This window comes from Syngnathoides biaculeatus, chromosome 16 (assembly GCF_019802595.1).
Source record: "Syngnathoides biaculeatus isolate LvHL_M chromosome 16, ASM1980259v1, whole genome shotgun sequence".
Lineage (NCBI taxonomy): Eukaryota > Metazoa > Chordata > Actinopteri > Syngnathiformes > Syngnathidae > Syngnathoides > Syngnathoides biaculeatus.
The window spans coordinates 22,383,768-22,449,617 of NC_084655.1; the positions used below are offsets into that span (position 1 = coordinate 22,383,768).

Sequence of the window (65,850 nt, forward strand, 5' to 3'; positions counted from 1 at the left end):
ATGTGATTATATCAATGTATTTATCTGTCTGTATGCGAATTATGCATTTATTTCAGTTGTATGTTTGACAGTTGTTCAAGGGCCCTAAAAAAAAGTGTTTTGATGCCATCTGCACTCCACCAACACTGTTGCATGTGGAGTCCCTCTGACTATAGACTGCTTTCGATCACGTGACCGGGGGCACGCGGCCATGTTGGATGGGTTCACTCTACTGACGTGACATTCACTCTATCGCTTTTGCATACAGACCGGAGTTACACAAATGTTCGTGCGACCGTTTAAAGTGACGCATGATGGCTAAAAAGACTTTGGAACGTTATCGGGGCTCATTAGATGTTGTTTCAAGAAACAAACTGATGATAATAAAACGGAAATGACAGATTTTGGAGACATGCATTCCATTCACACACACGAGTATTTTGTAGGTCCATGGCCCTAAAGAATACTTCTCCTTCACGGAACTTAGTCGGTGTGAAATTCTAAAAGGTATCCAATACTTACCAAGAAGAAAATGCTCAGAGCAAATTCTGACATCAGGGAATGACGACTCGGCCGCTAGAGCGGCTCTGCTGAGACGAGACAGCCACAGTTGACGCCGTTTGGTTGCTAACGGCTCCGTTTCCTCACACTGGTGCTTGATCACAGCTGGAAATCCAAAGAAAGACGGTTTACAATGCCCACTTTCGTTTGAGAAACCGATAACATAGCGGTGCGCCCCCACTCATACGCCTTTCTGAAATGATTCCTGCTTAGGTACGGTTTGTTTACTCGAATTCGCCAAACCAAAATGGCGACCGCGGTCTAAATCGAAAGGTGTGTCTATTGCTATCCACTCACGAGCTGAAAAACAAAAAGTCTGACGCAACCTTCTCTCGTATGAAAACAAAAGATATTCTAGGGGACATGGACAAATTTTACCAATAGAACCAACAATGTGTGACGTAACATCTGAGCCTCAAACACTCCCGCATGTGCAGAAACAAATTCACCACTGTGAAACGTCGTCACCAGTGACACGTATTGCAGTAAGAAAAGCTGGAGCACGCTTGGTTACAATGCAAACGCAAACCCTAAAACTGTACTGTAATGTACTTTATTGGAAAATCATAGAAGAATATTATTGCACAAGTGTAAAACTACATTCAACACTTGGTCTTCGTGTGACATGAGAGCTATTTTTCGTACATCCGTTGGACAAACGTGACCAGTTTTGTCCTATTCTGCCTTTCCAGCCGGACTGGGACGCGACTGCTCGGTTGTAGGTGATTTTGTGCGAATTTTCTCAGCCGTTGGGAGGCTTTGAGCGCCACGCAATAAAAAAAAAAAAAACCAAACTGTTGACGCACTATGAAAAGGGCTGAAACTGATTTATCATTCAGATTTGATGTTTCTACCACAAGCGTAAATCTCTCAATTAATCGTCCGCACGAACAAATAAACGCTTTGTCATTAATACATGGATGAGCGCTAACGTCTTTAACACTGATTATCCTTGCATTAGTTGCGCAACAACGTTGTGTGCAAACAAGTCCTTGGTCGCCCGCAGATCACACCCTGATTCTCCCTCCCGTGCGTCGCCAACTGCCAAGAAACAAGTGCTTGTGGACCGACTTTCTGGCATGGACCCCGCCCAACGGCTATCGGGCCTAAAAATTTGCTTGCGTCAGGATGAGACGTAGAAGCGTTTGTGTCTGGAAAAGGTACTAGATCATATTCCGATTGTTTACGGTGTGATCAAAATCGCCCCGATCATGGGGATTTTTTTGCTGATTGTCCGATCGGTTTGGTCACTACCAAGAGGGGCGGGGCCAGGCCGGTGCTCATTGGGCATTTAAGTTGGACTTTGTCACTGGCATCGGCCAGTTCGTTCTGTCACATTGCAGCGGTGTGGAGGTGGACCCTAATGCAGGACTCCCAGGCAAAGGCATAATGTTCAGTGGGTTTTATTCTTAACTAAAGAGATGCACAATGTACAATCCAAGAAAGCAGGATCCAAAAAAAGAGAAACAGGGTTCGATGACTATGAAGCTAAGTAGCGGAGTAACCCGGGATGCGGTGAAGGATACTGACTAACACAAATAAAACGAGCTGGCCAATGCCAGTGACAAAAACTCCAATTTATTTGCCTGTCTAATTACAGTCTGAATCTGAAAGAGCTGTCACCGGTCAGAGCAGTGGCCTCGCCACGCCCCTCTTGGCAGTGGCCAAGCCTTGCTCATGACAGTTTACTTTAATATCGTACTATTTATACATATTTTTTAGTTTTTAGTCTTTTGACTAGGCACTGCTAGTCTGCGTAAATTCCGATACCACCACATTCTGTTTTTTCTGATCATTGGGCTTGAACTTGTCAACTCAAATGCGACCGGGAACACTCGTTACCGTGGGGATGACAACGAGAGCTGATCGCGCCGACTGTATTTTAAGACGAAAATGGGGAACAAAAACTTGTGTTTGTGGCCACTGGAGCTCAGGAGAGGAGAGGACTTTCGTGTAAGGCTTGCTTTGAGGTATATTCACTTACTTTAAATACGGTACTGCTCGCAAGCAAGGAACAAAACCTTACATAGCCTAGCAAGCTAGTGCTACGCCAGTGGTTGTGTGTTTTATTTGTGTTGACAATTCAGCCCATTCTGACTTCCAAAAAACTTCTGTTTGCTTATGCGGCAACTTTCAGGGGTTGTACTCCGATGTCTTGAGACAGTCCCCCCCCCCAAATGTGGGAATAAAATGATGTTCAAATGTACAAAACTGAACATCATCCTTGCCTGGCTGGTGAAATTGGAGAGCTTAAACCTGTGCTCCTGAAATGAACTCTGCTCCAAAACAATCTCCAAACACAATAAGCTCAATTAAACACTTGACAAACACCAGTTGCGAAACTATCAAAGCTATGGAAAAATGAGCTGGATGGAATTCTATTGAACAAGGAAATGTACCATTTCTGAGGAGTCATGTTGGTCAAAGAAGGGATCCGATGTCATCATTTTGGCCCCTCCTCTAATTGAAGCGAGCCTAATATACAGGCTTTGCGGAAACAGACCCCACAGCGCTTCCAAGCCTTGGAACAAATCACAAAAGTCAACTTTTTTTTAATTTTGCTTGACTTTGCAGGCCTGAACTTACGACCAATGAAGGGCTTCGCGCCGCTGCCGCTGCTGCTGCTGCTGCTGTGCTTTTGGCAGCTGCAGGAAGGCGTCCAGGCGTGCACCTGCTTGCCGGAGCATCCCCAGGAGGTGTACTGCCGATCAGACGTCGGTAAGTTGAAGGCGACAAGTCCACATCAAGTCGTTGTTACTTGTTTTAGTTTTTTTTTTTTTTTTTGAAGAGTTCACATATTACGTAGTTAAGCAGCTGGAGAGCTTTGGCTTCACATTTCTGAGGACCGGGATTCAAATCCCGGCCCCGCCTGTGTGGCGCTGGTTTGCTCTCCCCGTGCGCAAGCGTTGTTTTCACCGGGCACCCCGGTTTCCTCCCACGTTCCAAAAACACGCATTCATTGGCGACTCTAAATTGCCCGTAGGTGTGAGCGTGCGTGTGACTGTTGTTTGTCTCCATGTGCCCTGCGATTGGCTGGCATCCAGTTCAGGGCGTATCCCCGCCTCCTGCCCGGAGTTAACTGGGATAGGCTGCGGCACTCCCGCGACCCTCATGAGGATATGCGGTTCGGAAAATGCACGGACGGATGGATGTACGTTACAAAGTATATTTTTGAAACGTGTTTATTGTTGCACAACTGCGACTTTATTTAATTGACATTTCCTGGTCTGAACTCCACATCAACTACTTGTCACCTGCTTTTTTTTTTTTTTAAGGGTTCAAATGTTACATTGTGTATTTTGGAGCATGTTTTTTGTACACTCATAATTGTGGTACGATTAACTTTGTGACGTTTCCTCACACATTTAAGCAGCGGCTGTTCTCCAGGGGTCGGGGGAGGGGGCAGTGCACCCCTAACACAGTGCTTGCCCCCCCCCCCCCTTTCAAAATTCTGTGACAGCAAATCCAGTGTTGAGCCATACTAAAATATGATTGACAATTCCTCCATTAATGAAATTTCAAACTCGTGACTTTTGTGTCAAGGCAATGCCAGGTCAGAGTTTGCTAATGACATGAATGACAAAATGACTTCAAAGAGGGCTACTTAATTTACATAGCGCAAACTCCTGTAATTGACTTTTTTTTTTTTTTTTTAATGAATGCCAGGTTAATTACAATAATTAAGGCGTTGACTGTGGAATGACGCCATTTCAAGCCAGAACCAGTTTGATTAAGAGATTCAGACATTTTTATGTTGACGCCTTTTCAGCTTTCATTTCAGACACTGATGGTAAACAAGATTTTTGGACAACCAGACTTTTTGATGACATTTAGAAAGTGGCATAGTTTGAGCAGTGACAAAATTAGAAAGTGATTTCTTTCTTTCCAGCTTTTTTTTCCCCCACAAGCTAGAGGATGACTTTGCAGTTGCTGTTAAAAGCATAGATGGGTAAAAATAAGTAGAGTGAGTTGCGGCCCCCCACAAGCACATCAGGAAAGTCTTCATATTTTACCACAGTCGCACTGATCATTTTTGGCTAAAACGTTTTTGAAATAATTTCAAGCCACTGAATCGTTTTGACCCGTATTGTTACAATCCAGAGCAACGGTGAGTGTGGTAAGGAAGTGAAGAAACGGGTCCGAGCTGGGTGGAACAGTTGGCGGAAGTTGTCTGGTGTTCTACGTGACAGAAGAGTCTCCGCTAGGATGAAGGGCAAAGTTTACAAAACAGTGGTGAGGACGGCCATGATGGACGGATTAGAGACAGTGGACAGGAAGCAGAACTGGAGGTGGCAGAAATGAAGATGTTGAGGTTCTCGCTTGGAGTGAACAGGTTGGATAGGATTAGCAATGAGTTGGATGTTTTGGAGACAAGATTTTGAGAGGGGAGACTTCGATGGTTTGGACATGTCCAGAGCCCAGAGAGTGAGTATATTGGTAGAAGGGTGACGAGGATGGAGCTACCAAGGAAGAGAAGACCAAAGAAAAGGTTGATGGATGTGGTGAGGGAGGACATGAGGACAGTGGAAGATGCACGAGGATGGCTTAGATGGAAAAAGATAACACGCTGTGGCGACCCCTCACGGGACAAGACGAAAGGAAAAGAGTTTTCTAAGAACCAGTACTGTCCTTGACTGGAAAGGGCAACCTGAAATCGTGATACAAACGACAGCATTTATATGAATATAGGTAGATGTGATACGTCTTTCACAGATAATTTTTTTTTATACTTAAATGTATTTTATTTCACAAAATCTTCTATATTGATTACAATAAGTAATGTATTGTTCAATTATTTATAACATTGAGGAATAGTGACAGAACAAATTATCTTTTGGTACATACACAAATTTATGTATCTACTTTTTATGACATTTTTGTTTGTAATGCGCTGTGAGATTTTTCAATTGTTAAGCATGTGCCTTAGCTCCAAAAAGCTTAGAATTCGCTACTCTGGTGAGCAGGGCAGCACATTTACACACAACCACGAGCGTTAGCGCTAGCTTGCGAGGAGCCGTCACAATGTGTTGCGCGCTTGCGAGCCGTGCTGTATTAAAAATACGTGAAAATACCTCTAGCAGACCTTGAATGAAAGTCAGTTGAGGAGCGGTGACCCCCAACATGTGTTTTATCCCAATTCCAACTTCTAATACAGTCAGTCAAATGTGCAGTTTTACATCAAAAGATGTGCGATTGCTAAAAAAAACAAAAACCCACGTTTTCATAATCCAATACACTGGGCCCAATGGCGACCCAGAATAAATGACTTTTGCATTGACGGTCACAATGACCCTGAGCAACCGATCAGCCTAAAATAGTCGATACCAATCTCACCGATCAAATTAGAGTAAAGTCTATTGATAGTACATTCTGAAGTATTGATAAAAAAAAAATAAATCTAATGAAATTCAGTTGAGAAATGATCATGTTACATTTTAATTTGAATGTGCACTCATTGCCTTTATTGGGAACATTGCCCCTCCTAACATGGCCACAACGCAGCCACATCAGTTAGCCGAGTTGCTCCAATGCACGGGTTTCTTTTTCTTTTTAATTAGTGGGTTGTGATCATGACAGTGATTAAGACGATTTACCTTCTGTTTGGCGCCTTGTGAGATCAATTTCCAGTGTACATTTTGACAAAACGATAAAATGCCTTTCGGGTGGATGATTGCAGCTTTCACAAAAGACTTTAATGAAGGCCGTTTTGCTGTGTCACGTTGATTAATTTTTTTTTTTAATGGTGTCATTTTGTGAGAACGGCTGGAAAAATAATTGCAAATGTTTGTGGCCTTGACTGTACGTTGAAGGGCAAATTCTTTCGTTTAGATTCGCGCTCCTGTCTTGGCTGCAAACCTGAATGCCCCTCTCGAGTTTTAAGTGGCGCATCTTTTAAAAACTCTCCTCTCTCTAGTCATCAGGGCAAAGGTCGTGGGAGTGTCAAAAGGCGGACCGGGTTTTTTCGACTCGGTGAAGTATCACCTCGACCTGATCAGGGTAAATAAAATTTAAAAAAAAGAGCGGTTGTATTCATGTATCTCTTTGGATGTACTCAACTTAGACAAATGTAATTTGTTTGTTTTGCAGGTGTTCAAGGGCCCTAAAAAATATTATGACGCCATCTACACGGCGTCCAGCTCTGCCGCATGTGGAGTGTACCTGGAAGTCGACGTCGAGTATCTACTCATGGGTATCCATTCATCCATTTTCTTCGCTTATCCGAGGTTGGGTCGCGGGGGCAGTAACTTTAGCGGGGAAGCCCAGACTTCCCTCTCCCGATGGGGATCCCCAGGCCTTCCCAACCAATCCAAGAGCCATTGTCTCTCCAGCAGGCGTCCCCGTTCTTCCCTCAGACTTGAACAAATCCTCCACTTGGGGGAAGAATCTTATGCTTGAGCTGGAGAGAACACTCCACCCTTTTCCAACCGAGGGCCATAGTCTCAAATTGAGAGGTACTGATTCTCGTCCCTGCTGCGGGGCTGCAAACTACTTCAGTGAGAGTTGGAGATTTCGGTTCGATGAAGCCAACAGAAAAAGCAGAGTTCCAATACTGAGGCCACCAAACCGAACCCCGTCCACATCTCCGCTGTGCCTAGAAATTCTGCTGGAATCCTTTTCCCCCCAATTTTCACCAACAAGCTCCAGCGGTCCTCTACGGTGTCGGCGGCGGCTAAAAAAAAAACAGCCTCCCTCCGCGGCTTTCGCGCCATGCCGAGACCATCGTGAATAATCCGCTTTTGTCGCTGGCTGGGAATGGGAGGAGGAGGACGAGGGAATGGGGCTCCTGTAACGTGGAAAAGGAGCGCCTCGGTTGTCCGCCACGGCTGTGGACGCGACGCGGGGCTTTGCAAGCCAGCAGCCGCAGCCGCAGCCGAAGAGCCTTCGGGTTTGGTCAGGGAGACGGGGGTCCATTAAACTTACAAACAGAATCGGTGACAAGGAGTCCGACCCTCACCAGAAACAAGTACCACTTACTGCCGACACAGAAAGTGTCCGTATTAGAGACGGGGGAGGTGGGGCAATCCTATCGCGCGTGGAACACGATTGCGCAAATGAAAGACTTGTTTGCTTCACGACATGCGACTGTCTTCCCGTCACATTCCAGCTATTTTCCAAAATTCCCTCGTTGACCAGTTTTCCCCTGCCCCCTCATCTCCTCCCGTGTCGTGTTTTGCCCTTCCAGCCAGCCTTCGGCCCGACGGCACCCTGTTCATCTCCTCGTGCGACTACTTTCAACCGTGGAAGTCTTTGACCACCACTCAAAAGAAACTGTTGAAGCACTACCCCAAGGGCTGCGCCTGCACGGTAAGAACACCTCAAGGATGGATTTAATATTCGAATCAGCCGTTTCTGCCACTAGCCTAATGGCCGCTTTAACAAATAAACGTCTTTTTCCGAGACTGTCTTTGCTGTAGCGGCGGTTAGCCGTCACGTAGTTTCTCGGGAACGTTGCGTGCAAACATGTCCTCGATCGCCCGCAGATCACACCCTGCTACTCCCTCCCGTGCATCCCCACCAAGAGGACCGAGTGCATGTGGTCCGACTTCGCGCCGATTAAGCCGGTGCACGGCAATCAGGCCACAAACTACGCTTGCATCAAGAGGAATTGGAAAGGCTTTTGCGTCTGGAAAAGCCCGAAGGTCTTCGTAGACATCATCTCAGCCCGTGACGTGGACTAAATGCGAGGTTGATTATCTTGCTGGTGACAATTCAGCACTTTCTGACTTCCGAGGCACTTCTGTCAACTTCTGCTACTTTTCTGCTGCACACGCGAAACAAACATTAGCTAACCTGCCAACTTTAGCGCGTTACCACTGAAGATGCTTCATAAATATTTCAGGATGATGATATCTGTGTTGCATTTTTCCTTATCGAAATCACGCACTGAACTCAATACCTAATGATTCAGTTGTACCCTGTCTTAATCCGGGTTTTTGGTGACTGTCACTGCAAAAATACAATAAAATGCAGATATGAACTCAAATCGACTCATATTGTGCTGATTCATTTTAGTTATCTCGCAGCTTAATATGACGTTACCAGTACCTGTAAATATCAACAAGTCACTGATGGTGTAGTGGTACACACGCCTGCCTTTGGTGCTCAGTGATGGTGTCAATGTCCGCCCTGCGACTGACTGGCGACCAGTTCACGGTTGTTTTCTGCTTTTCGCCCGAAGTTAGCTGGGATAGGCTCCAATCTTTCCCGCAACCCTCGCGAGGATAAGCAGCTTGGATAATGACATGACATAAACACCAACACCTCAAAAATATCACTTGAAAGCTGTGCGGTGCACTTCTGAGGACGACGGTTCGAATCCTGGCCCCGCCTGTGTGGAGTTTGCATGTTCTCCCTGTGCCTGCGTGGATTTTCTCTGGGCACTCCGGTTTCCTCCCACATCCCAAAAACAAGCATTCATTAGAGACTTTGGAGTTCTGATTGCAAGTGCGAATGGCTGCCCGTCTCTACGAGCCCTGCGATTGGCTGGCGACCAGTTCACGGCGTACCCAGCCTCCTGCCCGGCGATAGCTGGGATGGGCTCCAGCGCTCCCCGCAACACTTGTGAGGATAAGCAGTTTAGAAAATTGCATGGATGTCTAGTTTTCAGTGCTGTGACTCAAGTTGGAAATACACTCTAATGAGTCTCACCTCAAGCCAAGCAAACCGCTTGGTCTCACTGAACTGAACTCTTTTCTGGAGCGGCTCCCCTTTTCGCGCAACTCTGGACCGGTGAAGAGTTTCCTGCAGGTGGAGCCCGAGGAGGTTTTCATCCATCCATTTTCTGTCCCGCTTATCTCCGCTCGGGTCGCAGGCACGCTGGAGCCGATCCCAGGTGTCGTCGGGCGAGAAGTGGGGTAACACCCCGAACTGATCGGCAGACAATCGCAAGGCACGTATAAACAAACGACCGTTCGCACTCACATTCACACCAACGGGAAATTTGAATTCCTCACAGATGAGGGTGAGACTCAAAACTGTGAGGCGATGTCCGAAATGGGTTTTGCTTTTTTTTTTCCTTTCTATGACAACTCAATACTTCCATAAAAACATCCGGTTTTGATGTAATTTTGGGAATGCAATGACGCGTACTCGATATGCAAGCTGGACTGTCGACTTCAGGTCATCAGTGTGATGTCGCAAATGATTCCGATGGAAATAACACAATCTGAAAAGTGATAAAAAAAAAAAAAACAACATTTCAACCCACACTATCTTACAGCTACAACTCCATCCATCCATTTTCTTTGTCGATTATCCTCACGAGGGAACGAACCTCATTGATGTAGAAATTGTCCATAACGTAAGTGCAGTACTGAAACCGTTTTTTTTTTTTTTTTCCACAGTGGGGTGGAATTTCTGTCAAGTCACTTTGCAAAACAATCGCTTTTTTGAGTCGGGTGGGAAGCACAGTGTTAAGGTGTGCTGGCAACACCTATCCTCACAAGTGTTGCGGGGAATGCTGGAGCCTATCCCAGCTGTCACCGGGCAGGAGGAGGGGTACACCCTGAACTGGGCGCCAGCCAATCGCACCCAGGTCCAAATTAGAGTCTCCAATTAACGTTGCATGTTTTTGGGATGTGGGAGGAAACCGGAGTGCCCACCCGGAGAAAATCCACGCAGGCACAGGGAGAACACGGAAACTCCACACAGGCGAGTCCGGGATTGAACCCGGGACCTCAGAACTGTGAGCCCAACGCTTTCCAGCTGAGCCTAAAACTGCTAAATATTCTTTTTTTTTTTTATTTTATTTTTCTGCACCATACTTTAAATCCTGCTTAACAATTTTGATATCAATTTTCAGTAACGAGTGATTTCCGAACAAGAATGGTGCCCCCTGTCCGGAATTCCGTTCACGACCACTAGATGGAGGCAAATTTAAGGTTTCGAGGAACAAACGAGTCGTGCCGCTTAACTCGGATTAGCATTGAAATCATTTGAGTCATCAGCGGGAATCAAAAGAACTCATTTTGAGGTTGACTCATATTTTAATGCCGCAACATGAGCATTGTTTTAAGACTTTCAAAAATGCGGGAGGGAAATGATGTGAAAATGTAGAAAAGTGAACATTATCCATGCCTGGCTGGGATCTCGGCAACCCTAAACTTGTGCTCCTGTCGAGAACCCTCCTCCAAAACGATTTCCAAATGCAATTAACTCCATTAAACGCTCGAGAAACTATCCATCAATCAATCCAAACGGACCTGCCTGCAATTATATTCAATCGAAACAAAAGAACCGGATCCATAAGTAGTCATGAGGGTTCTAGGAAGGCGTCTGATGTCATCATTTGGGCTCCTCCTCTAATTGAAGCCGGCCTCGATATAAACGGGCTGGAAAGATCCCCCGTCGCTCCACAGGCGCTCCGAAGCCTTCGAACGCAGCAATTCCTTTGCTCTCGGCTTTGCCGGCCTGAACGTACGACCGATGAAGAGCTTCGTGCTGTCGTTGGCGCTGCTGTGCTTTTGGCGGCTCCAGGAGGGCGTAAATGGATACGGACCCGTCTGCAGCTGCCCCCCGAGGCATCCCCAGCAGCAGTTTTGTCGATCAGATGTCGGTAAGTTCAACTGGAACCCCCAATCGAGTTCTCGTTACCTTTTGAAGGGTTCGAACGTTACGTGGCGCTGGCTGGGTGGCGCAGCTGGAAAGCCTTGGCCTGAGGTGTGGGGTTCAAATCCCGGCACCCCCTGTGAGGAGCTGGCATATTCTCCCTGTGCCTGCGTGGGTTTTTCTCTGGGCACTCCGGTTTCCTCCCACATCCCAAAAACATGAAACGTTCATTGAAGACTCCAAATTGCCCATAGGTGTGATTGTGAGTGTGGCTGTTTGTCTCGATGTGCCCTGCGATTAGCTGGCAACCAGTCCAGGGCGTACCCTGCTACCTGCCTGCACTCCCTGCGACCCTCGTGAGGATAAGCGGCAAAGAAAATGGATGGATGGATGGATGGATGGATGGACAGTTCAGGGTGTCCCCCGCCTCCTGGGATAGGCTCCAGCACTCCCGCAACACTTGTGAGGATAAGGACACTGCATTTCCCTCTCGACCCCAAGAAGTGATTTTTTTTTTGCAAAGTGACTTGACAAAAGTTCCACCCCACTGTGGGGGAAAAACAAATTATTATTATTATTTATTAGCATTATTGACAATTTCTACATCAATGAAGTTTTTAACTTTGAAATTTTTGTGTGAATTGATCACGTTAAGGAGGGTCAAGGGAGGGTCACACTTTGCTAATGACATTAGCGACACAATTTACACCTTGGAACAAAAGGACTTCAAAGGGGCTTAGTTGTTTAGTTAATTACATATTCATACCTAACAAGATGACTTTTTTGATTGCAGGCTAATGAGAATAATTTAGGCGCTGACCTTTGCCATTTCAACGCAAGTGAAAAACAGTTTTGCTTAGGATATTGAGACTTTTTTCTTTTTGGGTTGACACCTTTTCGGCCTGACAACGTGAACAAAACAACAACAAAAAAGATCTTTTGTGAAAATCATACATTTGATTAGGCTTATTAATTAAAACGAGTCGGTAATTGCAGGTTTGACAAATGACTTTATAATGAAGGCGGTTTCGTGACTGGCGACCAGTTCGCCTTTCGCCTGAAATTATCTGGGATAGGCTTCCGCACACCCGGGACCCTTGTGAGGATAAGCGGCTTGGAAAACGGATGGATACCTTTTGATTTTTTTTGCTGCTGTTTCTGAGTCATTTTGTTTCCTTGGCTGTCATTTGTGACAATGTTGGGGAAAATAATTACTAAAAAAAAAAAAAAAAAACTTCTCTTTCTAGTCCTCAGGGCAAAGGTTGTTGGAGTGACGTTTGGCAGAGCCGTGAAGTATGGAATCCACCAGACAAGGGTAAATTAAAAAAATAAAAAGTCGTGAAATTGATATGCAAATTTGACACAAGTCTTAACTTGTTTGTTTTGCAGGTGTTCAAGGGACCTAAAAGAATATTTGATGTCATCCACACTCCACCCAAATTTTCTGCCTGTGGAGCCCATCTGAAAGTCGGCGTCGAGTACCTTTTCATGGGTATGAAAATATGACAATTTTTTTTTTTTTTTTTTTAAAGCTTTAACAATTTTCTCTCGTGTGAAAACGAAATGTTGTCGACAGGCTTCGTCGAGAGGACCAGCAATGTCTGAATTAACATGTGAACCTTAGCACTCGGGCCGGCACGGTGGCTCAGCTGGAAAGCGTTGGCGTCACAGTTGTGCGTGGAGTTTGCATGTTCTCGCCGTGCCTGTCTGGGTTTTCTCCGGGTGGGCACTCCGGTTTCCTCCCACAAAAACATGCAACATTAATTGGACACTCCAAATTGCCGATTGCGAGTTTGACTGTTTGTCTCTATGTGCCCTGCGATCGGCTGGCGACCAGTTCAGCCCGCCTCCTGCCCGTTAACAGCTGGGGTAGGCTCGGGCACTCCCGCGACCCTTGTGAGGATAAGTGGCTCAGAAAATGGATGGGTGGATGAACCTCAACAGTCAGGCCTGTGCAAAAAAAGAGAAACTTCGCCACCGGTGGCAGGACGTGACAATGGTCTTAGCTCGGTTCCGAACAGCGTAAACGCTCACCCAAAAACTGTGCTGTGATATGCTGTATGTGAAAATCATACTGCGCGTGGAAGAATATGATCGCACAACATGCAACACTGCCTTCGCGCGTGAATTTGACCATTTTTCCTTGCCCCCCCCCGTTAATCCCGTGTCGTCTTCTACTTTTCACAGCCAAACTGCGGCGCGACGGCTCTTTGCGCATCAACTTTTGCCACTACTTCCAACCGTGGAGGACGTTGTCCCCCATTCAAAGGAGACTGTTGAATCACTACCCGAAGGGCTGCGGTTGCAAGGTAAGAACACCTCAATGATTGATTTAATATTCAAATTCGACGCTTGTACCGCGAACCTACCGGACGTTGTCTCCCGACCAATCAAGAAACAAAACGCCACGAAATTGCACGGACAAGCGCTCACTTCTTCTCCATGTCCTCGGTGGCCCGCAGATCAGACTGTGCAAATACTTCCCGTGCATCCCCAAAAGGCACGACGTGTGCTTGTGGTCCGACAAGCTGAAATGGGGCCCGCACCAGCCCAATCAGGCCCAAAACTTTGCCTGCGTCAAGAGGAGACGCACCGGCGATTGTTTCTGGAAGAAGCCGCAGGTCCGGCCAGGCCGCCACCCGTCTTAAATGTTAAACAATTTGCTTTCTTGCCGGTGACATTTAAGCACTTTGGGACTTCCGAGGAACTTCTGTCGACTTTTGCTGCTTTTCTGCTGTAACTCGCACGCGCAAAAACCAACCTTAGACAAACTCGCAAACTCATTACCGTTGAAGATTGAATATTTCAGAATGCCATATTTGTCTTTTACTTTTCCTGTTTTTCTAAGTCAAATCAAGAACTTCACTGAGTACTTAATGATGCAGTTGTACTGTATGTCTTAAACCGTGTGTTTTTCTTTTTGTGACTTGTCACTGCAAAAATGAAATGAAAAAAATTCTGCACAAATTCAGTCATCTTTTTTTGGTGTGGGTGGGTTGTGGGGGGGCGAAGTAGGGCTCAAATAAATAACAAGTACGTACGTAGTAGTATCATAACAAGTACGCATAAGCATGGTTTTAATGTCATCATCCATCCATTTCTCTTCCGCTTATTTTCTCTCGGGTCGCGGGTGTGCTGGAGGATATTATCTTCGGCCCCCCCCCCAAAAAAAAAAAAAAAAAAAATACACCCTGAACTGGTAGTCAGCCAATCAAAGGACACAATGAAAACAAACACTCACATTCACACCTACAGGCAATTTATAGTCACCAATTGACCTAACGCGTGTATTTGTGGTAAGTGGGGGGGGGGGGGGCAGTCGGAGTACCCGGAGAAAAGCCACGCAGGCTTAAACTCCACACGGGTGAGGCTGGGATTTGAACTCGGGTCTTTAGAACTGTGAGCCAGAGGTCCAAACCGCTTGCACACTGTGCCGCCTTCCAAAATGTCTTCAGTAGGCTTCAAATACAATTTTGGTAGCGTGTTTCTTCTTCGTGGGTATCCATAAACATGAGTTCATTTGTCACATTTTAACTTTTTGTGACATTTCCATAATCTTGTGCAGGCTTAGTTGGTGTAATAAATGTCATATTAATAATGTGTGAATTTGCACTTTTTTTTCCCACAAATCTACCATGTTAGTTAACAAGCAGAGGGTGGCCAATGACTTTTTGTTAGGCTAACGTTTTGGATGTCAGGAAACTGAATCTGGGGTCTCTGATTCATCCAGCCATTTTCTTTTGCCACTTATCCTCACGAGGATCGCGGGAAGTGCCGGAGCCTACCCCAGCTGCCAACGGGCAGGAGGCGGGGTACACCCAGAACCGGTTTCCAGCCAGTCGCATGGCACATCGAGACAAACAGACGCACTCACAATCACACCTTGGGGCAATTTAGAGTCTCCAATTAACGTTGCATGTTTTTGGGATGTGGGAGGAAACCGGAGTGCCCACCCGGAGAAAAACCCACGCAGGCACGGGAAGAACAGGCAACCTCCACACAGGCGGGTCCGGGATTGAACCCGGGACCTCAGAACTGTGAGGTTAACGCTATCCAGCTGCTGCCCTGCATTTAACAATTTCCATTTTTATTTTATTTTTCTGGACTATAATCTTTGGATGACGCACTGCTAACGGGACAAGCCGAAAGGAAGAGGAGAAGGAGGAGAAGAAGATACTTTGGAGGCTGCAAAACACTTTCAATGTAATTTTTCAGTAACTCTTTCAGTCCTTCCTAATGGTCAGTCGACCAGAGAGGAGAATGACGCCCTTGTCCGCAATTCCGTTCCTGACCACTAGAGGAAGCCAAATCTAAGAATTTGTGGAACGGACGCAAGCTAGCTCGCTAAACCTGGATAAGCATTGAAACCATTTGACTCGTCAGCGAGACTTCAAAATAACTCATTTTGAGGGAAACTAATATTTCAACCCCACAAAATATGCCTTCTTTTTCGATTTTCCATATGTGGGAATGAAATGATGTGAAAATGCAGAAAAGTGAACATTATCCTTGCCTGACTCGGAGCTTGGCAAACCTAACTGTGAACCGAGAAAGAAGCCAGCTCCAAAACAATCACCAAACTCGTGCGGGGCGTTGACGAAATGAAGTAACTGCGACTCTTCAAAGTAATACCTGTAGTTATGATTAATTGAATGTCTGTTGGTCTTTGATCTTGTAACTTTGCTTGTTGTTCTTCTCGGTACTCAACACGAATGTCGTCCAAGGGCGGCACCGACTGCCGGAAACAAGTTCCTTGTGTGCTGTTACATACTATTAAAGCTGATTCCGCTCTACAAAAACCTGCAGAGAAACTATCACATCTACCCCCCCCCCCCCCAAAAAAAAAAAAAAAAAAAAACAAAAACAAAAAAAAACTACAATTGACTTTACTTTCAACTCACTTTAAACCGCATCCATTCCTTCAAGTCAATGCACCGGACCTTTGCTCTATTGGGCATTGTAACCGCATCTGGTGGTGCATCAATGTTCACCATCCGACCGGACAGAACTGGGAATGATCTGCAAAGAGTAACGATAGAAGATCCCCGAATCCAGGTCTGAAAAAGTTGTTGAATCATAGCTGTAATAGCTCAAAAGGGTGCTGCAACCAAATACCGGGCAAAGGATCTGAATACTTAGCGCTGCGATATTTCAGTTTTTCTTGAGTAAATCTGTAAAAATTTCGACAATTCCGTTTTGTTATCTGCCAACACGGGCTGCCGTGAAATTGAAAAACGGAATACTTTCGGTACCCACCGTGGTGTATGCGTGGATCAATCTGCATGTATGCGACTTAGACGAGTCTAACCTGTTTGTTTTGCACTTGCTCAAAGGTCCTAAAAAGTATTTTGATGTCATCTCCACTCCACCCAACTCCGCTGCATGTGGCGTCCCTCTGAACATCGGCGTCGAGTACCTACTCACAGGTAAAAACAAACAAACAAACAAACAAAGCTTCTCTCGTGTAAAAACAGAAGATGTTCAAGGGGCAAGCTAGCAAAAAAAACATCAATAGCACGAACAATGTTTGACGTAACATCTGAAATATTAACCTCCATGTGGAAAAATATCAATGTGAAAATGTCAGACTTGTTACCGTAATTTCCGTCCTATAAGCCGCGACTTTTTTCCACACGCCTGCGGTTTATGCGGTGCTTCAGCTAATTTGTGCATTTTTTTCCCCTAACTGCCGCAAAGGGGCACTCGAGTGGAAAAGCGAAGAGTGAGACCGGTGGAATGTACGTGCCGAGGAAGTGACTTTTACCGGTCCGGCCCTGTTAGCGCTGCGCTAGCGTGTTACTGCCGTGTCTCTGTGATTTTTACCGGTATGTTTTTTTTTTTGTAACCGGCCCTGTTAGCGCGGTGCTAGCATTTGCGCAGGGGCGCTAGCGTTAAACTCTGTGTACTGTCTTTGTAAATATCTCTTGTTTCAATGTGGGCACTTTCGGCGCATGTTTGTACCAAATGGTATTTCCTTTACAAACGTGCTGGGTGAGGCTCATAACCGGGTGGCCTCTGTCGGCCGGGAATTACGGTACTTGCTTCACAACGTGCCACACATCCTTCTTGAAACATGAGAGATTTTTTTCGTCCTTTGTGTAAATTTGACCAGTTTTGGCCCCCCCCCCCCCCCCTCCTTATCCTCTCCTATCCTTCCGTGTCATCTTCTCCCCCCTTCCAGCCAAGCTGGAGTCCGACGGCTCGCTGCGCATCATCTCGTGCGACTTTTTTCAGCCGTGGGACGCTTTGAGCGCTGCGCAAAAGAAACTGTCGGAGTATTACGGGAGGAGCTGCGATCGCGAGGTAGGAACACTCAAGTATGGATTTAATATTCGGATTTTTCTGTCCCTACCAGAAACCTAATGAGAGAACCGCAAACGGGTTAAAGCACTCTGTACAAGCTTAACACAACGCGGGACGTTAACACAATTATCTATATAGATTTTACATCTTGCACATCTTATGAGGAATAGTTTCTATAAACAGAAATGTCTCTTGTTCCTTGTTCTTGTTGCTATGTTGTTCGTTTCTTTTGTTCCGGATGTCGTACCAGGGCAGAAAAATTCCTTGTGTGTTTTTTACACACTTGCCCATTAAAGCTGATTCTGATTCTGGATCTGGATGTCTCTCAATCAGTTCTCCGCTGTAACAAATAAAGGCCTTGTTCACAGCGCTAACTGCTTTAGCGCCGATTAGCCTTCCAGTCGTTGCTCCACAACGCGGCGTGCGAACGTGTCCTTGGTCGCCCGCAGATCGCACCCTGCGCCTCCCCCCCGTGCGTCGCCAGCGGCAAGGCGGAGCCCTCGCGGACCGACTTTCAGGAATCGAACACGCCCGACGGTGACCAGGCCCGATGCTTTGCTCGTGTCAAGAAGAGAGGCAGAAGAGAGACGAGGGGGAAATACGGCTACCAATACAAGCACAAATACGGGTACAAATATGAGTACAAATTGTTTGTTTCTTTCGGCTTGTCCCTTTCGGGGTCGCCACAGCGTGTCATCTCAGATGAACGAATACAAGCACAAATACGGGTCCGGATACAAAGGCCGTTACCCATATTAAATGCAGTGTGTGGCTTTTTTTTGTTTTTATGGTGACAATTCAGCAGTTTCTGACTTCCAAAGCACTTTTGCTACTTTTACACCATAAGGTCAACATTAGCTAACCTGCCAACTTGAGCTCATTACGAAGACGCTTCACAAATATTTCATGAGTACATATTTGTGCTACATTTTTCCTGATCTAAATCAAATCAAAAAGTACTTCACTACGTACCTCACGATTCAGTTGTACCGCATGTCTTGAGCCAGGTTGTTGGTGACCCTCACTGCAAAAATGGAATGAAATAAAATAAAATATATTCTAAACTCAAATTCCGTCCGTCCTTTTTTCCGAGCCGCTTATCCTCACGAGGGTGACGGGGAGTGCCGCAGCCTATCCCAGCTGTCATCGGGCAGGAGGCGGGGTACACGCTGAAATGGTTGCCGGCCAGTTTGAAGTAGTTCGAAGGGGTCAATATTGTTTTTTTCCATTCTTTGTGGTTTTTATAAGCATCTTTTTAAAGATGTGCTTATCCATCATCCTGTTATCATCGGGGGGTTGCGATGGTCTTCTAACATTTGGCCCAACGGGGTCGAGAAATCCCCTTGACTGGACCACAGTACAGTTCTTGGTTATATTTTTAACTTTGCAAGCTCAAAAACTGTTGTCTTCCCCATGCGGCGCTCCAGGACGGAATAAATGATTTGTGGTGCGTAAGTCCTCGGTGGGCGGAGCTATAATAAAGACCCAGTGAGTCAGGTGAGACAAGTCATTAGCGTACGCAGGTGACGTCACTTGCGGGCCATAAAAAGTGCCTCACGGAGACCTTCCCGACTTCAAGTTTCTCGAAAGGTTTGTCGGTCTGAACGCTCCGCGATGAGCTGGATGGTGAGAAGCTTCGCGCTGCCCTTCTTGCTGCTGTGCTTTCGGGGGCCGCGGGAAGGAGCGCACGCCTGCAGCTGCGTCGCCAGGCATCCGCAGGAAGTCTTTTGCCAAGCAGATGTTGGTAAATTGGGGAAATTTGACTCAATCGGCTTCATTTGTATCTGGCGCAATTTCTACACTACTAGAGATCTTGGGTGTGGGAGAACACAGTTTTTGCTAATGACATGAATGCAGTTCATTTTTTTTTTTTTGCCATTTTATGGTGTAACTTCCTTGGTGAGCAAATCTATTTTTATTTTTTTGAGAGGGCTGTTGCATGTCTTTTCTAGTCATCAAGGCGACAGTTGTCGGGAAGACTGTCATTTCCTGGAAGCCGAGTGTCTTCAATTTTGGTTTCCTCAATCCCGGTGTCCTAGATTCCATCAAGTATGACCTCAAACAGACAAAGGTAACGTATGCGGATTTATAAATTTTGCATGTGTGCAAACTCTGACTCGGTCTGTTTTCTAAGATGTTCAAGGGTCCTAAAAAACTTTTCGGCGCAATCTACACTGGGCTCAACTCTGCAGTATGTGGAGTATACCTGGCCAATGGGATCGAGTATCTACTTATGGGTATACAATTGAACTCCCGCCACCTATGCAGGGAGCTTTCGATAAAACCTTGACAGGTCTTCGCTTGTCCCGTCTTCTGGCACTCCAGGCAGACTGCAATCTGACGGCTCGCTGCACATCTCCTCGTGCGACTTCAGTCAACCGTGGGACAAGTTGAGTGCCACGCAAAAGAGCTTGTTGAAGCGCTACGAAACGGGCTGCGATTGCAAGGTAGGACCACTGGATTTTGTTCACAGCGCTAACTGCAGTTTATACACAAACACTCTTTTTTTTTTTTCATGAATAAAACTGAAACCTTTAGCTTTCCGTAGGTTGTGCCACGATGCTTTCAGTGTTCAGATCTAGCTCTGTCCTTGGTTTCTCCCAGATCACCCGCTGCACCTCCCTCCATTGCGGCATCGGCGGCCCGATGGAGTGCTTGTGGACGGACTTTCTGCCGGTGAGGATGGCCGGCGGCAAGCAGGCCCAAAACTTCGCTTGTATCAAGAAAAGCTCTGGCTATTGCTCTTGGTATAGGCCGGGTTCCTTGCCCACAAATGGTTTTGGGTTCGTCAAAGGCCGTTAATGCAAATAAACTTTTTAAACAATGATTTGAATTTTTTTTTTTTTTTGTCTGCTTACGCTAATCTTAACTCATTGCTCAGGTTCACAAATGTGAGACTATGAAAATTGTGAATAAATTAAAAAAAAAAAAAAAAAGTTATGGCTGTTTTCCAGCGACGGTCTGGAGCTATATTGTCTGTGTGAATCTAGAGAGCCTACGACTGAATACCAAGAAGACTTGCGGGAGAGAAGTATGTTGGAAAATTACAGGACATGAATGAGAGCAGCAGAACAGTGGTCAGATGTGACAAAAGTATTTGAGGTGGGGCTGCATCAGGGATCAGCTCTGAGCCCCTTCCCGTTCGCAGTCTTAATGATAGCCTGACCGATGAGGTTGAAGTGCCATCGCTTTGGACCAGAATTTTTGCAGATGACATTCCGGTCTGTAAGGTGCAGGGGTGGACTGGAAAGGAGAGGAATTTAGTCGGTAAAGATGTGTATGAATGAGTGAGGTCGGATTACTTCAAATACTTGGTCAATAGTTCAGAAAAATAGTGAGTGTGGTAAGGAAATGAAGAAACTTGTCCAAGCAGGGTGGGAAGGTGTCTGGGGTGTTATGTGACAAGAGTCAAGTAACGAGTTTATTAAAAAACTGGTGACACCAGTCATGGTGTGGAGATTTAGAAATGGTGGCACTTGAGACGACAGGAATCTCAGCTGGAGGTGGTGGAAATGTTGACCAAGGGTGAGAAAGTTGGACAGAAATGAGCTCATAAGGGGGACGGCCAAAGAAAGATGTTTTGGAGGCAAGGTTCGAGAAAGCAGACTTGAATGGTTGCCACACATCGAAGGAGAGCGTATGAGTATCGGTAGAAGGGTGATGTGGACAACGCTGCCAGGCAAAAGACAGAGGAAGACCAAAAAGGTTGGATTTTGTGAAGGATGACAGGAGTGCTGTTGGCGTTGGAGAGGAAGATGCAGGAGATCGGCTCGCATCGAAAAAGATGACACGCTGCGGCGACCCCATACGGGACAAGCTGAAAGGAACAGACTTGACTGTTTTTGGTCCGGTCCAATTATGAGCTCCGCCGTTTTCAGCAGATGGCGCTGCAGTTAAATTGTAGGATTGACGTACAACGTGGAACCTTTGGCATTTGCCAACCCCTCCCCCCCCCGAAAAAAAGCTCTTCCTCTTGAGATAAAGCACCTTGTAAGAATGTAAACATCTACAATGTCTTTTGTTTGACAAAGGGCGTCAAAAATGACAGCTGTTTACTTTTATAAATCTCAAACAATAACATCTCTTGTAATCCGGGGACAAAGTCAATGAACGTAAGCAGGAGGCTTGGCTAGTTTTCGTCGGAACGGTTGCTGCGTGACTTCGGCACGCAAGACGTACCCTAAACGCATCCAGGCGCCGAGGGCCCATTTCACAGATGAAACAAGCCGACTATTCAAAATGTGTATCACATTTGTACCAAATAAGTCGTCGGGTTTAGGTCGGAACCTGTTGCTCCTTTCCGGTGGCATCCTACCTGGTTCCAATCATCCATCAGTGGGGTGTGTCCATATTGCAGGGTCGTGGATACCCTCCCGGGATTGGACGTGTCTTAATTATGGGCGGATGAGACGGCTATAAAAAGCCCCTCGTAAACATGCGCCCAAGTAGAGTGAAACGGGTCAGCGTTACAGAACGGCGGTACCTTAATTTCCCTGCCAGAGCGACGATGAGCTGGACGCTGACGGGTTTCGTGCTGCTGTGCTTGTGGCGGCTACAGCGAGACGGCGCAAACGCCTGCAGGTGCGCCCCGTCGCATCCGCAGCAGGTGTTTTGTCAAGCAGATGTTGGTAAGCTCGACTGGACTCCATATGAGGTTCTAATACTAATCAACAGTCTTCAGTAGGCTTGGAGAGTTTCTTTAATTGCGTAAGTCGTCGGGTATTAAACGTTGACATTTTCGTCTAGTTACCAGAATGTCATGTGACTGCTTGTAACACCCAAGGCTGTTTTACTTCTGTTACAATTTCTGGTGAATTTCACTTGGTAGCAGATGACGTTGAACGTAATGCAAAGTAGAATTAAGACTATTAATTTCACTTGCCTGATTTTATGTGCAAGTGTCGGAAAAGTTAAGGTTGACGTTTCAGTTATATTTCTGCCTAGTGGAAAAATGTCAGGCCCCAACTTTTTTTTTTTTTGGGGGGGGTCCTAAGTATTCACAGCTCTTTTTGAACTTGTAGCTCCTAATTCCGTTAGTAAACTGTTACCTTAAGGGGGAAGCAGATTCAGGTCGATTTTCAGCCTATATATGCGACACTGCAGCTGGTTACTTGAAATTTTCACTTTTTTTTTTTTTTAAGTCATCAAGGCAAAGGTTGTTGGCGTGACAACTAGTGGTCGATTCGAACCCGTAAAGTACAACATCAACGTGACCAAGGTGAAATGTGCCATTGTAGCCACGCAGCTGTTTATTTCTCTGAATTTGACATGACTCATCAACTTTGTTTGCTTTCCAGCTGTTTAAAGGCCCGAAAATGAATTTTGACGCCATCTACACTGCGCCCAGCTCTGCTGCATGTGGAATCACTTTGGCCAAAGGCCTTTATCTACTTATGGGTATGGGGACCAAAAAAAATTTCAGCCGTTGGAAATGATCTGGGTTCGCTACTGACTTTCACAAATGACACCAATGATGCTTTAACATCCTAACAGGTTTTTTGTTTTTTTTTTAACTGTCATAAAAGCATAATCGGCAACGGTAATCATGTTGCAAATGCTGTGCTGTACTTTTGAAACGCTCCCTACGTATGACTGTTTTGCGACTCGAGGTGTCTTTTAACCTTTTGACCGGAGCTGCAATGTCCCCCCCCGTCTTCCGCCATCACAGCTCATCTCGGGTCCGACGGTTCGCTTCACATCTCTTCCTGCGACTTCTTCAAGCGTTGGGCGGACTTGAGCCTCTTTCAAAAGGAAGGCGTGTTGCGGCGCTACCAAAAGGGCTGTGATTGCAAGGTAGGAATACAAGGGATGGATTTGAAGATTATTATTTTTTTTCTAATGCCACTAACTTGATAGCTGTCATTGACCATGTTGTCAAGACGGGGACAAGCGCTAACTGTGTTTAACAGTGATTAGCATCTACTCTCGCAGTCGTTGAATGAAGCGTGAACCTGTTTGAATCCCGGCGTTCGGCCTGACCCACAGATCGCACGCTGCATCTCGTTCCCGTGCGGCGTCAGCGCCCCGGCTGAGTGCTGGTGGCCCGACGTCGTGATGGCTTTGTTGTCCAGACACTTTGCTTGCGTCAAGAAAAGGGACGCTTCTTGTGCCTGGGAAAGTGGATTTCATTAACTCCAAATAAAAATGAATAAAATCAACTCTGGCCTGCAACTTGCTCTTCCCGTGAACATGTGAAATACAACTTCTGCCTGCCATATCCCCCTTTTTTTTTTTTTTTTTTTTTTTTTTATATATATACACACATGTAATTCAAAGTTAACTAAAGCATTCTTGCTGCTTTGTCAATATTAAACTACAGATTACATGAACATTTTGTGTGAAGGAAATCAGTTATTGTAATAAACCCCCAGGTGTACAATATATTGCTTTTCTCTGGAAAATTTGGTGTAACCCTTCACATTCCACTGACATGTTTCAGCAACTATGGCGTTTTTGTTTTAATGAACTGCATGTTTAAGGATAAATATGTGCCACAAGCTTTTAAACTGCCCCAAGTCATCGGCTTGTTTTGTTTTGGTGACATGCACTTCTGACACTTATTGCAACTGGCCTACGCTGCAATCACAACTTGGGAATCAATAAAATCACCTTTGCCGGCCAAGTACGTAACAACAATGAATTTGTCTTCAGTAGTTGGTCCTGCCCTAATATGACACGTTGAGGATGAAGAACAGAGGACAATGGACGGGGAACTTTTTTTTTCCCTTAAGAACTTTTGCGCAAGGATGCAGTCTTCGAGCATTTAGAGCAGTCAGTACCCACTAAAGCAATCGATCGGTGCCATGACAATTGCGCAAAGGGCGGCAAACGTTTTAACGACGTAGGGCGGCACGGTGAGCAGCTGGTAAAGCGTTGGACCCGGGTTCAATCCTGGCCCCGCCCGTGTGGGTTTTCTATGCACACTCCGGTTTCCTCCCACATCCCAAAAAACATGCAATGTTAATTGGATTCTCTAAATTGCCCCTAGGTGTGATTGTGAGTGCGGCTGTTTGTTGCCATGTGCCCTGCGATTGGCTGGCGACCGGTTCGGGGTGTACCCCGCCTCCTGCCTGTTGACAGCTGGGGTAGGCTCCGGCACGCCCCGCGACCCTTGTGAGGATAAGCAGCTAAGAAAATGGATGGATGGAGTACAATGTGACGAGTCATGTTATAGTCTCGTATATAATATTAACACTGATTGGCCCATCAAGGTTTGACAACTCAAGTCAAACATCTGACCACTTGGGTGTCAGTAATTAAGAGCTTGCTTTTATTTTATTTTATTTTTTAATTTAGCAAATCAAATTTACAGTATTTGTATAGCACATTTCATACACAAAGTGACTAAATGTGCTTTACATGATGGAAACTAAATATCATTTGAGAAAGTCCAATTAAAACATCTTTTATCCAGATTAAAACCTTTTTTTTCTCATGCGTTTTAGAGTACTTCCACTTTTCATTGATATTTCTTTGGCATATTCAGCTTTGTTTTTTATTCACATTTCAATTTTAACATTGATTAAATGTCGGTCAAGCTCATGTGTGTGTCGTTTGAGGTGATTGCGAAATCCAGGTGAAAGTTATTCGTTCAGGTGATGTCACTTGCAGGCAAATTTTGCACCTCTAAAAACGCGCTCGCAAACGGGGAGTCGTGCAGAACCCCCCCCCCCCCCCGGTCGGTTTCGTCGAACAGCAGCCCAGTTTGCGCGATCCAAACGGCCCCCTTGCTACAACTTTTGACGGTAGGCCTGACTGATCAACGATGTCCTGGTCGGCAAAGAGTTTAGCGCTGCCCCTGGTGCTGCTGTGCTTGTGGGGGCTTCAGGAAGGAACGCGAGCCTGCAAATGTGTCAGCCGACACCCGCAAGAGGCGTTTTGCCAATCGGATGTTGGTAAGTTCAATTGGAACGCTGCAGTAATTTAAAAAAAAAAAAAAAAAAAAAAAAAAAAAAAATTGTGAATCTCTTGGTGGCTACCATTTCACCTCAAGTTGCGCTTATGTTGTGGACAAAAGTCACTTTAAAGATACTTTTGAGAGTGTTTTTCTTTTCTTTAATTCAAATCTAGCAAGTAGCTAACCTGCAGGTGCTTAGGAAATTAGGGCTTTTTTTTTTTTTTTTTTTTAAAGTTGGTGAACAAATGACAATTTTGAACACAGACATTTAAACCCAAATGATTATTTTGAAGCGAGCAACGTTCACGTCGGTTTATACTTGTGGTGGCATCATTCCTGGTGAACTTAAAAGTAAAACCTGTTCTGGAATAGTTAGCAAAAAGGCTTGCAATTCATCTATTTTCTGAGCTGCTTATCCTCACAAGAGTCACGAGAGTGCTGGAGACAATCCAAGCCAAATTCATCAGGAGGCAAGTGTAGCACCTTAAGTATATAATACTTTGAGAGTTGGCTAACCTGAGTTCTTTCCTAAATCTAAATTAGGAACTAATTGACTTAAGGGCTCATACAAATATGAACATAGCCAGCAAAACAACTTGTAATTCAAACAGCCTCATCCAAGTCCTCACAGTCTGAACCGTTGCAAAGCTTTTTTTGTACTCAAACGCAAGCCTCGCTAGCGTTTGCTCGTCGCTAGCCGTCCTCGTCTTCTTCCTCGTGGTCCGCTAGCGGCCTAGCAAAGTTCCATATATCCCCTTCGCCTCTGCATTAGCGGCTAACTGCACCACGTTTTTGAGTAAGTCCACTCAAACGACAGACTATCCCAAATTGAACTGTCAGCAGTCTTTGTCGAACACGTTGTTTTTTTTTTTAAATGTCCGCCCTTAACTTTCCTTTTCTTCGAAACAACGCGTCAAAGTCCGCACTTCGTCCCACCTTTTCTTTTTTGTCTCCCTCAACTGTATGTCAATTCCTGTCCTTCTCAAACTGGTTACAACAATAAAATGACAAACAAAAGTATTTTTTCACAAATTAAAAATTAAGTAAATGCAAATCCCAACAAAAGAAAATATTCCACCACCTTGCATAAAGGAGCTATAACATAATTGCTACTCAATTTATTTTAAATAGCTATATATATAATTTTTTTTTTTTTTTTTTAACTGCGTTACACAAGGTACACCCTAACTGGGTGCCTGCCAATCGTGGTCACAATCAGACCAAGGGTCAATTTAGTGTCCAATTAATGTTGCATGCTTTTGGGATGTGGGGAGAACGGGTCCGGCATTTGAAACCCGGACCTCAAAACTGTGAGGCCAAGGCTCTACAGCTGTGCTGCACTTTTCAATTCAAAAAATTGTTCATTTCTAAATGCAACCGTTTTACTTGGATTGGGAGTAAAGTGCAATTGTTGCGACTGACGTTGACGCCATTTCAGAAATGTCATCCACCTGCCAAATCACTTTTTAAGTATTTTCCAGCTATTCCTAGACTTGCATACACCAGAAAGTTCAAGTTTTGTAAATCTATTAATAAAAATCTCATTTGTCTTTCCAGCCATCAAGGCAAAGGTTGTTGGGAAGGTCGACACGACCTTAAATCCCATTAAGTATCGCATCAAACAGATCAAGGTGAGAATTCTTCTGTGGCTGCAAATTCGCCAGTTATCTAATTTGCTTTGCTTTGTTTTTGTTTCGCAGATGTTCAAGGGTCCTGAAAAGCGATTTTGTTACTTCTACACTGAACCCGACTCTGCAGCTTGTGGCGTTAATCTCTCCAATAACACCGAGTATCTTCTATCAGGTAGATTTCACACCCGGAATATGGAAACTCACTGCATGGTTTCAAAGAGCGCCATCGATGTTTTAAATGTCCTTGACTGGCCTTTCTTTCTTTCGGCTTGTCCCGTCAGGGGTCGCCTCAGCATGTCATCTCCAGGTGAACGCTCGTATTTTTTGTCAGTTTTTACGCCGGATGCCCTTCCTGACGCGACCCCTCGCCGGTTGGGGGGGGGGGGGGGGTCTTGACGTAGACGAAAAGCTTCTTTGTACTCGAGCTGCAGGAATTAGTAACAGTAATTGTTTCGTTTGAGATATTGCTAAATTTTCCGTTGCCGTTTTGACAAGTCTTCTTATCGTTGTGGGTTTTAATGACAAAGCAGAAAAGATGCAACTTGTCACCCTTGACTGAAGTTCACCCAAGTCCCTTTTGTTGTATCAAAGTGAGTTTGTGGTGGTGGGGGGGGGGGGGGAAATTCTGTCCAACTGCACAAAGTATGGCGCCAGTCGGACAACACAACGATAAAGCACACGAAGGTTATCTGACAAGCGTTCTGAACGGCGTGACCGGGAGAACGCGAAGCCACAACAGGACAAAGCCTGTCAAAGTTGAAGGTGGAACTCGTATTTGATATGTAAAAACATAAATGAAATAAAATTTCCAACAAGGCAATGGGCTCCTAAAGCTGCCACAAATGGATTGCCTTCCAAAAACCGTTTTCCCTTCCTTTCGGCTTGTCCCGTTAGGGGTCGGCACAGCGCGTCATCTTTTTCCATCGGAGCCTTTCTTATGCAAGTAACCGTGACACGCATTGCTGAGGTCACCAGGCTACTTCCTTTTCGTCTCATTTTCCCTCCTGTCGTCGATCAGGCAGACTGGCCTCCGACGGTTCCATGCACGTCTCCCTGTGCGACTTCTATCAACGCTGGGAAGACTTGAGCGCCATGCAAAAGAGAGGCCTAGTCCAGCGCTACCAAACGGGCTGCGATTGCAAGGTAAAACACGTTTTTGCACTGCTTGACCGAAAGGTTCCCGCTGCACTATTAAGAGACTTAATTAGCGTTGCGGGAGTCGCGCCGCCGGCCGCGCGAGAGCATGAATTTCTGTATCCCGCAGATCACTCGCTGCGTCTCCACCCCGTGCGGCCGAGGCCCGACCGAGTGCTTGTGGACGGACTTTCTTATGGCGAAGGTGTTCCGACACTTGGCTTGCATCAAGAGAAGCGACGGCTCTTGCGCCTGGTACACGACGGTCGCCTAACCCAAACTGCTTTATAGATGTCTGAGAGCTTTCACTCAAATAAACGTCGTAAACTCAATTCAGTGTTTTTGTTTTCCCTGATGATGAGAACTTGGCACTTTTTTTTTTTTTTTTTTTTTGTACAAGCACATGGTCATTTTTCTTTTCCTTTTTTTTTTTTTTTGAAACCCCTGCTGTTAGGCTTCCAAATAATTTCATGTTGCCTTTTAAGTAGAGTAACTCTTGTGCAATCCTAGCTGTAATTTCCAAATGTCATCCCTTTGCTGCTTATCTTTTATTGTCGCATTCATATATTGTCCTTGTCCCTTTGTCATAACCTTTTTTTTTTTTTTTTTTTTTTTTTTTTTTTTTTTTTTTTTTTGTGCTTTGGTTACAAAAACCTTTGAATAGAACTTTTGTGTGGCTGAAAGTCCCTTGTTAAATGTTAGCTCGTAAGTGATTTTAATTTGGTCAAATTGCAATTGTTACAAATTAACCCAAATGTTAAATGGTATCCTGTTATTTTGATAATTAGATATACAAAGTTGCTCCTTGGCATATTTAAAATGACTATTTACATAACAGTCAAGTTATACTTTTTGTGAAACTGATTAGACTATTTGACTAAAGATTCACTAAGCTTTCAATTTTTAAAAACATGTTAGAGTAATTTTTTTTTTTTTTTTTTCTGGTATGCACTTTCCAACTTTAGTAGTTTAATGAATATGGCATTAGAGATTCCTGACATGGATCCATAATGACTAAACAGTTCGCACTGCATTTGACTCTCCCAAAAAAAAATCGTTTCGGGAATTACCTGTGCTGGGCGGGGCATTAGCGAGGAGTGACGAGAGACAGCTGAGTCTAAACCATCGGTTTTCTTTGTTGCTTATCCTCACGAGGGTCGTGGGGAGGGCTGGAGCCTATCCCAGCTGTCAAGAGGCAGAGGTACAACCTTAGCTGGTTGCCAGCCAATTGCAGGGTACATCAAGACAATCAGAATCACAACCTTGGGGCAATTTAGTCCCCAATTACTGTTGCATGTTTTTGGGATGTAGGAGGAGACCGGAGTACCCGGAGAAAACCCACAGAGAGAATGTGCAAACTCCACACCGGCGGGGCCGTGCCATCCCCTATTTGACTCGTTTTAAGCTCAACTCCAAAGACATCTACCTTGAGTCAAACCATTAAAGATAAACCAGAAACTGAAGAAGCAAGGGTGGTCTAATCATTAGCGTGACTGTTCAGCATAGCTACACAAATACCAATTTTGTACAAAAAAAAAAAAAAAAATTCAACACCGTTGATGTTAACATGTTGGCGTGGCCCCTCAGCAACAGCTTCGAAAAGTTGTTTGCCAAAACCTGGCGAAAACTGCAACAGCGTGCGCCGGTGACGTCGCATAAATGACAATTATGGGCGGTATCTGAAGCCATAAAAAGGCCAACCGAAGCGGAGCAAGCCAGCCACTTTCTCCAACTTTGTCATTTCTGCTTTTTTTGACTTCGTAGGTCTTGAGTTATATCAAGAATGAGGCGGACGGTGAAGAGTTTGGTGCTGGCCTTGGCGCTGCTGTTTTTGTGGCGGCTCCGCGGAGGCGCACAAGCCTGCAGCTGTTTTCCAAGACATCCCCAGGAGGTGTTTTGTCAAACGGAAGTTGGTAAGCTCTCAACCGCCTGTTCAACTACTTTTGACATTATTTCAATTTAGTTTTAAACTGGGAGTGTTTGCTTGAAAATGTGATTTTGATGTCGTCTTTGTGACATTTTGCTGATTTTTGACAGGGTTGGAGTTTGAGCGACACTGGCTTCCTTCTTTTTTTTTTGCCTTGCACACGACCAGACTGAAAATTAATGTATTTTATTTTATTTTTTAACACTGCACAATTTAACAATGTAAACACTTCATCGGGTTTGAGTGTTCAGACCAAAAGAGAAAGGAAACTTGATTTCCTTTTCATGCTGTGGCAAAATGATTGACGCCGACTGCTTGGTGATGCCGTTCGATTCATTAACAGTGTTTAGCAATGCTAACTTTTAAGACTGCATTTGCATTATATGTGAAAAATATTCATTCAAATTTACTGTGTGAGTTTTTCGTGATCTTGTATTTTGCTCTGTTTTGGCGCTTCCAGCAAGTACTGGAAGTTGAACCCCATTTCATTTGGCTTTGCGGTACCGCCTCGGCCCCTAATCCTCAAAACTGGCGACATCTTGCTTTAATGTCAATAACCTTATCAAATTTTCTTTCTAGTCATAAAGGCAACGGTCGTCGGGAAGTCTGAAGTGAGCTTAAAACCTGGTGGGGGAAATCCTGGTATCTTTGATCCGAGCAACTTCAACGTTATCAAGTATGACATCCAACAGACTGGGGTAATGAGTCTCGTAGTATTCAGATACAGTATTTTTGTATGTATTCAAATTTAACTTTTTTTTTTTTTTTTTTTTTTTCCTTCCTTCTCTCCCAGGCATTCAAGGGCCCTGAAAAGCTTTTTGGTTCAGTCTTCACTGCAACCAACTCTGCAGCGTGCGGAGTCAATCTGGTCAACGGCACAGAGTATCTACTCCCAGGTATTTAGAAAGACTAAAACAATCTGATCCAGGGTCAAACAATGTTATTTTTTAATAGCAGTTATTGCGCTGTCGGGTTTAGTTTTTTCATGCGTGTTGCGCTGTCGTTCAAGGCTGAACGTGAACTTTCTCGCATCCTTGCATGTCATTGGACTTTGCTGACCCAACACTTTTCAGCTGTTTCCCAACATCTCTGTTCCTCAATCAATCAATCAATCAAGCCAGGAATGTCTATAACGGTGACAAATACATATTGCTGAGCTCTGGCCTACAGCACTTTGAAATCCAAACCAGTGGGGAAAGGCACCAGGTGGCTTCCTCTTTGCTCGCGGTGCCAACTCAGGGCAGCACCGGAGCGCCATGGGAGTTTTGTAACAGCAAGGTGTATTTCACAGGGCGGCTTCACTTCTTACCTCTTCTTCTTTTCCTTTGGGCTTGTCCCGTTAGGGGTCGCCACAGCGTGTCATCTTTTTCCATCTAAGCCCATCTCGTGCATCTTCCACTGTCCTCGTACCCTCCATCAACCTTTTCTTCGGTCTTCCTCTCGCTCTCTCTTCCTTGGTAGCTCCATCCTCGTCACCTTTCTACCGATATAGTCACTCTCTCGCCTCTCGACATGTCCAAAAGCATCGAAGTCTGCTCTCTCGATAGAACCTCGTCTCCAAAACATCCAACTTTGCCTGTCCCTCTCATGAGTTCGTTTCTAATCCTATCCAACCCCGCTCACTCCGAGCGAGAACCTCAACATCTTCATTTCTGCCACCTCCAGTTCTGCTTCCTGTCCACCGTCTCTAATCCGTCCATCATGGCCGTCCTCACCACCGTTTTATAAACTTTGCCCTTCATCCTAGCGGCGACTCTTCTGTCACATAGAACACCAGACACCTCCCGTCAACTGTTCCACCCTGCTTGGACCAGTTTCTTCACTTCCTCACCACTGCTCTGGATTGTTGACCCCAAGTATTTGAAGTCATCCACCCTCGCCATCTCTTCTCCCTGGAGCTTCGCTCTTCCTCCTCCGCCCCTCACATTCATGCACATATATTCTGTTTTCCTTTGGCTAATCTTCATTCCTCTCCTTTCCAGTGCATGCCTCCATTTTTCTAATTGTTCCTCCGCCTGCGTTCACTGCAGATCACAACATCTGCGAACATCATAGTCCACTTCTTGCTGATGTGTCAAAATTGCATCTTCTCTCACGTATTACAGGGCGACTGGATGACAACGGTTTGCTGCACGTCTCGTTGTGCAGCTTCGTCTCGCGGTGGGAGGACTTGAGCGCCACGCAAAAGAGAGGTGTGATGCAGCGCTACCAGCTGGGCTGCGATTGCAAGGTAGGAACACGATGCGGCTATAAGATCAGGGTTGAGGATGACTAATTTTGGAAAAACACGTGGCACAATTTTTTTTTTTTTTTTTTTAAATCAAACAACTCTTAAATGGTGACCTTTGGTTACTTCTACCAGTGTAAATACAGGACAATCATAACATTTTGAAAACCTAAAATATGAGTTCAAACAACCAAAATAAGTTTGGCAAACTTCAGACATAAAAATGTACAGTTAATTTTATATCAAATGCACTTACAAGTTATATTTCAGAAATAAATACACAATTTGTTTGCATATGAGAGAGAGATCATGAAATATAAATGTGAGCGATAAAATGCGTGATCGACAGGGCCATGAGTGCTACAGATGGGCCTAATCGTATTAACAGTTGTCAATTATATAACATTTGAGAAATTTACGTCCAACTTACCTTTGTGTTTCCTGCTTTGGATATGCTTGCTCGTCGGCTTCCATAATTGATCGGATCGGAACACAGAGCGCTTTGCCGGGAACGTCCACTTTTTGTATGCGTTCGGTTAGACATGTTGATGTGGTTTTCGTTCCTATCAGCACGGTTACACTTTTTTCAAGCCGTGCCCATCTGAAACAGCTTTTTTTTTTTTACCCTGAGCTTCATCTTTTCGCGCCAAGACTTTCGCCATACTGGCTAAAGTGCAGCCCGCTCGATAACTATGCTGTAATAAACAGTCATTATTATAAACGCCAGATTTAACGCTAACAGATAGCAATGTCGTTTTCCGCTACCACAGCTGGTACGCATTTCATGACGAGCGTTGCCGATTGATGCCGGCGGCCGGTCTTGATCACGGCCCCCCCCCCAATTTTTCATTGGATTTACACGTTTCACAAAAATGACATTTTCAGCTGAAAAAAAACGCAGGATTCTGCAAATCTGCAGAGAATTCTCATCCCTGTAAGATGAGTTTTTGTTTTATGCAACTCTGTAGTGGGCAGGACTTACGAAATGCAGCTTCTCAATCTACCTAAACATTTTTTTCATGACATATTGCTGAAGTATTTGAACTTTTGCAAGCCAAAACAGGAGCTCCTACCGATGCAAGTCGTTTTTCAATGTTTTGGGGTTTGGTTGATTTGGAGAATAAGTGGCATTCAAGTAGTCTCCTCGATGTTGCGTGAAAACCTGAAATTGCTCTCCTGTCGCCTGCAGATCACATTCTGCTCCTCCACGCCGTGCGGAACCACCCAGTCCGAGTGCTTGTGGACAGACTTTCTGATGGGGCAGCTGTTCCGACACTTTACTTGCATCAAGAGAAGTGACGGCTGTTGCGGTTGGTTCACAGGGGGCCTCTAGCCCAAAAAGCAACTTGCTGATATTGAAGACCCTTAATGCAAATAAAAACAAAATGAAACAACGCAGTCTTTGTCTTTTTTTTAGCAGTTTCTGACACCAGAACACTCGAGCGCTAACCTAAGCATCTAAAAGGAATGTCTGGTATCTGGTCGGTAATGCCACCTCATTTTGGACTCTGGCTGCACAGGCCAAAACCCCGTCTGAAATATTGCTTGATGGCACGTTAGCCAGAGAACTGAAACTGGGTGAGACTTGGTACAACTACAAATTGAATTTTGATTGGAGTTCCCATTCCTAATTTATGTTACTAGAAGCTATCTCTGATTCAATTTGAGGCCGGGAAAAACAATAATTCAAAAGTAAAAATGAGCCAGACAATGCCATTTATTGATTAAAGTGAGGGTAAAAGATTTGAGAGCGGCAAGCAAAAAAAAAAAAAAAAAAAAAAAAATATACATACAGCACGTACTTAGACGTACTCCGGCCTCACGACAAAGCGGTACGCAAATTTTTCACCGGGACACGGGTAGGTCGGCACTTTGGTCCCGTTGACTGCGACGTAGGCCATGTCGTTTTTGAACTCCTGAACCTGACACACGTACTTATCCTGACAAATGACGAGAAGCCGGTTGCGGTAGGCGATTTCTGCCTGGTGGGTGAAGCCTTGGCGAACCAGCTTAGCCGCGGGGAACGACTCGCAATTTGTGTATTGGGTCGAACACTCACTTTGAGACGTGAACACGTTCGCCACCCAATCAACGGCGGCGTCCTTGAAGAGCAGACTTTCGTGAGGGCGTGTGCTGAAGCTTTTCGATGTTTCTCCGTACGGGCTGAGCGTGGGATACATATATTGTAAGTTACCGTACCTGTCGATGAACACAGTCGTTCTCCTGTGTGAATTTTGACGTCTCTCTACAATTTCTTTGCCTCTACTCGTCGGAGGTTTAATGAGCACACCCCACGGCTCGGCGGTGTAGATCCTGGGCTGGTAGTGGTCATCTCGGTTGAACTTCGGGTGAGCGGCGAGCGTGCTGAAGAGCAGCACGTGAAACTGCAAAGCTTTCACCATCTTCTCCTGATACACGTTCTTATGAAGGTCATACAGGGAGGAGTTGACCTCCAGCTCGTACAGTTTCTCCGCAGGGATCATCGGGAAGCGGACACAGTTTAGCAGCTTAACCTGGGCTTCCGACGTAGACCCGTTGCCTTTCTCCTGTATCAGGCTCTCCACGGTCCGAAGCACAAAATATTCATCTGGCACCACCAGGTCCGAACGGGACAGAAGCTCCCCGAGGAGTACCCAGGAGAGGCTGAGCCAAGCCGGGGACTCGGTCAGCTTGTGGAAATTCCAGGCCAGGTACTGCAGGCAGTTCTCCCGTAGGATGAGGTCTCCGGTTTGTGTGGCGTACTCAAGAAGGGACAACTGGGTCTGAAACGAGGAGTCGTCCGGGAGGATGCGTGTGAACAGGCGGCCGATGTCCCCCATCAGTCGCTTCAACTCAAATTCCGACGCCAGCTGGTGAAGGCACTGCGCCGAGGAGACGGTCACGTCCATTTTGCGGGTGTAAAAGTATCTTCAGGAAAAAAAAAAAAAAAAAAAAAAACATTTGAAATTTTTGCCAAGGAGACCATTACAATACGAGCTTCGAGATAATGGCAGGTAAAGTGGTGCCTTGAGATACGCGTTTCATTTCTTCTGTGAAAGGCTCGTGAATCAAAACACTTTCCCCATTGAAGTGAATGAGCATGAAATTAATCCGTTCGAGCATCTTCCACAAAAAAAAAATTGTGTATTTAAATGAGGACAAAGTCCCCCGTGTTATTGTACTACATAAAAACATATGGTAACAAATTATTTAAAATTTATAAGTTTTTGTCACACTGCATTCATTGAACGGCCAGCGCGCTGCAATTTTGTGGTCTGCTCACAGTGGCCACTGGGGGCAGTATAAGACTGCAGCTCCTTGACAGTTTAACGCCAATAAACTTGTCAGTACAACACTATTAGTCATTCTTTGCAGAGTATAAATAATACGAATGAGTACTGTTATACTATGACTACCATTTTTATCCAGTTTGTCTCTTAAAGGGTAACAGCGCCGCAAGGTAGATACTATTTAGCATTAGCATGGATTCATGGATAAGTTAGGCGTGGCAATAAAGAGGATGAATCGTACGATCTTTCTCAAATTACCGCCTGTTGTGAAGCGAGTTGAACTGAGTCCATTGTCATCATTCAGCACTCACGAGGCACGACGGCTAACATCTTGAGAAACCGTAACGAGTTTGCGAATCGCAAAGCGCGAATACTCAGCGGATTCCCGTACCTCACGAAGGAGCCGACGTAAGGCTGGCAAGCCAGGTTGACGTTTAGCAAAATCTCCTCAGACGTGTTAAAGACGCGGAATTGTGAAAGGATGGCTTTGTGCGTGCAGATGGGGGTCTGCACGGTGTCGTTGTCCCTTTCGTTCCCTGTGGCGCTCTCGAATACAATCAGGAAATCGCAACCTGTCCCGCTGTCAAGTAGGGCGCCCAAATCATCTGAGAGGCTGATGCTGTGGTCCAGGTAGTGTGTAAAATTCGGCACGGTCATGTTCGTGTCTGAAACAATCACAGAGCGCTCGGATGGTGGATTCGTGGACCTCTCTTTGTTTAAACCGTGGTTGGTTCAACACTTACTTGTCGGTTCGCAAATTACGCCGACATCCTCTTTGTGGGTGCAGTCGGTCACTCCCCAGTTCCCCGCGGGACAATTAAAGAGACTCCTCTCTGTGCCGTCACATTTGACTTCATCCAGCCAAATGGGACCGGATCCTGTGGCGAGGAGATAACGATGCTTAGGCACGTTGAGTTGGTGCTCCAAGTTGCGTACCAAACTCGAATGACGGACATTAAAATACGTTAGCGTGATGAATTGTGTTCACTCAAAACGAGGCAGAGTGAACTAGAATGATACAGAGGAACCTCAAGAGCTGGGAGGAAAAATAAAAAAAAAAAAAAATTGTACACTCAGCGAAATTCATCTACATGAGTTGCACTTCCTCTTCTCTCCGGAGGAATTCAAGAGAAGTACAAGCTGTACGTACATTTGATCGATTTGCTTCCATCTAACGACAGTGAAGGGCACCTTCTTTGTAATCCTTCCCGACGACGACAGATTTGGCTCCTGGGAACTTGAGCTGGCGACACACCACCTGAGCCTCCGCCATGTCAAAACCGTCGTCGCACACGGTTCCCCACCGACCGTTGTGGTAGATCTCCACGCGACCCTCCCAGGGGTTCGCAGTGCCGGAGAGCCTCAGAGCGCCTTCTTGAGCCTCTGGAGGTTCACAGAAACATTTTATTTTATTTTTTTAATAATTAACTTTGCTACATCATCATTCTAAATATATTTGCAGGATCTTTGTTTTTTGTACATTTTTTCCCCCCTTTGGATTTTGAAACAGTTCAGAACCAACAAAAGCAGTTTGATCAACTCACTGAAAGATGACAACTTGAATGCACTTCCGCAGATGCCAAAAAGCAGCAGAAGCCACAGCGTGGGGAACGTCGGACGCTGGCGCATTTTCAATCCACAGTGTAGAAATCTGATGACACCGAGAGATGAGTGACAGAAAAACTCAAATTCAGTCGCGTGAATTTGACTCCTGCAGCTTCAGGCGTGTGCTAATCACAAGTCTTAAACGTAAAAGAAATCTTGAGCGAACCCCAAGTCACTGTGGCAAAGATTAAATACTAAATTGCGTCCGACGCCAGCATAAATATCAAGTGAGTAAAGTCATTTCCTCCAATCTCGCGCAATTACAACACATTTTCACACTTTAGCCACTTTGCAGTTTCTCTACTTCTGTCAGCTGCAGTGACATTTATAAGTCACTTTTTTTTTTTTTTAAATGATCAGGGCATGGAATCAATCACACCCGGCATGCTCAAGTCATTTTAAAGGGCATTTCTTCTCATTTGACCAGCCGTCATCATTTCACATTCATTGACTTCATCAGACGAGTCTAGCTGGACTAGGACTAGGCAACGAAGAGCTGCCTGGTTTTTACACGGTCTGCACAAAACCAACTTCTTTCAAAAACAAACCACTTCAAAATGCTGATTTTCAGATGTAAACCAGATGTAGCAGTACAAAGCCCAAGTAGTCTTTTACTACAGAAGCCCAACAAACAGTAGCAGAATTGCCCTTTTCAACATATTCCGTGACCCTTGTGAGGATAAGCGTTCCAGAAAATGGATGAATGGATTTTCCGCTTACTGTCACCCGAAGCTGAATCGACGGAAATCGACTTTTACAAATACATTTGAAAATGATTACAGCATCTGGTTAACAATAAGCTTTCGCCAAGCAAGTCGCAACTATATTAAATATGACTTGAGTCAAGTCATGTGACTCAGCTCCAGCAATGAGAAAATGTCATGTAATGTAAATTTAAAATCAATTACCTGCTTCCGTGCGACTTGTCAGGACCTCCCGTCTTCAGTCAACTTGTCCGCTTTTCCTTCTGAACTTCAACTCAAAATCTTCTTCCCCGCTTTCCTTAAGTTTCGTTTGGCTGAAAAAAAGGACGTTGCGCAACCGTCGCGCACGAAAACGAACCTTGAGGAAAGCGATCGCTTTCCTGACAAAGAAAGTGGAACCGGTCCCTCGGTGTTGGACGCGAGGAACACGAAAGAGCTCGTTAATATGAGTCCAGAGTGACGACATTTAATGGTGGAGTCATGACTGTACAGCGTGTGCTGGAGGAGAACTGAACAGCCGTAAATCAGTTTCTTGTACATTCATTTTCAAAAGGAAGTCAGTGCGATAGTGAAGAAGAGGCCTTCTACGATTACGATTTGTGATGCCGCTGCTGCTGCCTTGTTCTTGATGGATATTAAAAAAAAAAAAAAAAATGCGTCACAGACGGGCAGCTGCGACAACGGAACAGTGACGGACGGGATTGTAAACAACGCGGAAGCGCAGTGTGGCGACCTCTCGGCCTCGAGATGACGCCGTGGACCATTCCTTCTTTCCATTTTCAAATGGCAAACAAACAAGCGACTAAGTTTCTACTTTCGACGTGGGACGGAGTACCACGGGCGGTCGGCATTCTCTCTCTAAATGGTACGCACAAAAAAATAGAATTAAAAAAAAAAAAAAAAAGGACGAATGGATCATTTCATCAATTTTCTACATTCTTTTTACCAAAATTTCAGGTCACATAAACCCAACTAATTAACTGTTATATAATCATATATATATCATCAAATTGAGCTCCGCGGTTCCATTTTACAGTTTTCTCAGCCTGAAATGAAACTTTACTTTTTATTTTTAGGAAGGTGATTATATACAACTGTAAAAGAAAAGAAACCAAAGTAGAATCAAACCAACCTTTTCTGGTATTCTGACCATTTTTCATCTTTCACGTATAGATGCTCGATTTGGAAGTTGTGTTGTCAGCAGCTTATAAAATAAACCAATGCACATTGTACGCCATATGAATATCAAAATCTGAGAAAAAAACTTATTTTTTCTCTTAATTTTGGGATAGCCGTATAAAAATCGAACACTCATATTGCAGTTCCCATTTGAAAATAGAAAGAAGGAATGACCCACGACCTTAGATGAATTCCAAGCCCTCGTACTTGACGTCGCCGATCTTGGTCTCCGGCAGGAGGATGCGTCCGTCAAGCGTGAAGGCCACCACGTAGGTGGCGATCTTGCCCGCGTCTTCCTCCGACTTGAGCGCCAGGATGATCTGGTCGTCCGTGTTGGGCACGAATTTGAACGAGGAGAAGCCGTGGGTGAGGTCCAGCGGGCCCACCCGGCTCACCGTCACGTCGGCGAAGTCCGCCGAGCAGCTCAGGACCAGGTTGGTGGCCCGCCGCTCATCCGCCGTCTCCTCGTAGCGCTCGCTGCTGGCGCGGCGCGGCAGGAAGAACCAACGCTGCAGCGTGTCGCTCCACGCCGCCGACTCGTGAATGAGGTAACCTGCGGAAAGGGAGGAACGCGGGGGTGAGGGTGGGGCCGAGTCACCCGCTCTTAACTCAAATCACCTTTCATCATTAAAATGATTGGAAACGCCATTAATCTGGTCTTTTCTTGACAACAATATCATAAAAACATGATAAAAAAAATGTATCTGACTTGAAAAAAGTCAAGGTAACACAGACTGGTAATAAAAGCTGCCACTGTAACTGTACTTAAGATAAATAATAATAAATAATGATAATTTCTGATCGATAAACTGCAACTTCTTTCACATGCTTTCAACCCTGAGCCTTATGGGGTGATGCGGCTAATTTGTGCATTTTTTTCTAACAGCCACAAGGGGGCACTCGAGCGGAAAAGGTAAGAGTGAGTGCAATATATGTGCCGAGGAAGTGACTTTTACCGAGTTTTTTTTTTTTTTTTTTTTTAACCGGCCCTGTTAGCGCCGCGCTAGCGTCTTGCTGCTGTGTTACTGCTGTGTCTCAGTGTTTTAGGTGTTTTTTCATTTAACCGGCCCTGTTAGTGCTGTGCTAGCGTGTTGCTACTCTGTAGCTGCCACGGCTGTTTTTTTTTTTTTTTAAACAGCCCTGTTCGTGCTACCATGCTGTTGCTATGTTAAGCCAAGCTAAGCTAAAACTTTAAAGACTTTTTCGTGTTTCAATGTGGGCACTTGTGGCTTTTACACAGGTGCGTCTTATGTATGTACCAAATGGTATTTCCTTTAGAAATATCTAAACAGGCCGGGAATTACGGCACTTCTGCCACCCCTGACCTGGAGGTTTGATTCCAGCGGCCGACTTGAGCGACTTGTATGCCGGGACCCAGTTCTGGTGCTCCACATCCCCCCGGAATCCCACCACTTTCACCCACTCCGGATGGTCGTTGACAAACTCGCCCGATGTGGTGGTCCATTCCTTCCCGAGACCGCCCACGTAGAGGTGCTCATCCTTCACCGCCAGCCACTCGCCTTTGAAACCTAGCGAGGGAGTGGCCGTTAAAATTTTGTCAAAAGTTGAATTCTGCCAAACGTTATTGCTCACATCCCCACTAATAGATAAAACAAACAGATAGAAACGCAGAATAGCGTGAAAAGACAACCTTTTGCCACGGTGCCGTCGCCATCCGTCAAGATGACCCAAGGACGGCCTTGTCGCCGTCGATGCGGTAAACGATGCCCGTCCTGTCGTCCACGCTGTAAAGCTTCCCGTTGAACACCACCAGCTCCGACAGCTCCATGCCCCGCCCCTTCTCGGCCAGGTGACCCTCCAGCACGGTCCTTTCGGCGTCCCACTCCACGGACACCCTGTCGCCGCTCTGCGACACCAGGAGGTACCCGCGCCGCATGTAGCTGAACCACGTCAGCGTTTTCTCGCTACGAGAGTTCGTGTCCAGGTCGGCGATGACGCCGATGCGGTAGCGCGTGCCCTGCGCCGTGCGCTCGGGCGGACTGAGAGGGTAGGTGTCGTTGTAGCGGTCGCCGGCCCGCGGCGGATCGTCGCGGTCCGCCTTCCAGCCCAAGGAGGTGTACGCGCGGGGGTGCAGGCCAGCGCTCAAGTGCATGAGCAGCAGCAGGACCACGGCCAGCGAAATGACCATCACCACGATGGGCCGCCACTTGAGACGGAAGCGAGGGTCCGTGGCGTTGGGCATGGTCGGCAACATGGGGAGGCCCCCGACGGAGATCCGCAAACCGTTCATGGGCTCATTCTGCTCCAGGCGAGCGTAGGCTGCAGGTGCAGTCATAGAGGATGGAGGCAGGGAGTGACCTGAAGGAGAGAAAAGTCCAAATGGGAGTTAACCCCTGCATATTCCGGTTCAAAATGACATTTACATTTTTCTTACAAAAAAAGACAACATGGAGTCGAAGCAGTTTAACCGGAAAGTAGTAATTTGTGTCCTGTGCTATCTTTTACTTTTCTCTAAAGAAACAAAAAACATTACCGTAATTTCCGGCCGAGAAGCCGCAACATTTTTCACACGCTTTCAAACTCTGCGGTTTATGTGGCTAATTTGTGCATTTTTTTCCTAACGGCCGCAAGGGGGCACGCGAGCGGAAAAGGTAAGAGTGTGACCGGTGGAATATATGTGCCGAGGGAGTGACTTTTATCGGTCCCGTCCTGTTAGCGTTGCGCTAGCTTCCCGTGTCTTAGTGATTTTTTCCCCGGTATGTTTTTTTTTTTTTTTTTTTAACCAGCCCTGTTAGCACGGCGCGAGCGTTAGCCCGGTGCTAGCCTTAGGATTAGCACTGCCGCACTAGTGTTAAACTCTCTGTGTACTGTCTTTGTAAATATCTCGTGTTTACGGCTTTTACACAGCTGCGGCGTATGCATGTACCAAATAGTATTTCCTTTACAAATCTACTGGGTGAGGCTTATAACCAGGTACGCTCTGTAGGCCGGGAATTACGGTACTTCGTGGAAGTTAAAACAAGTGTATGTGGGGGAGGAGGGTGCAATTAAAAAATTGTTTTAAAACTTGTTTGGTATAAGAGCACGTCAGGCAGATCTCAGAAGTGACTGAAAAAAAACAAGCAGAACCCGTTTTGAAAGGCATTGTCATGATATTAAAATGTAGTCCAAATGAGTGAATAATCCGGTGTTTGTGGTCACGTTTAACAAGTGACAGCCGCTGCTGAGGTCGTCAATTTACACATTGCAGTCCGTGTTTTCTGTGTAAGCTCTCTAAACAAACAAAACTCCCAGTATTGGTAAATTCCATTTGTGATTATCGTCAGAGAATACTGACACACAGCCAATATTCCTCGCAAATCTTATGCAACTGTCACCCGTTCGATGGTTAAATAAGTTAAACGACGACTGTTTGGACCTGAAGGTTCACCCAAATCCCGTTGGAGTGACTTTGAATGTTCATTCAGGATCTAAATTCACAGTTTACCTCTGAAGACCTTTGAAGGGGGCTAAGAATTCAAACCAATCCTATTTTCACGAGCATTACGATGCCTCGTCTTAATCTGACAAAAGATTCCTGATAGAAAACGGGTAAGCGTAGGTCATTCATTTATTTACTGTACAGTAATCCCTCTCTACTCCGCGGATCACCTATCGGGGATTCAGTGCATCGCAGATTCCCGCCCCTCCCCAAAAAAAGCCGGATCGCTACGTGCTAATGCGCCACCCCCGGCATGATGACATGGACAAATGAAGCAACAACAACAACAAAAAAATACGCCATTTAGCCTTACTTTGTGGTTTTTCACTTTTCGTGGGTGGGTCTGGTCCCAATTAACTGTGAAAAACGAGGGATTACTGCAATAGGTAATAAAGTTTCTCCTCACACCCTGGACATACAGCTACAGCATTTTGATTGAATGAAAATTATATCCTTACAATTTCCACGAGTTTAATTCTTCAATCGGCATGATAGACAAGTTATTCAGGAAATACACGGCTGACGGGCGAGGCCCTTCAGAAGACTCATTAAAACTGACAAATCAAGAACGGCACTGAACCTTAACGTTTGTTACCGCTGAGGCTTACTTTCTATCTAGAACATCTCTCGACACCAAGTGTTGCAAAAAAGCCAAAGAAAAAGCAGGATAGCAGAATTCATTGAACTGAGGACTCGCACAAAATGCTAAATTCATACGCGAACTTTTGAGAAACCGAGGACAAAAATGCAAATAGGTGAGTCTTTCAACATATAACGATGGAAAGGTTTCCCCAAAAATCTGAACCGCAACTATGCAGTGATTGAGTCTTTGAGGAGTCAACTATCATAAAAGGTGCTTAAATATTTTCATTAGCCCAAAAACAACAAATCTTATTTTTCCTAGTGTCATCCGTTGCTCCGATGAGCCTTAACTTAAAATGATGTCGGTGAAAAACAGCAACCTTGTACTTTAACCTTTATCACAAATAGTTCCACTGAGTTCTTTTTTCCTTGCACTCCAAGCATCACCCCCCCAAAAAAAAGCCACTGAAAAAAAAAAAAAAAACATCTAGCGTTTAAAAAAAAAAAATCACGTGCAAGGGGAACAATGTCAACAATCTTGAGTTCTTTTGACGTGGACCAGCAGGCTCCTCGGGGGGGAGCAAATCACGCGGGGGACGGGGGGGGGTGCGGCCAGCCTCCACACGGTGCAGTGAAAGAGCCTTTGACGACGGGGTCGGGTCGGCGGGGGGGTGGCGTCGCGCGCCCCGTGAAACGCGCCTCTGTGCCGTCGCAAAGGGCCTTACCTCTCCGTCTCCTCCGAGCGGACCGCCGCTCAGCCTGCATCGCGTTCTTCTGCGAGCACCACTGCAACGGTGGTGAACTTTAACTATACTTACGGGATCATAGCCTGGTCCAAAGGTGGAAGGGTTGGGAGGTGGGGCGGTTGGGGCCGTTGGGGGGGCAAACTTTGTACTATTTTTACATGACAAAACCTTTTATGCATAATAATAATAATAAAAAAAAAAGCTTGTGGTTCCTACTTCCCGATAGACCCCATAAACTCCCGCTGGCCCTAATATTTTTACACCACGTGATAAATATGTCAGGGGCGTGTTTCTCCAGAGCCACGCTCGCAATAGCGGCGTGCGCTCGAAGTGCGCGCATTCCACGCGCTGCTGCAGAGGCAGAGTCAAATCGGGTGTTTGACAGCAGCCGCGGCGGCGTGGCTGTGTTGCCCTCCCTCGTGCACGCTGATTATTTAAGCCTTGTTTTTCATGCCACTTGTTGCCAGATCCTTGTGTGCATGCGTTTGTGTTTACAAGTGTCAGCTAGCGTAATTCCCTCGTCCCATTTCATTTTGTTAAAAAAAAAAAAAAAAACTACTTAAACTCCCTAGTTCTGAAATGTAGTAAATCGGAACCACATTTTTTTGGGCATTATTATTAACCGGTGTGACGGTCTGAGCGCTCCCCCGTGCTGAAAAGTCTCCTTGCGATGAATTTGCATGCGTTACTAACAGGGGAACCCTGGGTACATAGCAGACGCTTACTGGGAAATACCCCGGTCTCATAGTTCCCCTTCTTCTACATGGAGGGAGCTAACATACGTTATAACCTAACCCAAACTTAACCTTAAAACAAAAGTTGATAAAAAAAAAAAAAAAAAAAGATATACACATATATGTGCGTTCCCCGTGTTTGTCTTTCTGAGATGTCCAGAGCGAACATAAACACTCGGCGACAAGTAGTCGAATGGCACATGTTGAAGCATGGATGGGGATGTTTCAGACTGGCCGGAAGTTTAGAAAATATACACACATGCGCATTAAACACAAGGAGACTTTTCAGGACGGGGGAGCGCTCAGACCGTCACACCGGCTTGGGAATGGACGAACCCTTAAAGCAATCAGTCAGCTCAGAGGTCAACAGTCAATGATATGTTTATCTGGCAGAGCTTTAAATACACAACGACAACTTGTTAACATATATTCAGGTTCATTTTTTTTGTATTTTTTTATGTGCACTCCATTTTATTTAGATCATTTCAGTACGTCGTGCAATCTTCTTTGTACAACAATTTACGACATTCATACGATTTATCCCCCTCCCCAAATACTCGCTGGTTTAAATTTTTTTTTTCTTCAATCAAATTGAATTTAAAAAAAATATTTTGGGGCATATCTGGCGGTGCATTGTTTTTGTCATCTTATTACGTCAAACTAATTGTAGTGACTCGCTTCCTGTAACCAGGAAGTACGCTGGCATTATAAAATTGTGTATTCACGAGATTCAGTGGGGCTCGAGTAGACAGAAAAAGGCATAAATGCGACCAAACACACGTCTATTAATTATCATTATGACAAGGTCAAATATTCACACAATGTGGAAGGTGAGATTAGCCACTCAAAACACCTGAACACAGCATTCTGGCCGGTAGCGAACCTGCTAACACCACCAACGCGCTTTCGGGACCCAAAGTGGCTCACAAAGGTGTCATTCGGCATGTGCGGCGACGTACTCACCGAACACTCACGCGGTCAAGCCTTCGTTGAACGCCGCTCGTGACTCGGGCGCCATCGTTGACCCCGTTTGCTCGTCTTTGGTTGCCACTTTGGAAGGGAACTGCCGACTTCCTGTTCCGGGCATTTTTTTACGTCATCCACGACGCCATGACGCAGTCCCGTAACGCCGCATTCAGGTACACTCGGAAAAATATAATTCGAATTTAAGAGTTTTAAAACGAATCGCTTGAGGCTTCCCTGGCTTGATTTTCCATTTTGTATTTTAGATCAGAGTCCAAACTTTAATTGCGAAAAGATAAGGCAAATGTTTTTTTGTGTAAAACAATCAACAAAATAATGAATATTTTTTTGGGTGACAAGTTTGAGAACGGAAGAGATAAATGAAACATATTGGCCAGTTTTTAATTTTTTCATTTTTGTTCATGCCAAATTTAAAAAAAAAAAACACACTACATTGTCATTGAGAGCATTTATGATCGATTGTGTCAATTTTTTTGGTGTCATATAGCTGTGGACAAAAAAAAAAAAAATATTGGTCAATCTCACAAATTGCACTACAAAGTTTTGAGGACTCCAGTTTTGAAATACTTTGTGCAGATCTGCATTATTTGTAATGCTTTACAAAATGTAATGGCTAAGTGGGGGTAAAAAAAAAACAAAAAAGTTAATCTTATATTGCTTCATATTGTACTATGAAAAGCATTTCATGTCCTGAGTCAATCACTAACTAAATATTTACCCAAGGAGCAGAAATCCTGTTGGATGAGGATACGAACGAGAACCCAAAAAGGTCAGAACACGTTTGTTTGTTTTTTGTTTTTATTATTTGGCAAAGAGAATACTATGAAAGGCCCATGATCTTGGGGATTCTCCAGAGCAAAATAGAGGGAAAAAAAAAAAAAAAGGCTAAAGCGGTAAAGAAGCAAAAAGAGAAAGTCACACGATAAGTAAAGTGTCGAATCTTGTGATTGGCTGACCAAAAAAAACTGCTGCCGTTGAATCGTGACTGATGTGCGTGCATATGTGTGTGTTTCCTGGGAGTAATATGAACACAAATCATCAAAATCAACATATGGCCTCGCTATTGTCGAAGCAGTCATTCCCAACCGCTAACGTGCCTTGGCAAATGATCCAATCTCACTTTGCCAAAAATGAATCATCATTAAAAATAAATGTTATCTTTACTCGTGTAACATGGCAAAACAATGAAATATTCTTCCGCTTTCAATCTTCTCCAATCACCCGTTGCCGTTCATAAAGCAGGAGAGCGATAACGACGCGGCCCCGCCGCAAATACCCGAAAATCGACATGGTTTGTAATAGCCTGCGGATGCAGACCAGTGGTGGCCAAGCGCTAATTTGAAGCTCTTCAACTCACTTCAGCATAGTTCTTTGGACAGGGAAAGCAAATAGTTGTCACCAAACACTGATTGCTTTGGCCTCAGCAGAATAACAGACAATATGGTCTCCCCAAAACCTACAACTATGAATCATAAAGTCACAGATCAAAAACAGGGCCAGATAACAGTTTTAATAACCCCCCAAAACTTTTTTGAATGCACCGGGGCGCACCAGTGATGCTGTGAAATTTTCTCGTTCAGCGCTTTGGTACAAGAGAGGTTTGGAATCACTGCCTTAAAGCAAACAAACAAAACACTCAACCACACTCACATTAAAATAATATTAAAATATTAATAGATTGCAGTGCACAAAACCCATTGTAAAGTGATTATTAAATTAAAAAAAAAAAAAAAAAAAAACCTGATAAAGCGATAACCTCTGTCGTGATGCCGTGGCGCTGAGGGTGACACTGGAGTTCCAAGTGGTTTTGGTACAAAGACAAGAAAGCAGCACGGCCCCCTTTTCCCTTCCAGAGAAAATATCATCAACACAACAAAGCGCACATGTCCCGCTGGAAGAGAAGAGGTGGGAACAGGTGTGTCGGTAAGGCAAATTTGGCAAATATGAATGCCCTTCACCACATCTGTCCAAATTCGGCATTAGTCTTTCAATAGCTCGGCGGTTGGTACTCTCCGGGATTCTCTTGGGTTTGGGAGAACGGCGACTGCTGGTAGCCGGCGGGGCCGCCGCCGCTGCTGCTGCTGGTGGCGTAGGGGGTCGGGGGGTACGGCGGGTCCACAGCGGGGTCCGTGTACTGCCGGTCCAAGTCGCTCAGGCCTTGGCGATAGCGCTCGTAGGCGAAATAGGACAACAGACCCTGAGGGGGTAGAAGGAACGGTGGCCCTTTAAATTACCGTCATTTCCGGCCTATAAGTCGAACCTTCCACCCCCCCTCCCCACACACACACACACACACACTTTTAGCCCCGCGGCTTATGCGGTGATGTGGCTAATTTTTTTTCTAGCGGCCGCAAGGGGGCACTTGAGCAGAAAAGGTAAGAGTGAGACCGGTGGTATATATGTGCCGAGGAAGTGACTTTTACCAGTATGTTTTTTTTTTTTTTAACCGGCCCTGTTAGCGCTGCCCTAGCGCTGTGCTAGCGTGTTGCCGCTTTGTTACTGCCATGTCTCAGTGACTTTTACCGGTATGTTTTTTTTTTTTTTTTTTAAACCAGCCTTGTTAGTGTGGCGCTAGGGTTGCACTAGCGTGTTTCTGCTGTCCCTCTCAGTCATTTAGGTATGTTTTTTTTCCTTTTAACCGGCTCTTTTAGCACTGTGCTAGCGTGTTGCTGCTGTGTGATTGTCACGTCTTGGTGATTTTTACCGGTATGTTTTTTTATTTTAAACAGCCTTGTTAGCGCTGTGCTAGCGTGTTGCTGCTGTGTTACTGCTGCGTCTCAGTGATTTTTACCAGTCTGTTTTTTTTCTTTTTTAAACCAGCCCAGTTAGCGCGGTGCTAAAGTTGCACTAGCATGTTTCTGCTGTCCGTCTCAGTGATTTAGGTATGTTTTTTTCTTTTAACCGGCACTGTTAGTGCGGTGCTACCGTGTAGCTACCGCAGCTGTTTTTTTGTTCGTGCTACCGTGTTGTTGCTAGTTTAAGCTAAACTAAGGTATTAAAACATTGAAAACTCTTTGTGTACCGTTTCAATGTGGGAACTTGCGGCTTATGTATGTACCAAATGGTATTTCCTTTACAAATGGACTGGGGGAGGCTTATTGTAGGCTGGAAATTACGGTAGTGAAAAAGTGGACTCATTTGTTGTTTTAGGGGGAAAATGTTCTGCAAAGAAAAGGCAAAATCTGACACTCGTCAGGTGATTTCAGCAAATCTTGTGAGATTTCATCTTAGTGAGGGAGTAAAGCAGGGCTGGGCAAAATATCCTCAGTCTGTCATATTTGTTGGATTAAAATATTGGAACATTATGCACAGTTTCAAGAATAATACTGCTTAAATACAGGAACATTAAAAGAGAAATTGAATGCTTCAAAGTTGAATGTTACTAAATAAAGGGTTGAAAACAAGCAGTCCTTAAAAGATTAAATAAAAAATGTACTGAACTTAAAAGTTACACAAAACAGAACTGCATTGAGGAAGTTATAATTTTGAATATCACCATCCTGACGCTGCTGAAATGAAGTTCAAATTTGGAGGTTCATTTTCCCCAGAAGCTTTTTGCTCTCACAGCTCGAAGCGCTCTGATTTTAGAGGCTGGAAGCTCACCCATGAGACGATGGAGAAAAAGGCGAAAGCCACGACGGCGCGAGCGGCGTCGCCCGGCACGGCGGGGTTGGTGGTCCAGGACCACTGGTTGGCCAGGACGCAGAAGCAGACGAACCAGAGGAACGTCCAAACCCCTGCAACATTGCAATAGTTAAAACGGAGATAATCTAGATTTTTTTTTTTTTTGTTTCTGGCCCACATCATTTCAAAGTTACATTAAGTGCAGAATAGCTTGAATGCAAACAAACACATTTGCAAAAACACACAGACTAAGCTAAAGATTTTATTGGTTGTTTGATTCAAGGCTACTTGTTGGCAGGTGATCCCGAAACCCAAATATTGGTATACAGCGTAAGAATTAAGGTGAAAAAAAAAAAAAAGAATAAAAACTCACCCGAGAAGACCAAGTCCCCGATGATGATGTACTTCCTCTCCTTGGCGTTACTGATCTGCGGAAAGTAGGCGTCCAGCACCACGAAGGCCACGCACGCCAGGAAGGCCAGCACGCCGATCCCCACGCCGTAGCTGCACGCGCTGTCCCTGCGGTTGAACATGCACACGGTCTCCTGCTCCGTGCTGGAATTGATGTAGCCCTCCGCCGTGATGGTGGCGAACACTACGACGGCGAACAGCTGGCCAACAAAGTGAATCCAAAGAAAAAAATTATGAATAAAGGTCGCGACGAATGCTGCAGTGTTACAAGAACATCCCATCCATCCATTTTCTTCACCGCTTATCCTCACGAGGGTCGCGGGGAGTGCCGGAGCCTATCCCAGCTGTCAACGGCCAGGAGACGGGGTACACCCTGAACTGGTTGCCAGGCAATTGCAGGGCATACAAAGACAAACAGCCACAATCCAGTGTCCAATTAATGTTGCATTTTTTTGGAATGTAGGAGAAAACCGGAGTGCCAGGAGGAAACATGCATACTCCACACAGGCAGGTCGGAGATTGAACCCAGGACCTCAGAACTGTGAGACCAACGCTTTACCAGCTGAGCCACCGTGCCGCTCACAAGAACATCAGCGAGAAGAGTTATGAAAACAAAGTTGCAATGTTACGGGGATAATAGTGAAACAAGATGGAATATTACGAGAGGAAAAAAAAAAAGTCATGTTTAACAAAGTGGCACTGTTGCAAGAATCATGTGACAAAAAGTCTAAATATAGTGAAACAAGAATAAAGTTTGAATATAAGAAAATGTAATGTTTTACAAATTGGTACTGTTCCAAGTGTTATGTGAGAAAAAGTAAAAAAAAAAAAAAAAGTTATGTTACGAAGACAACAACTTTCTAGTCTTACAATAAGTTACCCAAATAAAATGTCCGAATTTCACAAGAAAAATTTTAGAACTTAACTAAAAGAGAAATTTGAAGAAAACTCTTCAATTATTACAAAAATGAATGATGTGGAAAATATCCATACGTTTTAATCAGCAAAATCGTATTGTTAAAACAATTAAGTCCTATTACAACACAAAAGTTACTACTGCGAGAAAGGTGCAAGATCAGAAAAATAACGTCAAAATATTACGAAAAACTTATGTATGTACAGTTTATATATATATATATGCATGTCTCAAACCAGATTAACTTTCAGTTTCTTTAAAATCCACAAAGTAACCACGTAACTTACTTCCGGGTGTGGCTTTCTTTGCTAGCATCGGATAGCATATCAAAAATCAAACAAAAAAAGTCATTGCGCAACGACTCCAGCCGGAGCAGACCATTTCCCACCGAACAAGCTTTTTCCGCCAACAACCATTCGAGTCGCTGGTCCTGTCTAATTTGTTAAAATAGTTTACAAAAGTCACTCCAAAGTTGTCAGCAGCTGTTTGGCTGCCTCGGCGTGCTAACGGACGCTCTCGTGCCCTCCTCAACTCACCCAACTCAGGCATCGGAGAATCGTCTGAGGCTTTTTCACAAAACTCCCAAAGTCGAACGCACCACCGGCCAGCGGAGCTCCGTAAGCGTTGCTTTGCATTTCTTTTTTCTTTTCTTTTTTTGGGTGTGTGTTTTTAAATTACTCGCGGAGACGTCATCAAAAGCTTGGAAACTATGCCGGAAACAAAAAGTTTCTCTCTTAGTGGCACGTCAAAAGTACTTCCTGAAAACTTAATCAAGAACCGCCCCCTTGCTTTGGTACGTTCAAGGACCCCCGGAAATACCATGAACCATAGACGACAGTACAGTAACACTGTTACACTGTAATAAAGTACAGTACAGGTAGCAATACACACAATACAGTATACAGTAGTTATTTCTAATGTTAATAATATTATTCACGTTTTTTTGACTGCTCTAGCAAAGTAAATACTCCTCTAATAATCCTCTCAGCTTTTCAATCATTATTTTTGTACAAAACAATGAATTGAAAAATAATAAACATCAACAATGAACAACAATATAAAAAAAGTGAAATGAAATCATGCAAGTAAAAGCAAAACCCAAGTGAGTAAAATAAAAAATAAAGTTTAGAAAACATTTATGTAAATTGCTGCTGTCCATAGAAAAACGTATATTGCATAATATTTATGTCGGAAATACAGTGCACAAAAATAATAGCATAAAAAGACATCCGTTTTGTAGTTTTGATTCATATTTTGATCTGAAACACGAAGCAAAAACATCCCATCAGAAAAAATTAATTGAAACAAAAAATGAGCACTAAAATACACACGTAGTTGTTGATTATCGGCAAAAACAAAAACAAAGGGGAAAAAAAAGATAAAAGGCGGAAAATACAGTCACCGCATGGTCGGATGTGACGTCAACTATCGCCATCCAATCACATCACAGAGCGCCAAGTTCTCTCCAAACGTCAACAACATGGCGGAAAGAGATGCAGAAGTCACGTTCAAAAAGGTAGCTTGGCCTCTACTTTATTTTTACCCTCTTTGTGTGTTTATTTAAAACGCGGCTTTGATTCAACGCTCTCCAAACGGAACATTCTAACGCTAAAATGTGACATATCGCGTGTGTTTTTTTTTGCAAGCGTCGAATGAACAAACTATAGGTAATGGTAATATTTGCACCAACAATTCTCATGTAATGTGATAGTGGTCGGTGCAATACACTTAAAAGTTACTTTTTTGTTCACATGGAGTCAAGTAACTAGTGACGTACAAATCCACAAGAGGGGGCTACAGATAGACAGCTGGATAGCTGTACTATAATATTTGCCAATTAGATATAAGTATTTGTCGTAAACTGTTTTTTTTTAATACATACAAATAAGAAATGAATGGTCTACAGGTGTATTTAAAACATGGTTCATATCAAGGCTATATATTTCTCTTGCAAATTGATCAAAAAGAGAGCTAATGATGTGCCTCTGGGGGTCATCCACAGGAAACTGTGAGCAAACTTCTATCCACCTTCTTCAAGGAGGACAAAAGCAGATGTACGTAAGTCGCCAGAGCAATTTTTGGTTAGTTTAGATGAAGAAACGACAGCGTAACTCGTATGTATTTGACGACAGACATGGACCAGTGAATCTGTGCAGTTTGATGGCTCATTTTTTCATATTAAACTGCGGAACATTTAACATATTAATGGAACAAGTAATGTGTTTACGTACGTCTTTTTGACAAAAGGGGAATTCGCTTCCCAGGAAGAAGCTCTTATTTTCTCGTTATCCAGAAAGAAAAATAAAATATCCATCCAGCCATTCTCTGCGCCCCTTATCCTCACAAGGGTCGCGGGGAGTGCCGGAGCCTACCCCAGCTTTCAACGGGCAGGAGGCGGCGTACACCCTGAACTGGTTGCCAGCCAATCGCAGGGCACGTAGAGACAAACAGCCGCACTCGCAATCACACCTAGGGGCAATTTAGAGTGTCAAATTAATGTTGCATGTTTTTAAGATGTGGGGGGGAAACCGGAGTGCCCGAAGAAAAATCACGTGGGCATGGGAAGAACATGAAAAGTAAAGTAAAAAGTAAAATATATTTCCGTGAAAGTTACTAGTTGAAAAAAAAAAAAAAATCCATCAAAATTTGTTTGGTATCAGGATCAATAAAACCAACTCAAAGGAAATATGATTTTGTTGGGGAAAAAATGTAATTGGCGGGCCTGCAAATAACCTTGATAAATTTTATTGCGATTCCGCAGCTCACCATTTCTCTAACGTCTTTTTGTGGCAGTAAGCATCGAGGCCACGCTGCTCATGGCGGAGATGCTGAAAATATTCGTCCAAGGTAAGGCTTGCCGTTCCGTAGATATTACGTCTTCTGACCCGATGATGATTTATTCATTTTACTTATTCATTTTGTGATTGTCAGAGGCAGCCGTGCGCTCGCAGAAACAAGCCGAAAGAGAGGACTGCGACCGGGTGGAGATTGAACACTTTGAAAAGATCCTGCCACAGCTGGTGTGTATCGCATTTTACCAATCGCAACTTTTGTCGGAACGTCCCATCTTGTAATCTTATGTGAATATAGTCAGAATATTACGAGGTAAAAGTTGGAATGCCACGACAAAAAATGTAGTCATGTCAAAAGAAAAAAAATGAGGAAAAATGTCATTGCACATTAATATATATATATAACATATATAATATGTATGTAATATATAGTAATATAATAATAAGTATAATATAGTATATATATGTATATATATATCTATATATATATATATAACATATGTAATATGTATATAATATATAGTAATATAATAGTAAGTATACTATAGTGTGTGTCTATACATATATGGGTATATGTATATATATATATATATATATATATATATATATATATATATATGTGTATGTATAGTAGTAGCCAGACTAGCTAACCCACGAAGTGCATTGTTATTGTGAATTACGCGGGAAATATCGATTCGGTTTTCGAACAAATCGGTTCTCAAACCGCCTTCCGGAACGGATTATCAGGGATGAGAATTTTCCGCCGATCGGCGGATTTCCGACTTTTTCAGACCAAAATGACCATTCTTCAATTGAATATAAACTATTCATTGAAATACTAAAAACTTTGAATTCATTAAATTCTTGAAGAGAAATATGGATAAAGCAGCCTACAGCAGCACATATGTGGTAAGGTCATTTTTATTCATATTGTTCTAAAAACCTGTGCTTCATCTCTACACTATACTAATTCTATGAATAACTGACTGCATATGGAAAAGAAAATATAATGGTGTATCCATATTAAACAGTGAAAGAGATTGAAAATTCATTCTGAAGTTTGGCAAATGGTGAAACTCTTATATGTAATGTGCTCCAAATAAGTAGAATAATTCAAGCATTGAAGAAATGAAGCTGATATTTCAATTTTTGCCGTACTGGTAGAGCACCAAACAAGGGACATTTTTTCCACAAATACAGTAAAATTCAGTGTTGAAATTAATGGTTTTGGGGCTAACAAATTGCTAAAATCGCTTAGCTTTGCTGCCCCTGAACCCCGCCGAGAGCCTGCGGCCCCTGGGCCCCCGACCCCCGGCTACTTTTCAGACTTTTTTTCTCATTTGGCATGCTCATCCCTGGATTATGGTTGAGAACCGAGGTTGCACTGTACTTATTTTCATATTTTTCCTTCTGTTTTCAGCTGCTGGACTTCTAGCTGCCACAAGATGCCGCCAGAGTGTTTCGTGACTTGCCCTTCAAAACGTTTTTTTTTTTTTTTTCCTTGTCTTTTTTTAATTCCGCTTGTGTCACTCGCCTTCCAAAAGAAGCCAATAAACGCCTCCCCCCCCCCGCCCGCTTTTTGTTTTGAGCCGTGTGCGTGTTGCGAGCACCCCCACCACCTGCGCAACAACAGGTGCTCCCAGCATGCTCGGCGGGCGCCCCGCATCAAAGCCTGCCGCGGCAGTTGGAAGCAATTAGAGTAATAAGGGGAGCAGCGAGTCTCTTAGATGATGACAAGTGCCAGGAACACACACCAAAAAAACAAAAAAGGGAAAAGAAGTACCCCCTCCGGCCGCTTTGAAGTTCCCTTTTGCCGTCCTGCGATGTTTAGTTAGAGGTGGAGGGAAGGCCGAAAGGGGAGCTCTGGCGCAGGGGGGGAAAGTTGAACGTGCGTGTACGGGTTAGCCAAACACGGCCCGGGGGACCACACGCATAGACGCTCTGTTTGAAGGGAAACATAACAAAACACGGTGCAACACGGCCCGAAGAGGTGCAGGGTGTCATTGCGGAGGGAAATAAACACTAAACAGAAAAGATAGAAAGAGCGAGAGGAGCCGGTCCTCCTTTCATCCCCGTGGAAGTTCTCTTAATGGTTTTCCTTTCATTGTGAGTCAGCGTAACACCTCACGCTATTTATCCGTGTGACTCACCAGCTGGGAGTCCATCTGGAAGCGAGTTTGGGGAGGGGGGGGCGGGAATTCCACACGCCGCCTTATTTAGATTCACGTTCTCCCCGCGCGCACGGCCAAGTTTTTCCTGTCACTAATTTGTTAGGTTAATAACTGCTGACGCTAAGAGGAGCCCGCAAGACCCGCGTGCCAAAGTGCCACTTAGCGCGCGGGCCGACCTGCTCGTTCCGGTGACGGGCCGCCGCTTTTTACGCGCGTTGACGCTTCGTTGCTGCGGCCGGTGACTCGCAACCGGTGGTCCACTTATCGCTTATATCCAGCTGATGCCACGCAAACAACACAATAAAGAGTTTTGTCTTGAACTACGCAGGCCGCATGTCCACGTTGCCAATGTGCACTTGGAAATAAATTGATACATAAATTGATTTGTTGCCTAATTGCCTTTATCTATGATCCTGTAACACTTTAATGTCATTCCAAACTCATCTTTTAACGTAACCCTCACACGGATCTTACTTCAACATACGGCTATGACGCTAATTACTACTTTTCTATTTGCCAGGCTTTGACGCCATCTTGTGGCGTCGTGGGATATTTCAGAAAGACTACGAACAAATACTACAAATTATGGATGGATCAATGTTAATTTTTCCCCAATTATACCAATTATTAGTAGTCAAGGAGGGTGACCGTCGATATTTGGAGTCAATATACCTTAATATCCGGCCTACAGAACGCACCTGATTATAAGCCTCACCCAGTACATTTGTAAAGGAAATACCATTTGGTACATACATACGCCGCACCTGTGTAAAAGCCGCAAGTCCCCGTATTGAAACCCACATTGAAACACGAGCTATTTACAAAGACGGTACAGAGAAAAAGTTTTCAAAGTTTCAATACCTTAGCTTATCTTAACATAACAGGCACGAAGAAAAAAACAAAAACATGCGGATAAAAAAAGAAAACAGCCGCGGCAACTACACAGTCGCAACACGGTAGCACAGCACTAATAGACCCGGTTAAAAAAAAAAAACATACCTAAATCACTGAGACACGGCAGTAACACAGCAGCAACACGCTAGCTCAGCGCTAAGAGGACCGGTTTAAAAAAAAAAAAAAACACACCGGTAAAAGACACTTCCTCGGCACATATATTCCACCGGTCTCATCCTTAGCTTTTCCGCTCGAGTGCCCCCTTGCGGCCGTTAGAAAAAACTGAACATATTAATCGCATCACCGCACAAGACGCAGGGTTGAAAGCGTGTGAAAAAAAGTCGCTGTTTATAGTCCGGAAATTACGGTACATTGACAGTAAAGGGAAAATATTGGAGTCAAAATATTGAATAATAGTCACTCCAGGACTTAATTTTTTTTCATTTAGGTTGGACAAGGACATTTTGTTTTCAAATTCTGACAAAATGTGCTTGGAAGCTCACAGGCTAAACATCCGCCCATCCATTTTGTTGGCCGCTTATCCTCACAAGGGGAGTGCTGGAGCCTATCCCAGCTGTCAACGGGCAGGAGGCGGGGCACACCCTGAACTGGATGCCAGCCAATCGCGGGGCACATCGAGACAAACAGTCGCACTCACAATCACACCTTTGGGCAATTTAGTGTCCAATTAATGTTGCATGTTTTCGGGATGTGGGAGGAAACCGGAGTGCCCACATGGAGAAAAGCCACGCAGGCACGGGGAGGACATGCTCACTACACACAAGCGGATCCGGGATTGAACCGGGGACCTCAAAACGGCGCTTTCCAGCTGATCCACCGTCCCGCCGCAGGCGAAACAACGTGTCTTGTGAAAAAATGAAAACTTGGGCAAATTAATCGCTCCCTGATGTTTTTTTTTCTACAGGAAATTAAGTTTTCCAACGTTTCAATGCGCTGTCATGGAAATGTTCATCTTTCACTGACAGCGCCTTTGTCTGAAGTTCCAACCAAAAAAAAAAGCGCAGGGAGTTCCCGGGGTTATCAGCGTCACTTGTAAACTCAACGGTTTCAGGCTTCATCTTTTTATTTATTTACCGATGTCCGTCGGAAGGCCCGATGGCGGCGACGACAACCGGCCCCGGCCTCCACTATGTCCGTCCCGTCTCCGTGGAAACGCGTGACATGTGGTGGCAGGAATCTCTTGTGCAACATGCGAAAGCAGTTAGGACAAGCGCGAGCGAGTTTGAGAAAGCGGGGCGCCCAGTCATGACTTAAAGCTTCTCTTGATGGCGACATTAAAGGCAAGGGAGTGTCCGGAGCGCGGGCCAGACGGACGCTTTCTTGGAGAAGGGAGCTGATGAGGGCTTACGTCTTTTCCCGGGATTCTGGCGCCTCTCTTTGGAACGCGCCGCAGAAACTGTGCTCAATATTATCTTGCAAACACACCAGAAGGGCTTCATCCTCTACTGGCGGCCTTTCCAGCAACGTGCTCGATTTGTAATCCATCCGTACATTTTCTTTGCCGCTTATCCTCACGAGGGGTAGTGCAGGAGGCGGGGTACGCCCTGAACTGGTCGCCGGCCAATCGCAGTCACACTCACAATCACACCTTGGGATGTGGGAGGAAACCGGAGTTCCCACCAAGAGAAAACCCACACAGGCACGGGGAGACCATGAAAACTCCACACAGGCGGGTCCAGGACCGAACCCGGGTCCTCAGAACTGTGAGCCCAACGCTTTAACATGTCAACCACCGTGCCGCCAGCCTGACGTCTTTTTTTTTCTAACACGGAAGCAGACGGACGGGAGCTGCTGCTTAGCCGACTTCTAGTTCCTAGTTTATCTGACACCGCCCCCCTTTGCTCTTAAAGGGGTACACTCATAATTACAAACAACACACACCTGTAACTTTATACCTGCGGGCATGACTGACCACACTCAAACTCCACACGGGCAGGTCTGGGATTGAACCCGGGACCTCAGAACTGTGAGGCCAACGCTTTACCAGCTGCACCACCGTGCCACCCTCATCCTACGACATTACTTTTAAAAATAATTGCCTTACAGATGATTTTTTTTTTTTTCAAACACACTGGAATTAGCGTGTACATGCATCCATGCCGAAAATTCCCCGTAGCTTTCGCTAACCACCCAGGCTAAACGTAGATCCTCCCTGACATGAAAAAATTGAAAGATTTCAGTCTATATGCATCACTTCATCAGTACTTCCTGGACAGTAACTATCATAGCAAGGGCTCGGCAGAAAGACTATAAATATAAATACGTATAATATTTCAGTGAATGACAGAAGAAGACATAAAATAAGAAAATAAGCAAATGTAATGAATACGTATCTGCAACTGGTGTCCAATGTGCGTTCATCGCTTAACTGCTAATCAAATAAACGGGCCTGTGTGTGTGTTTGTGTGCTCGATGCGGAAGACTGTGATGCATTAGCGCTGGGGAGACGAGAGACCCGCTCGACTCCCCCCTCGCGGCCACGCCGCCGCCTAACCGCGGCAGAACGCATTCCACAGCGCTCGCCCGAGACCTTGCGTGCATGAAGGGAATGCGCATCCGTTGGCTGCGACACCGGGGGTGGGCGTCACCCGGGGGCTGCGAGGCCCCCTCGAAGGGGTCCTGAGCTAGCTGATGGGAACGTACCTGGCAGCTTCTGGCATCGCCGCTAACTCCTCGTGGCGCTGAGCTGTTAGTCGCAGTCTTGAGATGGCGCGCCGCTGTGCCAGCTTTGCTCGCCGCGGGTGGCGGAAAAGGATTCTTCCGGAACCGGCGAGGCGGATGATCCGGTCAGAGACCTCGACATGCCGCTGGAAAGGGGATGCACAATTAGGCCCCGGAGCTGAGCTATTTCTGGAACTATTACCCACGACCCCCACCTGACCCTCCCCGCGAATGGTGGCACAATAACACAGTAATCCCCTAACCGCACAAACTCCAAAAACGAAAGACCGCTAAAAATAAACGAGCGCGTCAAGGTGACGTCTAAAGTCTTCGAACCCTGGGCCGCGTGCGCCACGGGAGCCGGCCGAGCGCTCTATTTTTAGACCCCCGTCCGCAAGCGGCGATAAAAATAAAACTACGAGGCTCGCAAGATGGAGGAGGAGCCGCGGTTGAAAGAGAGCGCGTTTGGAAAGGAGCCGGTCGCGACCGTTAAGCCGGGGGGCAGGTGGCACGGCGTCAAGTCGCCCCGGGTTAGACTTAAGTGGCGGACGTGTGAAACCCTCACAGGCAACAACTCGACATCAATAATTGGGCCTAATTTTCCCCCTGTGGCGTTTGGTGCCTGCAGAATGATTTTGTGTCGGGTCTTTTTTGACTTAAATTTCAAGAGGGGTCAGGGTAAAACGCCCAAATTCGTGTACCCCGCTTAAACCGTATGGAATGTCTAATTTCTAACGCAAATGATCTCATCTAGATGAAAATATATGTTCAACTCTTCCGTAAAATGCATTTCCTGTTCGATGTTTTTATCTGTTTATGACTTGAGGTCTGCGAACTTTGACCTAGTTCCTCTTGCCTACAAAACGACTCGTTTCGTGGGCGGACCCCTGACGAAAAGCCGTCTCCGTCCCTCGGAGAGAGACGCAACTCACGACTTTCCGGTTTCAAAACCCGCCGATGATTTTTCAGGCTACTGAATTTATGAGCCGTCAGAGGCCGGTTGCAGGGTCAAGTGTCGCTTCCTACCTTGGAGTTGAAAGGGCGAACGAAGTTCCTTCTTCGCAAGATGTTGACGGTCTGTCCTCATCGCGGTCAAGAAAGGGCAGTTCGGGTCATCGCCGGAACTCTGACTTAGCAGTGGTGAGTCAACAGGGCAGCTTTCATGCGGGAGAGGTCAGGGCGGAAGGGTTTCTAGGTCCGCATGCAGTTTTGGTCCTCGTCTTTCGACAGCTTCCCGCGGGGTGCGTTGTGCCAATCACTCACTCGGACTTTTACCCTCGACGTGTTGGCGGAGATCCAAATTTGACCAGCCTTTTCGGTGTAACGCCGAAGCGGGTTTTGGCGCGTTGCGACTGCGCGGTTGATGTCGGTTCTTCGCACTCCCTTCGCTTGCCGAATTGACAATCGGGCTGGCGTTCGCGCTCCCGTCCACACTTTTGAAGGCGCACCTGTTTCTCCACGTGTCACCCAGGCCAAGACAAAGAATCGCTCGGTCACCTCGTGGTGTTTTTTCCCCAAACGATATCTTGCTCCTTGATGGACTACAAATATACAGTTCAAGATGCCATTTTTGTTTGTTTTGCAAATACGCTATAAAGTGTGCTTTATTAAACTCATGGATGCACAATAAAGATTAATATGCTATATTGTGTCTTTGTAGACCTCCAGAAAGCCTATGACAGAGTACCAAGAGAGGAACCGTAGTGCTGCACGCGCAGGTCTGGCGCGGTGGAGAAATGTGTTAGAATAGTACAGGATGTGTATGAGGGCAGCAGAACAGCGGTGAGAAGTGTCAGAAGAATTTAAGGTGGAGCTGGGACTGCATCAGGGATCCGCGCCGAGCCCCTTCCTGTTGGTAATGGATATTCACTCTACGCCCTCGGAAGATTTCATTCATGGATTTTCTTCTGCAACGGCACGTGACGCATCCACACGTGATGTCATGAACTCCGTGAAAGATCGGACAGAGACAGGCTGGCCTTTATTTTTTTATGTTTTATAACTCCGCTCCCTCTATTTCCTTTGGCCTTCCCGTCTAAAGCTTTCATTCAAGCTTGATGGGATGTGTGGGATTTTTTTTTCCCATTTAAAAAAAAAAAAAAAAAAAAAGTTACTGACGTCAAAGGCGTGGTCGGAGCTGATCTGAAAGGTATTTCGACGACGTCACGTCCCCGTGACCTTCTTTGCTGGCTATCACCATCATTTTTCGACTGATTTTCAAGACGTATCTTTTTTTTTTTTTCTTCTCAATTTCAAAGCTGCTGTGCTTTCTCCTCCCAAACGCGGCCAAACCACCTCCTCGCCTGATCCACCTCTGCTGAACAACGCCGACACATTGAGCACCCCTGACTTCCGTAATTTATGAAGTTATTATGACGCGGATCTTTTGTTACTTCTGAAATGATTACGTCTGGAAAGCGTTGGCCTCACAGTTCTGAAGTCCCGGGTTCAATCCCGGCCCTCCTTATTTAGAGTTTGCATGTTCTCCCCGTGCCTGTGTGGCTTTTCTCCTGGTGGGAACTCCGGTCTCCTCTCACATCCCAAAAACAAGCTAAATTAATTGGACACTCCAAATTCCCCCTGGGTGTGATTGTGAGTGCGACTGTTTGTCTCGGTGTGCCCTGCGATTGACAGCTGGGATAGGCTCCGGCAGTCCTGTGACCCTCGTGAGGATAAGCGGCTAAGAAAATGGATGGATGGAGTTAGCTCGGTGAACTTTGCCCGTGAAGGTTGGAAACGCCCACATTTGCTGACAGCAGGCATCGTTTGCGACAGCGTCCTCGCTAGAACAAATGCGAAAAGGAAGATCAGACGATCCGCGCCCATGTCTAAACAAAGCCATCGGTGGCCATCGCGTTCTTCCTCTGCTTGCTCATCTCCAGCTGAACAAACCGCTCGAGTATCTCGTATCGCCGCCCAGTCGGGACTTTGGAGCGATCCGTACCACTGCGGTCGTGACAGAAACAGACAAAACAGCCGCCTTTCACCGTCAGACTTCCTTTTGTTATTCCGCCGCGTTTGAAGTCTTGGGAACGGGACGGCGACCTCGGCAAGGCGGCCATTCTTCGACACCACGTCGACCGCAGCCCTGCCGTTCTTTGGGCTCACTCCAGGCTTCCTGGAAAGCTGCTTTTATTTTTGTATTTATTTATACGTCCATCCATCCATCCATCCATCCATCCACTTTCTTAATCGCTTATCCTCACAAGGGTCACGGGAGTCAGGAGGCAGGGTACACCCAGAACTGGTTGCCAGCCAATCGCAGGGCACACCGAGACAAACAGTTGCACTCACAATCACACCCAGGGGCAATTTGGAGTGTCCAATTAATGTTGCATGTTTTTGAGAAGTGGGAGGAAAACGGCGTGCCCGGAGAAAACCCACGCAGGCACGGGGAGAACATACAAACCTCAGAACTGTGAGGCCAACGCTTTCCAAGCTGCGCCACCATTTAAAATATATTACTTGAATGAATTTTACTGGATTCATTGTGAATTTTATTTCTCGTTTCTTACATTTTATAGGATGGAAGTATATCTGAATAAAATCAAAGACCCGTGACAATTTTTTTCTTTTTCAAAAACAACATTTTAGTGAAAAAAATATTTAAATAAAATTTTGTTTCTTTTTATTTTGTTTTTTTTTTTTTTTTTCCATCAATGCCACAGCACTCCAATTTGGTCCGCACTTATGGACAATTTCACCGTGCATTCTGCGCGTATAAATAACTCTCAATGAGTTAATAATGAAAATAAAATGTTGAATGCCGTCACATTCACTGGCGTTGAATTATTGTAAGCAAACGCAGTTGCCTGCGTCATCGGCACTTTGATCTCCCCGGAAAGCAGCTGTGTTGAGGCGACCTGTCGCGTCCGCGTAAACACGTCCCGATCGCCGTGCCTGTCGCATCCCTCCACGCCGTTCATCCCCCGTTCGCACGCTGTTTACGGCGCTTTGTCATCCATGCGTGCGACGGGCGGTCGCAGTCCGATGTGTTGTCTGGCATGTGCGGAGCGTGCGGGTCGCGGTCGTGACTGGACACGCGCAAAATAAATAACGCGTGCGTGCTCGTGATTAACGTACGTGCAGTGTAAACACAAGGGATGGAGCTCGCGAACGCCCTAAAACAGGAAGAACTTCATCCGTCCATCCGTTTTATTCACTGCTTATCCTCACAACGGTTGCGGGGAGTGCTGGAGCCTATCCCAGCTGTCAAGGTGCAGGAGGCAGGGTACACCCTGAACTGGTCGCCGGCCAATCGCAGGGCACAGTCACACTCACAATCGCAGCGATGGGCAATTTAGAGACTCCAGTGAATGTTGCATGTTTTTGGGATGTGGGAGGAAACCGGAGTGGCCACCCGGAGAAAACCGACGCAGGCACGGGGAGAACGTGCAAACTCCACACAGGCGGGTCTGGGATTGAATCCGGGACCTCAGAACTGCGAGGCCAACGCTGGATGGAGAGAGATCACAAAAAAAAAAAAAAACAAATAAAACAACAACAGTAAAATTGGACAAATGTTGCTTTCTGACCATCCATCCATCCATTTTCTTAGCTGCCTATCCTCACAAGGGTCAAGCCAATCGCAGCTGTCAATGGGCAGGAGGCGGGGTACACCCTGAACTGGTCGTCAGCACATCGCAAGGCATACAGAGACAAACAGTCGCACTCACAATCACACCTTGGGGCAATTTCGAGTGTCCAATTAATGTTGCATGTTTTTGGGATGTGGGAGGAAACCGGAGTGCCCACCCGGAGAAAACCCACGCAGACACGGGGAGAACATGCAAACTCAGCATAAGGAGGGCTGGGATTGAAACCGGGACCTCAGAACTGTGAGGCCAACGCTTTACCAGCTGCTCCACTGTGCACAGGAAGAACTTGAGAAAAGAGAAAAAACTGGATTAACTCATCTGCTTTGCTTTTTCTTTGGCTTTTTGGGGGGGGGGGTTAGTCGGTTATTCGTGACCTGAAAGCCGCTCTCGTCCTGTATTTCTATTTCGCGTTTTTTTTTTTCAATTCCTTCCAAATAAATAAACGCAACAACGAAAAGCAAGGATCGGTTTTAACGTCGAATAAATTAAAGGTAAAAAACGCGAACGCGGCCCCCGCATCCTTCCGACCCCTCTTCAAGTCGGGAGACCCCCGACGCGCGCTATTTTTATCCTTGGAAGCCAAAGAAAGGGCATCTCATAAAAAAAAAAAAAAAGCCCGCGCCATTAATACCGCGCCCTGGCGACGCCTTTAATTGCCATTTAGCATTAAGCCGGCCCGACTGTGGAAGCCGAGCCGAGGGGATGTTGTCAACTTTAATGAGGCTCTGGGCTGAAAAGAGGGCCGCCGGGTCGGCACCACCAAAGGCTCGTCGGGAGCCCTCGCTCTGTCCTTTTCCCCCCGGTGGCAATTCTGTCATGTACACTGAACAAATTCGTTCCAGTGTCAAACCGTCACGGTCATAAAACCACGACGAAGCGTAAATGTGATGTTTTCATTCCCGGCGAGTACTGTAATAAAACTAAGACTACATCACGCTGCTCACTTGAAAGACGTTGATAGCGGTGCCTTGAGATACGAGTCGCCCAAATCCAATAAAACATGTCGACAGGCAATATAATGCATAATACTCAGAGACATATATTCTTGATCCTCAGCGAAGAACAGCCTTTGCGCCTAAACACACGTAACACAAACGCCGCCGCCAAAACAGTTTAACATCATGTCAAACCCATCTTACATGACACCGATAAATAAGTGACTTGCAGATGATTTGATTTATTTAAAAAAAAAAAAAAAAAAAAGAGTACCATGTCCATGTAAAGCGGTTATACAAAGTGTACACACCCATGTCACATGCCGGGATTTACTGAAAAAAAATTGAGACCATTGCAAATCATTTTGAAACGTTTCCCACCATTAATAGAGAAATCTTTTCAATGGGGGAAGTATAAATAATCAACTGAGATAATGTGGTTGCGGAAGTGTGCACACCCTTACAACTCGAGATGTTGTAACCTATCCTAACCTAAATAAGTAACGGCTCACATTCAGACACGTTAAATGGGAGTCACCGCATGCCGGCCATCGTTTCGGAGTTCGGATGGTCTAGTAGGCTTTTCGTGGTGACTATATGGGGGATTACTGTAAAATAAATACATTTGGAATTAATCAACGTGGGGGCGCATATGTGCCGAAGGTTTCTTCGCCGCAGGAATTGCCAACGTCACACATGGCCTATTTTTACTGTAATTGAACTCCATATCATAGCACATTTTTTTTTTTTCCAGTGTCATGCGAACAGGGAGTGGCAACACAGTACAAAGAGGGAAAAAAAGAAGTAATAACAACTGTAAGCCTCCTTGTGGGATTGATGCTTCACACGGAGTCCTCCGCCTCCAAAGCCCACTGCACTTACTTTGATTCTTTATTCACCCCCTCCATCCACCTTGCCTCAATCCCCCCCCCCCCCCCCCCAGGCGCCATAATCCCTTATGTCCAGCCGATGGAAGCTCTTTTGTCCGGCGGCACCCGGGCAACCGCATCAAAGAGAAAAGCAAGGGGGGGGGGGGGAACCTGAAAAATAAAGGCAAGGGAAGACGACGAGAACGTTCACAACGCCGCCGCTGCAATGTACAGGAGGGAATACACTCGTCGTCATTTAGTCGGAGGTGACAAAAGTACTTACAAGTATCTGTAGTTTTATTTAAGCACATCAACATACTTGTGTTAAAAAAGTACTGATTCAACTCAATTAACTTCAGTAAAAGTATGAAAGTGCAGTGTGACTAGCGGAAAAAAAGTTCTATTTTTGACATATAGGGGGCAGTCTATTATTGCACTCAGCATTTTTATTTATTTGTTTAGCTCGGGTGGCAGTGTATTTCCATGACATTCTTAGTAAATGTCAT

At 45.2% G+C, this 65,850-nt stretch overlaps 10 protein-coding genes and 2 long non-coding RNA genes across 15 annotated transcripts; 8 read left to right on the forward strand and 4 right to left on the reverse strand.

Moving 5' to 3' along the window:
- The first annotated feature begins 2,414 nt into the window (after positions 1 to 2,414).
- On the forward strand, positions 2,415 to 8,442 carry LOC133514995 (metalloproteinase inhibitor 2-like). 2 transcript variants are annotated; one of them, XM_061847174.1, is made up of 6 exons: positions 2,415 to 2,493; positions 3,115 to 3,258; positions 6,455 to 6,537; positions 6,628 to 6,730; positions 7,724 to 7,845; positions 8,022 to 8,442. In XM_061847174.1, the coding sequence occupies exons 2-6, from the start codon at positions 3,132 to 3,134 to the stop codon at positions 8,217 to 8,219; spliced, it is 633 nt and encodes a 210-aa protein (XP_061703158.1). In that variant the 5' UTR covers positions 2,415 to 2,493; positions 3,115 to 3,131; the 3' UTR covers positions 8,220 to 8,442. The 2 variants fall into 2 exon arrangements, with proteins under 2 accessions (XP_061703158.1, XP_061703157.1); XM_061847173.1 differs by having other exon boundaries at positions 2,484 to 2,510.
- Positions 8,443 to 10,821: 2,379 nt separating this feature from the next.
- Positions 10,822 to 13,948, forward strand: LOC133514996 (metalloproteinase inhibitor 2-like). The gene is made up of 5 exons (XM_061847175.1): positions 10,822 to 11,095; positions 12,336 to 12,403; positions 12,478 to 12,580; positions 13,276 to 13,397; positions 13,551 to 13,948. The coding sequence occupies exons 1-5, from the start codon at positions 10,966 to 10,968 to the stop codon at positions 13,734 to 13,736; spliced, it is 609 nt and encodes a 202-aa protein (XP_061703159.1). The 5' UTR covers positions 10,822 to 10,965; the 3' UTR covers positions 13,737 to 13,948.
- Positions 13,949 to 15,973: 2,025 nt separating this feature from the next.
- On the reverse strand, positions 15,974 to 18,845 carry LOC133514997 (uncharacterized). Its single transcript, XR_009798936.1, has 4 exons — positions 18,499 to 18,845; positions 18,364 to 18,415; positions 16,397 to 16,504; positions 15,974 to 16,107 (listed from the first exon to the last, which is right to left on the reverse strand). It is a non-coding gene; the product is annotated as an uncharacterized LOC133514997 (long non-coding RNA).
- Positions 18,846 to 18,914: 69 nt separating this feature from the next.
- On the forward strand, positions 18,915 to 20,218 carry LOC133514994 (metalloproteinase inhibitor 2-like). Its single transcript, XM_061847172.1, has 5 exons — positions 18,915 to 19,135; positions 19,344 to 19,462; positions 19,526 to 19,628; positions 19,717 to 19,838; positions 19,996 to 20,218. Exons 1-5 carry the CDS (start codon positions 19,006 to 19,008, stop codon positions 20,191 to 20,193), a joined length of 672 nt encoding a protein of 223 aa, XP_061703156.1. The 5' UTR covers positions 18,915 to 19,005; the 3' UTR covers positions 20,194 to 20,218.
- A 1,607-nt stretch (positions 20,219 to 21,825) lies between these two features.
- LOC133513971 (metalloproteinase inhibitor 2-like) lies at positions 21,826 to 23,549 on the forward strand. The gene is made up of 5 exons (XM_061845111.1): positions 21,826 to 22,019; positions 22,533 to 22,609; positions 22,689 to 22,788; positions 23,060 to 23,184; positions 23,377 to 23,549. Exons 1-5 carry the CDS (start codon positions 21,827 to 21,829, stop codon positions 23,521 to 23,523), a joined length of 642 nt encoding a protein of 213 aa, XP_061701095.1. The 5' UTR covers position 21,826; the 3' UTR covers positions 23,524 to 23,549.
- Positions 23,550 to 25,043: 1,494 nt separating this feature from the next.
- On the forward strand, positions 25,044 to 28,385 carry LOC133513974 (metalloproteinase inhibitor 2-like). Of its 2 annotated transcripts, XM_061845114.1 has the most exons (5): positions 25,044 to 25,286; positions 26,846 to 26,919; positions 26,989 to 27,091; positions 27,938 to 28,062; positions 28,184 to 28,385. In XM_061845114.1, exons 1-5 carry the CDS (start codon positions 25,157 to 25,159, stop codon positions 28,325 to 28,327), a joined length of 576 nt encoding a protein of 191 aa, XP_061701098.1. In that variant the 5' UTR covers positions 25,044 to 25,156; the 3' UTR covers positions 28,328 to 28,385. The 2 variants fall into 2 exon arrangements, with proteins under 2 accessions (XP_061701098.1, XP_061701099.1); XM_061845115.1 differs by lacking the exons at positions 27,938 to 28,062; positions 28,184 to 28,385 and adding an exon at positions 27,201 to 27,394.
- A 345-nt stretch (positions 28,386 to 28,730) lies between these two features.
- LOC133513973 (metalloproteinase inhibitor 2-like) lies at positions 28,731 to 33,945 on the forward strand. 2 transcript variants are annotated; one of them, XM_061845112.1, is made up of 6 exons: positions 28,731 to 28,758; positions 29,818 to 29,966; positions 30,560 to 30,678; positions 30,774 to 30,876; positions 32,086 to 32,210; positions 33,397 to 33,944. In XM_061845112.1, the coding sequence occupies exons 2-6, from the start codon at positions 29,837 to 29,839 to the stop codon at positions 33,538 to 33,540; spliced, it is 621 nt and encodes a 206-aa protein (XP_061701096.1). In that variant the 5' UTR covers positions 28,731 to 28,758; positions 29,818 to 29,836; the 3' UTR covers positions 33,541 to 33,944. The 2 variants fall into 2 exon arrangements, with proteins under 2 accessions (XP_061701096.1, XP_061701097.1); XM_061845113.1 differs by lacking the exon at positions 28,731 to 28,758 and adding an exon at positions 29,239 to 29,254 and having other exon boundaries at positions 33,397 to 33,945.
- Positions 33,946 to 33,982: 37 nt separating this feature from the next.
- Positions 33,983 to 38,182, reverse strand: LOC133513968 (galectin-3-binding protein A-like). Its single transcript, XM_061845108.1, has 6 exons — positions 37,990 to 38,182; positions 37,021 to 37,127; positions 36,668 to 36,859; positions 36,220 to 36,354; positions 35,868 to 36,141; positions 33,983 to 35,114 (listed from the first exon to the last, which is right to left on the reverse strand). The coding sequence occupies exons 2-6, from the start codon at positions 37,103 to 37,105 to the stop codon at positions 34,010 to 34,012; spliced, it is 1,791 nt and encodes a 596-aa protein (XP_061701092.1). The 5' UTR covers positions 37,106 to 37,127; positions 37,990 to 38,182; the 3' UTR covers positions 33,983 to 34,009.
- Positions 38,183 to 38,231: 49 nt separating this feature from the next.
- On the reverse strand, positions 38,232 to 45,585 carry cant1a (calcium activated nucleotidase 1a). Its single transcript, XM_061845109.1, is given in 5 exon segments — positions 38,232 to 39,517; positions 40,290 to 40,493; positions 40,616 to 40,660; positions 40,663 to 41,283; positions 45,432 to 45,585. Coding segments are annotated over 4 exon segments (1,218 nt in total). The 5' UTR covers positions 41,261 to 41,283; positions 45,432 to 45,585; the 3' UTR covers positions 38,232 to 39,146.
- Positions 45,494 to 46,681, forward strand: LOC133513976 (uncharacterized). The gene is made up of 2 exons (XR_009798679.1): positions 45,494 to 45,607; positions 46,176 to 46,681. It is a non-coding gene; the product is annotated as an uncharacterized LOC133513976 (long non-coding RNA).
- Positions 46,682 to 47,173: 492 nt separating this feature from the next.
- syngr2a (synaptogyrin 2a) lies at positions 47,174 to 51,168 on the reverse strand. The gene is made up of 4 exons (XM_061845110.1): positions 50,940 to 51,168; positions 49,450 to 49,687; positions 49,056 to 49,189; positions 47,174 to 47,649 (listed from the first exon to the last, which is right to left on the reverse strand). Exons 1-4 carry the CDS (start codon positions 51,036 to 51,038, stop codon positions 47,440 to 47,442), a joined length of 681 nt encoding a protein of 226 aa, XP_061701094.1. The 5' UTR covers positions 51,039 to 51,168; the 3' UTR covers positions 47,174 to 47,439.
- Positions 51,169 to 51,829: 661 nt separating this feature from the next.
- cenpx (centromere protein X) lies at positions 51,830 to 55,749 on the forward strand. The gene is made up of 5 exons (XM_061845117.1): positions 51,830 to 51,919; positions 52,406 to 52,457; positions 53,197 to 53,250; positions 53,335 to 53,423; positions 54,616 to 55,749. The coding sequence occupies exons 1-5, from the start codon at positions 51,884 to 51,886 to the stop codon at positions 54,628 to 54,630; spliced, it is 246 nt and encodes an 81-aa protein (XP_061701101.1). The 5' UTR covers positions 51,830 to 51,883; the 3' UTR covers positions 54,631 to 55,749.
- The last annotated feature ends 10,101 nt before the right edge of the window (positions 55,750 to 65,850 follow it).

What these genes read in the sequence shown, in the direction of transcription:
- LOC133514995 (XM_061847174.1), top strand. Translation starts at nt 3,132, where the DNA reads ATGAAGGGCTTCGCGCCGCTGCCGCTGCTGCTGCTGCTGCTGTGCTTT. An exon ending in ATCACCTCGACCTGATCAGG is followed by an intron (nt 6,538 to 6,627) that starts GTAAATAAAATT and finishes TTTGTTTTGCAG; the next exon opens with GTGTTCAAGGGCCCTAAAAA. An exon ending in CGTCGAGTATCTACTCATGG is followed by an intron (nt 6,731 to 7,723) that starts GTATCCATTCAT and finishes TTGCCCTTCCAG; the next exon opens with CCAGCCTTCGGCCCGACGGC.
- LOC133514996 (XM_061847175.1), top strand. Translation starts at nt 10,966, where the DNA reads ATGAAGAGCTTCGTGCTGTCGTTGGCGCTGCTGTGCTTTTGGCGGCTC. An exon ending in ATGGAATCCACCAGACAAGG is followed by an intron (nt 12,404 to 12,477) that starts GTAAATTAAAAA and finishes TTTGTTTTGCAG; the next exon opens with GTGTTCAAGGGACCTAAAAG. An exon ending in CGAAGGGCTGCGGTTGCAAG is followed by an intron (nt 13,398 to 13,550) that starts GTAAGAACACCT and finishes GGTGGCCCGCAG; the next exon opens with ATCAGACTGTGCAAATACTT.
- LOC133514994 (XM_061847172.1), top strand. Translation starts at nt 19,006, where the DNA reads ATGAGCTGGATGGTGAGAAGCTTCGCGCTGCCCTTCTTGCTGCTGTGC. An exon ending in ATGACCTCAAACAGACAAAG is followed by an intron (nt 19,463 to 19,525) that starts GTAACGTATGCG and finishes CTGTTTTCTAAG; the next exon opens with ATGTTCAAGGGTCCTAAAAA. An exon ending in AAACGGGCTGCGATTGCAAG is followed by an intron (nt 19,839 to 19,995) that starts GTAGGACCACTG and finishes GGTTTCTCCCAG; the next exon opens with ATCACCCGCTGCACCTCCCT.
- LOC133513971 (XM_061845111.1), top strand. Translation starts at nt 21,827, where the DNA reads ATGCGCCCAAGTAGAGTGAAACGGGTCAGCGTTACAGAACGGCGGTAC. An exon ending in GTTTTGTCAAGCAGATGTTG is followed by an intron (nt 22,020 to 22,532) that starts GTAAGCTCGACT and finishes TTTTTTTTTAAG; the next exon opens with TCATCAAGGCAAAGGTTGTT. An exon ending in AGGCCTTTATCTACTTATGG is followed by an intron (nt 22,789 to 23,059) that starts GTATGGGGACCA and finishes CCGCCATCACAG; the next exon opens with CTCATCTCGGGTCCGACGGT.
- LOC133513974 (XM_061845114.1), top strand. Translation starts at nt 25,157, where the DNA reads ATGTCCTGGTCGGCAAAGAGTTTAGCGCTGCCCCTGGTGCTGCTGTGC. An exon ending in GTTTTGCCAATCGGATGTTG is followed by an intron (nt 25,287 to 26,845) that starts GTAAGTTCAATT and finishes TTGTCTTTCCAG; the next exon opens with CCATCAAGGCAAAGGTTGTT. An exon ending in AAACGGGCTGCGATTGCAAG is followed by an intron (nt 28,063 to 28,183) that starts GTAAAACACGTT and finishes TGTATCCCGCAG; the next exon opens with ATCACTCGCTGCGTCTCCAC.
- LOC133513973 (XM_061845112.1), top strand. Translation starts at nt 29,837, where the DNA reads ATGAGGCGGACGGTGAAGAGTTTGGTGCTGGCCTTGGCGCTGCTGTTT. An exon ending in ATGACATCCAACAGACTGGG is followed by an intron (nt 30,679 to 30,773) that starts GTAATGAGTCTC and finishes CTTCTCTCCCAG; the next exon opens with GCATTCAAGGGCCCTGAAAA. An exon ending in CACAGAGTATCTACTCCCAG is followed by an intron (nt 30,877 to 32,085) that starts GTATTTAGAAAG and finishes CACGTATTACAG; the next exon opens with GGCGACTGGATGACAACGGT.
- LOC133513968 (XM_061845108.1), bottom strand. Translation starts at nt 37,105, where the DNA reads ATGCGCCAGCGTCCGACGTTCCCCACGCTGTGGCTTCTGCTGCTTTTT. An exon ending in CGTAATTTGCGAACCGACAA is followed by an intron (nt 36,142 to 36,219) that starts GTAAGTGTTGAA and finishes TGATTGTTTCAG; the next exon opens with ACACGAACATGACCGTGCCG. An exon ending in TACGTCGGCTCCTTCGTGAG is followed by an intron (nt 35,115 to 35,867) that starts GTACGGGAATCC and finishes TTTTTCCTGAAG; the next exon opens with ATACTTTTACACCCGCAAAA.
- syngr2a (XM_061845110.1), bottom strand. Translation starts at nt 51,038, where the DNA reads ATGCAAAGCAACGCTTACGGAGCTCCGCTGGCCGGTGGTGCGTTCGAC. An exon ending in CGGGGACTTGGTCTTCTCGG is followed by an intron (nt 49,190 to 49,449) that starts GTGAGTTTTTAT and finishes GCAATGTTGCAG; the next exon opens with GGGTTTGGACGTTCCTCTGG. An exon ending in TTTTCTCCATCGTCTCATGG is followed by an intron (nt 47,650 to 49,055) that starts GTGAGCTTCCAG and finishes CTACCCCCTCAG; the next exon opens with GGTCTGTTGTCCTATTTCGC.
- cenpx (XM_061845117.1), top strand. Translation starts at nt 51,884, where the DNA reads ATGGCGGAAAGAGATGCAGAAGTCACGTTCAAAAAG. An exon ending in CAGAAGTCACGTTCAAAAAG is followed by an intron (nt 51,920 to 52,405) that starts GTAGCTTGGCCT and finishes GGTCATCCACAG; the next exon opens with GAAACTGTGAGCAAACTTCT. An exon ending in CAAGGAGGACAAAAGCAGAT is followed by an intron (nt 52,458 to 53,196) that starts GTACGTAAGTCG and finishes TTTTTGTGGCAG; the next exon opens with TAAGCATCGAGGCCACGCTG.